Source organism: Erithacus rubecula (genome assembly GCF_903797595.1).
Source record: "Erithacus rubecula genome assembly, contig: SUPER_33_unloc_1, whole genome shotgun sequence".
NCBI classification, from domain to species: Eukaryota; Metazoa; Chordata; class Aves; order Passeriformes; family Muscicapidae; genus Erithacus; species Erithacus rubecula.
The window spans coordinates 10,677-77,900 of NW_027636168.1; the positions used below are offsets into that span (position 1 = coordinate 10,677).

Sequence of the window (67,224 nt, forward strand, 5' to 3'; positions counted from 1 at the left end):
CCCAGAGCCACCTGGGCACACCTGGGCACACCTGGCACCGTCCCTTCTCTGTCCCCAGAGCCACCAGGGTGGCACAGGGACCTCAGAGTGTCCTGCCCGAAGAGGGGACAGTGCCACCCTCCCCTTGGGGACAGCTCTGGCTGCGACTTCGGCTCTGCTGCCACCACCGCGGGACATCCCCCTGCCCCTCTGTGTGTGACAGCGCCAGCGCCACTGTCACCCTGCCCAGGGCACCGCCATCCCCGGTGCCACTCCTGCTCGTACCACACCCAACCCCGCGCAGATTTTGGGGACAAATCCCGCTTTTCCCCCCTTCCAGCGCATTTCCCACCCGGCCGCGCTCCGATTTTGGGATCCAGGACGCAGCGCCCGGAGCCGGGGGGTGCCCCCACCTTGTTTTGTTTTTTTTTTTTTTCTTTTTGCTGCCACCCCAAAATGAGTCAGGCTGCGGTCTGCGAGCAGGAGAGCAGCCAAGCCGGCCGTGCCCCCGTTTTTCCCGGCTGTAAAAATGTGGATAATGACACGGGGCTGCTGTCCCGGGGGCTTTAATGACAGCGGGGGTGACTCAGAGCCCACGGTGACGCGGGCAAGGGTGGCACAGGGGCATTAACCCCACGCCGCCGCACTTTGAAGGAGCTCAGAAATTCGCTCATTACCGCCCGTGTGTCACCTTTTCATCCTTCTCTGAAAAATTCCTGTCGGGAATTCCTGCCCGGGCAGCCGCGGGCAGCCGCATCACGGCAAAGGATTCCAGGAGACGCCGGCAGAGCGCTGGGCTCTAATAAAGGTAATGACAGCGGCCGGGGCTTGGCCGAGCTCTCGGGGATGTCCAGGGCTGGATTTTCAGGAATCGACCCGGCACAAACAGTTTGTGGCAGCTGAGGGGGTGAATTAAAAAAAAAAAAAAAAAAAAAAAAAAAGAATGAATGGGAAAACAACAGGAGTGATGGAGGAGGTGGAAAGGGTGAGCTGGTGCTAAATGAAGGGGGATGGGTGAAAAAAAGTGGAGCTGAAATTCGGAATGAGCTGTGAAAATGGGAGTGGCTGCAAAAATGGAAGTGGTCCTAAAAATTGAATTGGTCCTAAAAATCTGAATTTGCCCTAAAATCCGGAACCAGTCCTAAAAACTGAATTGGTCTTAAAAAGCTGAAGCAGTGTCAAAATATGAAGTGACCCCAAAAACTGAATCGGTGCTAAAAATTTGAATTGGCCCTAAAATTCTGAACCAGCCCTAAAATTCTGAACCAATCCCAAAAACTGAATTAGTCCTAAAAACCTGAAATGGCCTCAAAATCTGAACCAGCAACAGAATCTGAACAAGCCCTAAAAATCTAAACTGACCCCAAAATCTACACCAGCCCCAAAAGTTGAATTGTCCCTAAAAACCTGAACCAGTGTCAAAATCTGAACTGACCCTAAAAACCTGAATCAGACCTAAAAATCTTGATCAACCCCAAAACCTGAACCAGTGACAAAACCTGAATCAGCCTCAAAACCCAAACCAACCCCAAAAACCTGAACCAAAACCCTGAGCCAGTCCCAAAGTTGAAGTGACCCTAAAAACCCCAAATTGGAACAAACCCCAAACCCAAACCAGTGACAAACCCTGAATCAGCCCCAAACCCTGAATCATCCCAAACCCTGAACCAGCCCTAACTCTGAACCAACCCCAAAATCCTCCTCACCTTTTCCCTCCCCCAAAAACCCCAAACTTGACTCATCGGGGCCACCTTTTAGGGCACCAAACAGGAAGCGAAGCCAAAACAACTGCGAGGGGAAATTTGGGGAGGTCAAAACGAGGCTAAATTGGGGCAGGTTGGGTTAATGACCCCATTAATGAGGTGTTTTAATTAGGTTCTGAAAGTTCAGCCCTGCACAAACATGTGGCCACGGATTTTGGGATTGTCAGGCATTTTTGGGGGGGTAAAGAATCCCCAAATATGACCAGAAGGAGTTTTGGGGGTTTTTGGGGGGGATTTGTTGGGGTTTGGGATTGTTCAGCTTTGGATGTTTTGCACTTTTGGGTCCTGAGGTTTTGGGACAGTGCAGTGACACCCGCAGGTCCCCAAATTCCTCCAGGGTCCCCAAATTCCCCCAGAGTCCCAAAATCTCTCACCAGGGTCCCCAAATCCCCTGCAGAGGTCGGGCAGAGCCTCACGTGAGCTCCCGGAGCAGGATTTTGGGGAGGATTTCGATGATTTGGGGTTTATCCCCGAGGGAGGCAGTGACATCTCGGAGCTGCAAGATGGGGCTGGAGGGGTGCGGGAAAGGACGGGGTGAGACCCCAAAATCACCCCAAAATTCCCTCCAGAAGCACCTCAAAAATCCCATTAAAATTCCCCCGAAATCCCACAAAAATACCCCCAGAAATCCCTCAAAATCCCCCAATAAGTCACTCCAGAACTACCAAAAAATCCTCCCAAAATCCCTTTGAAATTTTCCCCAAAATCTCATTAAAATCCCTCCCAAAATCCCATTTAAATCCCCCTAAATCCCCGAGGGGACTCGGGGACAGCGACTTGTGGCCAGCGGGGCCATCCAGCGGCAGCGCCGGGCAACTCCCAGTGCTCCCAGTAACTCCCAGCGCTCCCAGTCCCGCCTGGCTGTCCCTGTCCCCACAGTGCCACCTGCTGAGGGGACACACGCGTGTTCGCGTTCCCAACCCCGCGGTGGCTTCCCCGAGCCCATCCCGGAGGCTGCGGGGTTTTCCTGGAATTCTGTTCCCGGGATTTCTTTTTTCCTAAATTTCTGTTTTCCTGGAATTTTCCGAGAATTCTCTTTTCCCGACATTTCTGTTTCTCGACATTTCTGTTTCCCGACATTTCTGTATCCAGGGAATCTGAAATTCTGTTTCCCGACATTTCTGCTTTCCAGGATTTCTGTTTCCCGGGATTTCTTTTTCCTTGAATTCTGCTTCCCGGGATTTTTGTTCCTGCGAATTCTGTTTCCCCGCTATTTCTGTTTTCCTGAAATTCTGTTTCCTGGAAAAAAAAAAAAAAAATTTTTTTACAGGATTTTTGTTTCCCAGGAGTTCTGTTTTTCCTGGAATTGTGTTTTCCTGGAATTCTGTTTCCCGAAATTCTGCTTCCTAGAAATTCTGTTTTCCCGGTAATTCTGTTTCCACCTTTAAATCCCGGCCCCAATCCCAGCGCCCTTTCCCTGGGGCCTCGCTCCCAGAAACATTCCCAAATTTTATTCCCAAATTTTGGATGAGCTGATCCCCCTCCAGGGGCTCCCCCACAGGTCCCGGGACATCTTCCCAAAATTCGGGGTGAAAAGATTTGGCACCGAACCTCCCCCCCGGAGGTGACAGCGCCGGTGACTGCGGCCACCCCGGAGCAGGGAATTGCTGGGGTTAATTAATTAATTAATGCAATTAGGAGATTTTCATCCGGGTGCCTGCGAGATAAGAGATCCCAAACCCGCCCGGGGCGGCGGCCGCGCTTCAGACCGGGAACCGCCCCAAAGCAGCGGGAGCGGAGAAAATCCCGCTCGGGATCTCCGGAAACCCCAAACGGCGCCGGGAAATCATCTGAGGGGAGAGAAAAATGGGGCAGGGCCCTAAACCCGCCCTGGAGAGCGGCTGGAGCGGCGCGGGGGGAAGGAAATCCCAAAATCCAGCCCTGGGTGACCAAGGACATCCCACAACCCAGCCCTGCCTAAAAACATCCCAAATCTCAGCTCTGCTTCCCAAACCACACCCCAAAATCCATCCCTACCTAAAAACATCTCAACACCCAGCCCTGCTTCCCAAATAAAATCCCAAAACCCAGCCCTGCCTAAGAACATCCCAAAACCCAGCCCTGCTTCCCAAAAATCCCAAAATCCAGCCCTGCCCGCCGCTCTCGGACTTTCAGCTCTCGTGGACTGGGACAGGAACCCCTGGATGTGTCACCCCCAGGACAGAGACACTCTAAAAAAGGGAAAGGACCCCCCGGGCTGTGCCACGCCCGGGACCGGGACCGGCCCTGGGATTTGTCACACCTCCCGCCCCGCCAGGACTGTCCCCATTGTTCCCCCAGGACAGAGCCACCCCCGCGGTGACAAAAAAAGGGAAATAAATAGAAAGAAAAGCCCGGGGAGGGGATGTGGGGAGGTTTGAGGAACCCCAAAAAAGGGAGGGGCACTGTTCATCTGGAGGGGCTTTTGTGTCACTGGGGAGGGGACAGAGGGACAGGGGGACAGAAGGACAGGGGGACCTCCCACCCATGGGGATGTCTCTGCTCTGTGTCCCCCACCAGGTCCTATCACAGTGTCCCTAGCAGTGCCACACCATGTCCCTGCTGTGTCCCCAGCCTGTCCCCAGCCTGTGGCAACCCTGCCCCCACCAAGGGTCACCACCACAGTGACATAAGACCTGAGCTGGTTTCCTTCCCCTTTATCCGAAGAGCCACCAGTGTGGGGACAGGTGGCCCCAGCAGCGAGTGACAGCCAGAGCCCATGGCCAGGGACACCGGGATGGCCGGGAAGGTGGCACTGCTCCTGTGGGGTGAGTGATTTGGGGACAGGAATGGGACAGGAATGTGGGATTTGGCACCTTGGAGCTGGGGTGGCTGTGGGGACAGGGGGACAGGGACAAGGGGACGAGCAGCATGGGATGTGTGTAGGGGAGGAAGGAATAGGGATGCTCTGTAGGGATGATTGCCCAGCAAAAGGTGCTAAAAATATAAAAACTGTAGGTGAGATTGAAATAAAACCAGTGTTGCTGGACAGCAGCAATGTGCGTGCTTGAAGATCTTCTCCCTTTGTTAAGATAACGCCAGTTGCTGCCAACATCCCAAAAATCCAGCAGAGACCCCCTCGGGCATGACATGAAGGGTCCAAGATAAGGTTTAGAGAAAGCAGTAAAATATGGTAATGCAGCGATTCCTACAGGTTGTATGTAAACGTTAGAGAATTTGTATCTTGTATTAGATTGGTTAGTGGAAATTAGAATATTCAACATAGAAGGAGATTTATGGTGTTGTAAATGGAAAAATCCACTCTCTTACTTCGCTCTCTTACTTCCTTCTCTTACTTCCCTCTCTTACACTCTTGCTCTTGCACCATCGGACACCCTCTCTCTCCCTTCTCTTGCCCCTGCACCCCTCACCCTCGCTGTTGCCCCCTTGTTATCTCGCTCCTCTGGGCCTGTTTGAGCCGTCTGGCAGTTCCCAGCTGAGCCCTTCTCACCCACACCCGATGGAATAAACTGCAAACTCCATCCCCGGAATACAGAATTTGTCCTGACACCGTCCACCGGCATCTCCTGCAGATGTGGCCATGGGATCAGGTGACGTCAGAATGGGACCATGGGGATGTGGCCGTGGGAATGTGGCCGTGGGGCAGGGGGGGTGACCTGTGCCAGCTCGGGGACAGCCCCACACCCCGCCCCCGGGTGCCGCTGTCCCCACGGTGCCACCTCACTAATCCCTGTCCTTTCTCCCTTCCAGCCCAGACCGCCTTCCTCGTTGGTGAGTCCTCGGGGGATGCCAGGTCCCCGCCCTGCTGTCCCCAGCCCCGTGGTGGCCCTGGCAGGCTGCTGTCCCCTGTCACCCGCAGGTACCACCCAGCTCCTGGTGGAGCCCCCCTGGGCGCCGGCGGTGCTGTGGGACCGGGTGACACTGACCTGCTGGGGCTCGGGGATTGGCGGCGCCATCACCTGGTACAAGGACAGGCGGCGCTGGGGGCAGGAGGGACGCGACAGCTTCACTGTCACCGAGAGTGGCACCTACCAGTGTCACAGATCCGGCAGTGGGTTCAGCCCCCCCGTGATGGTGTCAAATGGTGAGGGGGATTCGGGTGTCCCCACTCTGGCACTCGCCAGGACCCCGCGGGCTCAGGGTGGGCTCAGCTCCATGGGTCACCCCCTGGTGTCACCAGAGCCTGTCCCTGCTCTGGGGACATCCCAGAGCATCCCTGTGCTGGAATTGGGGACCCCTGATGCCCTGGATGTGACTCACGGGGGTGTCCCGGTGACATCGGCTGTGACAGGTCCCTCCTGTCCCCCAGACTCGCTGGTGCTGCAGGTGCCGGCGCGGGCGCTGCTGGAGGGGGACGCGGTGACACTGCGCTGCCGCCGCAGGGGGGACTGGCCGCTCAACTCGGTGTCCTTCTACCGCGACGGGAAGAGATTGGTGACCCTCCGCAACGGCACCGAGCTACCCCTGCCCCCTCTGCAGCTGCAGCACAGCGGCAACTTCAGCTGCGAGGACCGGGTGGGAATCTCTGAGCAGTTGCGTTCGGCGCCGGTGTCAGTGACAGTGCAGGGTGAGCCCCCCGCAGCTGCCACCCCGACACCCCCGCAGCCCCTCCCCAGCGACTCGGGGTCACAAATCGCCCTCCCCCACTCCTCCCCAGAGCTCTTCACGGTGCCGGTGCTGGAGGGTCCCCCCGCGCTCCCCGAGGGGTCCCCCCTCAATCTCAGCTGCCTCAGCACCCCCAGCCCCCTGCGGCCCCCAGCCCCCCTCCTGTACAGCTTCTACCGGGACGGGGAGTTGGTGGGGGGCCCGCAGAGGTCCCCGCAGCTCCTGGTGCCCGCCGTGGGGGTCTCCCACTCGGGGAATTACAGCTGCGAGGTGCGCTCCGAGGGGGGGGGCCGTGCGGAAGAGCAGCGCCCGGCTCGGCGTCACGGTGCGCAGTGAGTGCGGGGATGGGCGCGGGGAGCCCCCACAGCCCCCTCGGGACCCCACCTGGGGACATCCCTGTCCCCCACAAATCCTCCTTGTGTCCCCCCGCCTCAGCCCTGTCTGTGTCCCCGCAGTGCCCGTGGCCAATGCCACCATCACCCCCGGTCCCCCGGCACTCCAGGTGCGCTCAGGTGACCCCGTGACCCTGCGCTGCTCGGTGCAGGTGGGCTCAGCCCCTGTCACCTTCACCTGGCTACATGATGGGTACGAGGTGGCCCAGGGTCCCCTCCTGGAGCTTGGGGCCGTCCATGTGGGACATTCGGGCACCTACCAGTGCGTGGCCACCAACCAGCTGGGACAGGACGGGCACCGCGTGTTCCGGGCACTCAGCCCAGAGCTGGCCCTGGAGGTGACACCACAGGGAACCTCTGGACATCCCTGGAACACAGGTGGAGTCACACGGGGTTCCTGTGTGTGTCTGAGATCTCTGGATCACAGGGATCCCCCTCACTCTGTCCCTGGTGGTGACACAAATGGAACAGGGCACAGGAGGGGAACTCATGAGGTCACTGGGATTGCAGAACCTCTGGGGTGACCCCGGTGACCCCAGCGTGTCCCCTCTGTTTCCTGCAGTGGCTGCAGGGGCTGCAGGTGTCGTTGTGTCCCTGTTGTTCCTGGTTCTGCTCACTGTGGCCTTGTGCTGGTGGATCCGCATGGGTGGGTGACAATGGGGGGCAGGGGTCTTGCAGAGGCCCCAGAGAAGGGGAGGGTGGCCCCCACAGCCCCTGCCTTGGGGGGGCTGAACCCCCAGTGACCTTGGCTCAGGGCCCTGGGGTGTTTGAAGGGTAGTGCTGGGATGTTGGGGGTTCTATCAGGGCTTTTTGGGGAATTCAGAGGATGCCCCTCCCTGCCAGGCTTGGGGCTCTGGGGCTCAGGGTCTTGGGGCAGTGGGATGGTTCTGGGTTTCTGGGGGGCATCAGGGATACTGGGGGGACCTGGAGGGAATTGAGGGTCTGGTGGTGGTTCAGGGTTCTCGAGGGTGAGGGGGGAATCAAAGTAACCCCTCCAGTTTCCTTTGCAGGTACCAGGAAGCAGCAGGAAAGGTGAGTGCAGGCTCTGACCATGATTTGGGTTTTCCCCAAACCCTCAGGACCTCCCATCCCCTTTCACACACCCCCTTATTCCCACAGGGCCCCCCCTCTGCAGGATCCTCAGGCCACCTACATGGAGCTGCAGGGGCCACATGGGCAACCTTGGGAACCCAGTGACATCTATGACAATCTACAGCAAAAGTTGTGACACTCTGGGAAGGAAACGTCCTGGAGGGAGGGGAAGCCCCCAGAATGGGGGGGAGCACCCAGGACCCCTGGGCTGGGGGACACTGAGCCCACAGTGACCTCGGCTGGGGCTCCTGGGGGTTGTGGGGGGAATTTGGGCCATCTTGGTTGGGCTCAAGGGGCATCCCTGGGTGGGCTTGAAGGAACTGGGAGCTCCTGGAGGGCTTGGAAAGGTCATGAAGGGCTGTACAGGGATGTGGGAGGATCTTTTTTGGGTCCTGGGGGAGTTTGGGGGGTTCCCCTCCCTTCTGGACTTTGATTTTGTAGCTCAGAGGGTCGGGGACACTGGGAGAATTGGGGACAGTGCACTGATGCAGAAGCTCTGGGGGGTTCAGGGGTGCTTGGAGTGTCCTGGGACAATCAGTGGGAATCGGGGCTCCAGTGGGGATTGGGGGGTTCCATGGGTGGTTGGAGCTGCCGAGGTCCCAGGGACATTCAGAGGTCCCAGGGTCCCCATGGTGACCCCCTCCCCTTTTCCTTGCAGCCACCAGAAAGCCACAGGACAGGTGAGTGGGGGGCTGGGACTCCCCTTTCCCCCTCCCCAAACACCACCCAGAGCCCCCTTATCCCCACAGGACCCCCTGGAGAAGGGGGCGGTGCTGGACCCCCACGTGGGCACCGAGCTGGCAGGGGGTGAGTACAGGGGGGGACAAGGACACATCACCCACGGCTGTCACCCCCATCCAGGTCCCCATCCCCAGAGTCTCTCACAGGAACCCCCCTGCCACATCCCCCAGGTGACCACGAGGAGCTGCCAGGACCCCACGAGCGACAGCGGCACCACAGTGACAGCTACGAGAACGAGCTGTGACACTGGGGACACCGGGGGACACTGGGGACACTGGAGGTCCCTGCCCGAGGACACCCCCCATGCATTCCCCCTCCCTCAGTCCTGTGGGTGCCCACCCTGCCCGGGGGGTGGCCACGAGTGGGGGGGTCCCATGTGGGGCTGCCCAGAGCTCCCCATTCCAGTGGTCCCAGTGCCCCCAGGGGCTCCCCATTCCCTCCCCCAGTGTCCGGGGGGCACAGGACCCTTGTCCCTCTTTGTGCTGGTTTCAGGTGCTCTGGGGAGGGTGGATTCCCCTCAGGGTAAGCACCATGAGGCTGGGGAGTGGGAGGCACTCTTCGTCTCTGGGAGCTTCCTCTGTGAGCCTCTGGCACCAATCAGAGAGCTGATTCGGACAGCTCGGGAAACCAATAAAAAGTTATTTCACTTTCACAAGTCACAGTGAATGAAGTTCTGGTGGGTCTTTCGGCTTCCGCCCTCTGGAGGGGTGGGGGTCCCCGGCCGGGGCCCCCGCCTGGCTCTGGGCTTGGTCTGGGGCCCGGCCCAGCATCCCGGTCTGGCATCGGCTCTGCGGGGGACCCGGCTTGGCACCCCTGCCTGGCACTGCTTATGTGGGGAGCCCTTAGTCTGGCCCTGGCACTGACCACATGGAGCCCCCAGCACGGGCCACATGAACGCCCCCAGCGCCGGCCGCACGGACCCCCCAGCACCGGCCGCACGGACCCCCCGGCACCGGCCGCACGGACCCCCCGGCACCGGCCAAATGGACCCCCCGGCACCGGCCGCAGGGACCCCCCGGCACCGGCCGCACGGACCCCCCGGCACCGGCCGCAGGGACCCCCCAGCACCGGCTGCATGGACCCCCCGGCACCGGCCGCATGGACCCCCCGGCACCGGCCGCACGGACCCCCCGGCACCGGCTGCATGGACCCCCCGGCACCGGCCGCACGGACCCCCGGCACCGGCCGCATGGACTGACAAACCCCTTGGGCTGTAGAGTTAAAAATCCCATTTAGGGGATGTCAGACACAGAGTTTCACATAGGAATGGAACCTCTGGCTGCCTTTTTTGGGGATCCAAGGCGGAGCAGCTCCCTGACCTACATACACCTGTGCAGGTGTGCTGGTAAACATGAGGGAGGCTCCGTGGGAAGAGAACAGGACTGACCGGAAGGAATCCTCTCCTCCTCCCACTCCTGGGAGACACCAGCAGCTGCTCCCACCACTCCAGCCCTCACCTGCTGCAGGTGAGTCTCTGCCTCTTCTTTTTTTGGATTTGAAATGAGTTTTGTGTTCGGGGGGGCGGTTGGTTTAGGACTGGTTTTACCCATCAGGGCTTAGGTCTGAAGGCAGCAGGGCAGGATCAGCTCCCAGGCAGGAGCTGGACGCACTTTCCTCACCTGCAGGAGCTGATTCATTCACCCCACAAGTGCCTGCATGGTTCCAGGGAACAGGTCCCCTTTAATTTAACCAGGGAAAGTGGAGAGAAATGAAGGGAATGAAAGGGGAAAGTCTCCAGAGAAGATGGGAAAGGAAAATTTAATTTTACCTCTGGTGAAATAAAACGCAGGAAGGCTGAGTGGGATTTTTTGGGATTATTGGAAGAGGATGTTTGGGATTATTGGAAGGGGATTTTCCTGATGGGGTGAGTGGGACTTTTGGGATTATTAGAAGAAGATTTTCCCGACTTCCCTCAGGTTCTGCTGCTCTCCAGGACTGGAACCATGTCCAGGCTCATCAAAGCCATCACGGACATGCTGCAGAATCCCCAGGGCAGCACCAGGAAGAGCAGGAAACCCGAGCCTTTCAGCAGGAGCGAGTTCAAGAAGCTGATCCAGCAGGAATTCGCTCCTGTCAAGGCAAGAGCAGGGGCTGGAGGGGGTTGAGGAGGCTGGGAAAGGTTCTGGGGCTGGGCTGGGGTCTCCCCACCCTCCCATTTTCATCCCCCAAATCTCCTCCTGGTGCTGCTGTCCCCGTTTTCCTGCAGGGGCAGACTCAGCTCTGCTCCAGGCTCTGCACCCCTAAGATTTGGGGAACCTCAGGATGGGGGGGTCCCGGCCCTTTTCCCCCCAATTTTGGAGGGGCTGACGGGGTCCTGTCCCCTCAGAGGCCCCCGAGCAGCAAGTACAGATCCATCAGAGCCTCGGACCCCGACGCGGAGCCCATGACCAAGGAGAGGGCTCCTGCCAAGCCCTGCGTGTACTGAGGGGCGTCTGCTGCTCCTGACACCTGCAGGGAGCAGGTAAGGGACCCCCAAAGCCCTGCGACCCCTCCCTGGGTGGGGACAGAGCCGTCCCTGAGCCTGGTGTCACCCCGAGGTGGCAGCATGTGCTCATCCTGGTCCAGCGGGGAGGGTGGGATGGAGCGGCTCGGCAGGGTGTTTAATCAGCTCTAATTAAATCTGTGCAGTAATTGGGCACCAATCGTTGCGAGGCAGAGAGGGCTGGAGGGAGGAGATTGAGTCCTGCCAGATTTTGGGTTGGTTTTGGGGTGATTTGGGGTTGGTTTTGGGTTGGTTTTGTGTCGGTTTTTGGGGTGGCCGTGGGTGAGTCCCCCGTGGGTTTTCCTCCCTGCCCGCAGGATCCCGGGATCACTCCGTGGGCAGCAGCAGTGCTGGGATCTCCTTCCAGCCTTCCCCTGCTCCTGGCACATCCTGGGAGGAGCGAAGACCCCACCCAGCTCCACTGATTTACCTCCATGAGGCAAAAATATCCCCAAAAATTCTGTCCTGATGCTCCAGCTCTGTCTCCTTGGGGTGCTTTAAAAACGCAGCTTTGAAGGCCTGGGAGGAGGTGGGAAGGAAGATTTTTAATTTTTTTCCCTTTATTAAAAGCAACACCTGAAATCTCAACCCCTTCACCCCGGTTATTGATGGGGAGAAAGTGAAAAAAAAAATAAAAAATCCCATGTTAATAGGGTTGGGGTGAGCAGGGTGATTAACTTGATTCAGTGATAATGAGACCAGAGCGGGGAAAATGAAATTTTCATTGTCAGGAGCTCATTTGGAGTCAAGAGCAAAATCCCTGAGGGGTTTTTGTGGGGTTGGATGCACCAAAAATCCACCTTGGGTGCAGGCAATCCTCCAGCTCTGACCAAGGGGGCTCATCCGGGGTTTTCATGGGGATCTTTCTGTGCTGTAAATATCCCAAAGGTGTTTTTTCCCCCGGCTTGTCTTTCCCCTTCTCCCATCAACATTGTAAGATAACAAGAACTCAATAAAAACTGTCCAATTCTGGATTTTGGGAGCCTCCCGAGGAGGGAGGGGGCTCAAATCTGTGGGTGGGAAGCTCTGAGGGGTTGGGAGAGGGTTGGGAAACCCTGGAGGTCTGGGGGCTGTGGGGTCCAGGGAGATGGGGAGAGTTTTTTGGGGTTTCTTCCCAGGTTTATGGGGCAGGTATTCCCAGGATTATTGGTCTGAAATTCCCAGAGTTTTGTGGCTGAAATTCCCAAGGTTTTACGGCTAAAATTCCCAAGATTTTCCGGCTGAAATTCGGAGAGTTCTAAACTTGGAATTCCCAGGGTTTGGGGCCAGAATTCCAAGGGTTTGGGTCATAAAATTCCCACATTTTTGGGGCTGAAATTCCCGGGGTTTAGGGCTGGGTATTCCAGGATTTTGAGGCCAAATTTTCCAGGTTTTTGGGGCCAGAATTCCCAGAGTTTTGGGGATGAAATTCCCAGAGTTTTGGGACTGAGATTCCTTTGATCTTGGGGCTGAAATTCCTTGAGTTTTCAGGCTGAAATCAGAGAGTTCTAAGCTTGGAATTCTCAGTTTTTTTGGCTCAAGAATTTAAAGGATTCGGGCCATAACATTCCCAGGATTTTGGGGCTGAAATTCTCATAATTTTTGGGTTGGAATTCTAAGACTTCAAAGGTTGGAAGTCCCAGAGTTTTGGGGCCACAATTCCCAGATTTTGGAGATGAAATTCCCAGATTTTGGGGGGTGAAATTCCCAGGTTTTTGGGGCTGAAATTCTCGGGGTTTAGGGCTGGGTATTCCAAGATTTTGAGGCCAAAGTTTCCAGGATTTTGAGGCCAGAATTCCCAGAGTTTTGGGGCAGGAATTCCCATGGCAGCCGCCAACCCCTGAGCTGTGGCAGCCGCCGCTGCTCTGACGCTGCTGCCGGTGGCACTTGGTGGATCCTTGTCCTGGCAGGAGCACAGGGAATGAGGAACCCGGGACAGCAGCACTTTTAGAGAAGTGTCCCTTCTTTTTTTCCCGGAAATGAGACAGCTCCGTGTCATTGGGTCTGTCCATCCAACACCCAAATCTGTTCACGCCTCCCTGACTCACGGGAGATGAATATCGCTCCGTTTTTATCTCTTTCCTGTGCCACATCACCTGCTAATTGCCAGCCTCGCCTGCCTCCAGTGGGAAAACCCGTGGGTGCCTGGTTTTCCAAAGGTTCGTCTGCTCTGGCTTTGCTTGCTGAAATTAAGCCCGGGTTTAATTATAGCCCCTTCTCCTGCTCCCAGAGCTTAATCCCTCCTCTGGAGCTGGCACCAGATAAAGCTAGGAATGATCCGGGTGAAAAGAGGGGGGAAGTGGATTTTTATTCTCCATGGGGACGTTGGGACGAGGGTAAAACTCTCCTGGAATTCCTCTGGAGAAGGAAGCGTTGCCTGGGAGTTGTCAGAGGAAGGGGCAGAAGTTTGAGCAGAAATTCAGCATCGTTTTCAAGAGAAATCAATGAATTTTGGCACCCAAAATCTGCTCCTTCCTGCTTATCCCGTGGCTTCGGATAAAGTCCCTTGGGGTGTGAATCCACCTTTGGGGCCAGGCTGAAGATTCCCAGGGCTGGTTTGGGTGCCTGGGAATTTGGGGTTCACTGCAGCAGCTACTCATGACTCAGGGTGTGCACCAGGATTTGACAGATTTTTGCATTTCCAACTGGAAAAATAACCCATATTTTGGAAACTCTGCACGAGGTCCAAAAAAACCTCTGAGAACATCGAGGCCAGGCTTAAACAAGTCCCAGCTGGGCAGAGGGGACGTGGTGGCAGCCTCTCCCCTGGTGGCTGCAGTGTCCCAGGGCAGGACACTCTCACATCCCGAATTTTGGGTGCCCCAACTGGGAGTTACCAGCTGTGGGTGCCCATCCTACCTCTCTGTGCCCATTCTCTGCATCCTGTTCCTGCAGTTCCTGAGGAAAAGTCTCTCTCCAGTTTCCCCGGAGCCCCTGCAGATCCTGGGAGGGGCTCTGGGATTTCCACATTCCCAACAATCCCAACATTCCCAGCCTGGATCCACGGGGAAGGGGCTCCAGGCCCTTTATCAACTTCATGGCCTCCTCTGGACTCACTCCAACAATTCTACATCCATTTTATGTTGGGGACACCAGAGTTGGCTCACAATTCCCGGTGGAACCTCACCAGGAATCCCTTTTGGGATCTCACCATGAATCCCTTCCCTCCCCACCCACCCCATGGATGGATTCTGGGTCAGAATCATGGAGAGGGACCAACGAGTGCTTTGAGTGTCACCTCCCCTGCCACCTGTCCCAAAACTGCTCCTGTTTCTCCTGCAGCCTCTCGGGGTCAGCTCCACCACGGTGAAAAGATCAAACCGTATCAAAAGGGAAGCAGAGGAGCCTCCGTCCTTTCCTTTTGGGATTGCAGGGAAAAGAAAGAACTTTTAGCACTCAGAGCCCTCGGAGGGGAAGGAAAGGACCCTCAAAATTTCAGAGGAGTCGCCACTTCCTTGAGATGAATGGGGTTGGCAGCTGGGCATGGCTGTGCCAGCCAGGAGCCCTCACTGGGACTTTGAGTGGGGCAGGAAAACCTCCCGGCCCTAAAACACCTTCTCGGGCTTCTTCTCTGGTTCTGAAAAACATCCTATCCTTAAAAGCTCTTCCCTGGCTGTATCTCTGGCTCTGGAGAACATCCCAGCCCAAAAAATCGCTTCCTGGGCTGCTTCTTTGGTTCTGAAAATCTTCCCATCTCAAAAAACCTTTCCTGAGCTGCTTCCCTGGTTCTGAAAAATCTCTGAGCCCTAAAACCCCTATCCCAAAAAATCCCTTCCTGGGCGGCTTCCCCAGCCCTTGGAAAACCTCCCAACCCTAAAACCCCTTCCCAGGGAAGACTGCATCTTCCCAGGATGCATCCCCAGCTCTGGAAAACGAGGATGAAGAGTTTAAAGAAACACCAAACAAGAGAATTTAGGGAATGTGACTCTTTTATTGTCACATTGGCTGGCCAGGGCACAGCCCGGGCCACCAGGGCAGCCCCGGCCCGGCCCTGCCCAGGCTTCGGAGGGCACAGGAACAAGGCGTGGGCCACGATGTCACCTCGGGGGCTGTCACCTCATCTGCTGCTGTCACTTCATCTTCTGCTGAGGCATCTGTGGCACCTGCTGCACCTGCACCTGCTGCTGCTGCTGCTGCTGCGGCTTCCCGTGGCAGCCGGAGCCACCGGAGCTGTGACAGCCCCCGGAGCTACCAGAGCTGTGACAGCCGCCACCACCGGAGCTGTGACAGCCACCAGAGCTGCCCCCAGAGCTGTGACAGCCCCCAGAGCTGCCCCCGGAGCTGTGACAGCCCCCAGAGCTGTCCCCGGAGCTGTGGCAGCCGCCACCCCCCGAGCTGTGGCAGCCGCCGCTGCTCTGGCGCTGCTGCCGGTGGCACTGGTCCTTGTCCTGGCGGGAGCACATGGCACTGGGCTGGGTCACCTGTGGGGACATGGAGGAGCTGGCAGTGACTTTTCCTTCCTGCTCCTGCCCTTCCAGGCATGGAGAACCCGGGTGTTCCTTTCCCAGTCTCAGCCAGATCCTGAATTTCTCTTCCAAGTTTCCTGAATCCTTTTCCTGGCTAGGGTTGTCCCACCCGAAGGTGTTGGGAACACTCAGGCCATGCTCAGCTTTCCAAAACAGAGCCAAACCCCTCTGAGCCTCCCTTCACATCACCTCTCAACTCCCAGACTCCGTCCTCACCCACCCCCAGAACAAATCCCAAATTCCAGCCCAGTTCCAGGCATAGGGGTCCAAACTTGCACCCCACTCCAACCACCCCAAAAGGTTTTGGAACCCACCCAGCTCTTACCTGAGCTGCTCGTGCAGGGAAGAGATGAGGAAGGGATCAGAGGGAATGAGGCTTTTGGGGACAGGAGCACTTTTATACCCTCCCAGCTCACCACACATGGAGGAGAAGCCCCTCCCTGTGCCACAGCTCTGCCCGTTCATTTAATTCACCGCCGGATTTTTTTTTTTTTTTATTTCTTTGCCTCCCCATTCCTTGGGCTCGTGGGGTGACTCACCCCATCCACGCTGGGATTGCCTCTCCCTATAGGCTGCCTTTCCTGTCCACAGAAATTTAATTGCTGGCTCTGCTGGGCTGGGGGAGTCGTGTGGGTGGCCCCGGTTTCCCCAGGTCAGGTTTGGTGTTGATCACACCCGGGGAGTGCTTTGGGTTCAGTGGGGGGAGATGATGTCTCATCCCTAAATCACAACATCCTTCCAGAATATCCTGAGCTTCTCCAGACCTGTAATCCCCCCCTGAAAACTGAGATAGGCCTGGAAATAACAAAAACAGCTTTGGGGAAGCTCTTATTTAGCAAGAATTCCCTCTGTGTTGGGCACTGGAGAGGGGAATGGTCAAGGCTGTGTCCAGTTCTGGGCAAGAGGGGCTGGAGAAGGGTCCAGAGAAGGGAATGGAGCTGGGAAAGGGCTGGAGAGTCCTGAGGGAGCTGGAAAGGGGCTCGGGGGGAGTTCTGACTCTGTACAAGTCCCTGACAGGAGGAGCAGGTTGGAATCAGGAAGAATTTTTTCCTGGGAAGGGCAGGAGCTGCCCAGGGATGTTTGGTGTTGCCACCCCTGGAGGTGTCCGAGGAATTCCAGACCCTCTGGGCTGGGGACAAGGCAGGGATCAGGCACAGCTTGGACTTGATGGCCTTGCAGGTCTTTTCCAACCTCAGGGATTTTGGAATTTGTCTGGAATCACCGTTGGCTTCTTCCTCTTGGAACTGACCAAAAAAAGGTGGGGCCGTGAGGAAACTCCAAGGTTTCCACAAGCAGCTGGAACTCTTATTTTGGGAAGGAATAAGCCCTGCCCTGGGTTTATCCAGGATTAGCGAGGTGCTTAATTATGTGGTTGAGTCTCAGCCCGGGAATAATTCTGGAGCCTTGGTTTTATTCCAGGTGCTGCCAGAGGAGGAGCAGGTAGAGGAGGAGGAGGAATTCCATGGGATCCCTCAGTGGTGGGGACTGGCAGACCCCCTGGACTTTCTCCAGAGCAGCAGGAACACCCTTTTTGCATTTTCCCTGATCCTCAATTAGCTCCTAATTGGCCAGCAAATCCCGGTGCTATTCAGCCCCACACGGAGATAATTTGGGATACTCCCTGTACCTTTCTGCTGCGTGGGCTGGGAATTCTTTAGGACCACAGGGCTTGTTTGGTCCTTTTCTGTCACTGCTTGTGGAAGACATTGCAACCATGAAACAGGCAGCAAATCAAGGCTGAAACCTGGATTTTCCCATCTGGGAACTGCTGTGGTTTTGTCAGCGTGGAAAGGCTCAGGAAACATTGGGTGGGAAATATTTCCCTTCCTCCGGAACTTTCCTGCCTTTGATTTGTCTTTGTCCATTGGTTGAGGTTCTGTGGTGACCACAGAGCCACCCAGGACCCATTGAAATTTTCTGGTACCCAAGCACTTTTTGGATTTTGGGAAAGGTGGGAGGACAGGGCAGGTGAAGGAACCAGGTGAGCAACCTGAAGCTCTTTTTGTGTTGCTAAACCTCTGCTGTGATTTAGAACAGCATCAGGGCAAGCTGTGCCTGGGCTTGGTCGTTGTTTGCTAATTGGGTTTTGTTCTGGCCTTGGCAGAAATGTGGTCAATGACCTGTGGGGAAAAAAGACTCGAAGGAATTTTTGGCTCCTGGCGTCTCCCTGTGTTCATTTCCTCGTGTTTTAATTGCTCTGAGTTCGTTAACAATGGACACCTCTACATTTTGTGGTTGACCACCTTAACGTGCCTTGAAATTGGGATTTTGAACAGGGGGCTCAAGGCAAATCCCAGACTCGGACAAGGATCCTTCCCTGCTCTGAAAACAGGGAGGGATCTGCTGCCTGCACCCTTTTCAGCAATGCCAGAAATTTCTGGTCCTCCTGACGCACGCGAGAACGATCTTATCACCGTAACATCCACTTCGTGAATGGCAATACCGGAGCAATAAATTACCCAATTCGTTTTAATTACAAGCTGAGAAGAAATTCAGCAGCTCATTGTGTAAGGATCGAGCAACGCCCCTGGCACGACCCAGAGCTCGGGCAGGGCTGGGCATGGTGTTTCTCGAAAGGCTGGCTGAGGGTTTGCCACCAGCCTTCCCCAAGGGTGGCATTTTGGGGCTAAATGGTGAAAAAAAGGTTTTTTTTGTCTATAAGACTCTTTGGCTCAAAATCTCTCCTAGATTAGAGATTGTGGTGGCTCAAATGTAGTCACAGACTGATCCAGACACACCTGTGCCAGCGTGAGCAAGTTTATTTCAGCATCTGTGGTGAAGCTCAGGACAGGTTACAGGGTTCACCAGGGGAGGGGAAAGAAAAATTTGCTTGGGAATTGCTGGGGACATGCAAAGCTTTCCAGACATGGCACAGGATCCAGGATGTTCATGTGGATCACCTGCACCTGATGGGGCCATCACTTATTTGAGGACACTTGGTAGATTTGCTGCTGGCACTCCTGCTGATTTCCTTGGCAGGATCCTCCGCTGGTCCCGTGGCAACCGGATCCGCTGCTCCTGTGGCAGCCAGATCCACCACTGCTTCCATGGCAGCCAGATCCACTGCTCCCACAGCAGCCAGATCCACTGGTCCCATGGCAGCCAGATCCACTGCTCCTGTGGCAGCCAGATCCACTGCTCCCCTGGCAGCCAGATCCACTGGTCCCATGGCAGCCAGATCCACTGCTCCTGTGGCAGCCAGATCCACTGGTCCCATGGCAGCCAGATCCTCCGCTGCTTCCACAGCAGCCAGATCCACTGGTCCCATGGCAGCCAGATCCACTGGTCCCACGACAGCCAGATCCGCCACTGGTCCCGTGGCAACTCGACCCGCTACTGTGGCACGAGGCCCGTTCCTGCTGGTGGCACTGATCCTTGTCCTGGCGGGAGCACATGGCTGGAGACCTGCTGGGAAAATTCAGCCGTGAGAGTAGGCAACGGCCAGGGACACTGAGGCAGCATCAGATGGGACTTGGAGCACCCTGGGAAAGTTTTGTAGGGGCTGTATCTAAGGTCCCTTCTAACCCAACCCTTGCCGTGATTTCATGATTCCATAATTCTGTGAGTCCATGGTGACGTGTTTCCATGGTTACATGATTCCATGATTACATGATTCTGCGATTACACGATCCCACGATTCCGCGATTCCGCGATTCCAAGCCAAGTTATTGATCAGGGGAAGAGTTACCAGCGCACACCCGCCTGTAGTGGCCTCTTTGGGGGAGCCTTTCCCTTTCACATCAGAGAGAAGTTAAAAGAGAAGAGCTGGCCAGACTCCAGAGCGAGACACGCAGAGTTCTCAGCCACCAGAGCCAGGAAATTTTACGTTTTCCTAATTTTCCAACATGGCAGAAGCACTGAGATGGAAACAGGGCACGGAGGACAAATGCCCAAGAGCTCAGGATCATTAAAGGTATGAAAATCTGATGGATTTGGACTCACCTGGATCAGGAGGAGCTCGGCAGGAGACGCTGAGGATCTGCGAGGCTGAGGAGCAACGAGGAGCAAGCGCTTTTATGGCCTGGCCTCCGGAAACGCGATGGGGCCCCACTGGAGGGACCTGATTGCTCAGCACCCCGAGCTCTTGGCTAATTGGGAGTTTTTGAGCAGCTGATTTGACTCACAGAGCTGATCGATGTCCCGACGTTCCTCTTATTGTTACTTCATAAAAATGTTAATCGCCCACCACGCCTGGCCCGATTGGGGCGGGGGGCTGGGATGGATTTTTGTCACCTTTTGGTCCCCTTTTTGTCACCTTTTGGCACCTTTTTCTTGTCTTTTGGCTGGCATTCACCTGTTCCTTGTGCCCAAAGCCCGAATTGAGGAGGGGTGGATCGTGGGATTATGGGATTGTAAAGGAAACCCAGAAATTCGAGGCAAAGGGAGCAAAAAAGGCCACTGTGGTGGGTAGTAAAAATAAACGTATTTGGACAGGGTGTACCAACAAAGAAACACCAAAAATTCTGGATAAATCCAGCAAAGAAGCACAAAAACTAAAAGTTGAATTTTTTCAAGCCAGTGATTTCTTTACTCAAAGGAATTTAAAGCCCTGTAGCATGGAGAAAACATCCTGATAGGATCAGGAGGACATTGGGTGTCTTGAGCGCTTTTCTTTGGGGACAAAAGTGTCTTTGTGCCTGTGGAAAGTTCCAGGCCTGATCTTCCACAGGACTCTAGACACTGTGATATTAAAAATAGCCTGGATTAAATTAAAATAAAATGAAACCCAGAGTTCAGGAGACTCCTTGGTCCCCAGTGGAGCTGAATCACCGGAATTGATGGATGAGGCAATCCGAGCACGACTCGGGACATTTCACAAACATCGGGAGAATGGAAATCCTTGTGAAACTCATTATTCACGATTAATTACAGCCCTGATTCCCTGCATGGGGATAAACCTGTTCCATCCTTTGGAACTCCACTGGAGATGGAGACAAACACCTGAGCAGGAGCTGGGGGCTCACGTGTGGGATGGGGCGGTGTTGACCCTACAGTGATCTCTGTATCCCCTACAAGGCTCCTGCTCCTTGGACAGGCATCCCTGGTTCCATTCTGAGTGGGAAATGGCTTTTTTGGAGGGAGTTTGTTGGTTTAATGAAGGAATTGCCTTTTTAGAGGTTGTCAAGGGTGGCTCAGGGCAGCGACAGCAGCTCCAGATCCCCACACTGCACCAAAAATCCTCCCAGGGGATTCCTCTCCCAACCCTAGCAGATCATATGAGGAATTTGGGGCTTTTCACCCTGTTGGAACCATTCCCAAATCCTCTTCCTGCCTTTTTTTGCCCAGGGATTTTTTTTTGGAGTTTTATGGAGCAAACCCAGCTGTACCCATTGCCTCATGGTCCCAAACAGCCCCTTTGCCTTTTCCTTCTCTGATGAAATGTGGATTTTCCTTACATAACTTTATTAATATTTAATTACCCTCTTGCAGAACCACTCTGTGATGAGAACTGTTACTCAGAGACCAGGAAATACCTGGAGTGGGAATGAGGAACCACCAGGTGGAACCAACCCGCAGCCTCCTTGTGAGGCCGTTGCAAACCCAAATTTGGCCACCAGAGTGGACCAGATGCCACTGAGAGGGACAAAGAGGAAAAAACCACAGGATTTTGAGCTAGCATTTTTTATTGCCTCCACTGCTGTGGAACCTGGTGAAGAGAGTGTTAAATTCCACAGTGCCAGTGGGTCACAGCTTCAGGGAGCGTTACAGCAGAGGGACAGAGGAGGGGTGGGTGGCAATGCAGGGCAGAGGTGAGAGAGGGACAAATTCCTTTTGTTTCCTCTCACTCCTCACAGCCTTTATTTGATCTTCCGGGCTGGAACTTTGCAGATCTGCTTCTGCTGCTGGCGGGGGATGCCCTTGGCCACGGGCACACAGCTCTGCTGGATCGGAGGGGGACAGGGATGGGGACAAACCTGTGCTGGTGGGGGACAGCTCTGCACTGGAGCAGGGCAGGGACAGCTCTGCACTGGGATGCTCTGAACTGGTTGGGGACAGCTCTGAACTGGTTGGGGACAGCACTGAACTGGCTGGGGGCAGCTCTGCACTGGGATGCTCTGCACTGGTTGGGGACAGCACTGAACTGGTTGGGGACAGCTCTGCACTGGTTGGGGACAGCACTGAACTGGTTGGGGACAGCTCTGCACTGGGATACTCTGCACAGGCTTCCCACAGCACGGCTTCCCACCCTGGGCCACCGACCCATGGCACCTCTCAGCACACACAGACCTCCCATAGCCCTGGCACCCCCCTGACCCCCCGTAGGACACCGTGGGCCTCCTGACACAGCCAGACCCCCCTCCGTGGCACGAGCCCGAGGAGCCCTGGCACCTCTCAGAGCACACAGACCTCCCGTATCCCTGGCACCCCGCCGAACCCCCGTAGCTGTACGTCGGCCTGCGGACGCAGCCGTGGCACGAGCCCGAGGAGCCGCCGTAGCCCTGGCAGCGCTCGGAGCAGCGTGGCTGCCGGTAGCCGTAGCAGCGGTAGTCGTGGCCCCTCATGCCCTCGACGCCCTCGCCCTGGCAGCCCGAGGAGCAGCAGGTGGAGTAGCCGTAGCGGAAGGGCGTGCGCCGCGTGTCCAGCCAGGAGCCCGCCGGGTCGTACCAGGTGGAGTTCAGGTTGAAGTAGGATTCTCTCCCCGAGGAGTAAATCATGGTGGGGCTGTAGGGAAGAAGGTGGGAGAGAGGGGGGTTGGTGTCAGCAGAATCTTCTCTGGTTATGTCTGATTTCCCATAAAAATGTGGGGTTTATTTGGGGATAAACCAGGTTTATCGTGGATCCAGAGGAAATTCCTGCAGTTGCCCAACACTGGCATGTTGGCAATTCCATCTAAATTTCATTTAAATTGCATCCAAACTGCATCTAAACTGAATCCAAACTGCATCCAAACTGCGTCTAAGCTGCATCCAAACTGCATCCAGACTGCATCTAAGCTGCATCTAAACTGAATCTAAACTGCATCTAAACCTCATCTAAACTTTATCCAAACTGCATCCAGACCCTCTTCCTGACCTTCCCTTCCCGATTTTTCACCACCAAGAATAACCACAGTGGTGGCAACGCTGTAATTCCCACCTCCAAGTTCTTCAAGAGCCTCTCCCTTGGCTCAGAGTGTGAAACTCCAGGTGTGACCTCCCAAATCCAGACCCCCAAATCCAGACCCCCAAATCCAGACCCCCAAATCCGGACTCCCAAATCCAGGCTCCCAAATCTGGACTCCCAAATATGGACACCCAAATCCAGATTCCCAAATCCAGACTCTCAAATCCAGACCCCCAAATCCCAACCCCAAATCCAAGAATGGACCTGCCTGAATCTCACCTGTTCTCAAGCAAAGGCAGGCACTGCCCAGGGGACCAGAATATGTGAGGCCAAGGGGCCCAGGGCTTTTATATATCTCTGAGCTCCCCTTCCCATGAAACACACAGCAGGAACGAGGATTAAATTATTTATTGGCAAAACATCTCCTCCGTTTGGATGCTGTTCCTGGTGCCTGGCATGTTCTGCTTGACTCACGATTTTTGATAAGCATCTTTTAATTATAACATCGCTCTCCAGCCGGGCACATAAAAGAGTGACACGGCCTAAGCCACACTTTGGCTGTGTGAGATGGGTAATAAAGGAATTATTCACCCAGTGCAGGGGACAGGACACTGACGGGTGACCTGTGAGTCAGGGGCAGTGATGGCACAGCTCTGGAGGAGCCATTTCCAGGTGAAGCACGAGCAGGTGATGGGAAGAGCCAGCTCAGAGTCACCAAAAGCAAATTGTGCCCCTCGGTTTCGGTGATGAGGGGGTGAGGGCCTGACATGGCTTTTCCAGGGAATTCCTGGCTGCCTCATTCCTGGAAGTGTCCAAGGCTGGGTTGGACAGGGTTGGGAGCCTGGGAGGTGTCCCTGCCTGTGGGAGGTGGAGACAGATGATCCCAAAGGTCCCTCAGCACCATGATCCTGCTTCTCCTCCATTTCTGAGTTCCAGATGTGGAATTCCTCACCCCAACTCCAAGATGGTTTACTGAGGTCCCTCACAACCCAAAGCATTCCATGATCCTACTGCTCCTCCAATTCTGTGTTCAGGATGTGGAATTCCCTCATCACAACCCCAAGATGGTTTTCTGGGGTCCCTCCCAACCCAAACAATTCCATGCTCCTGCTTTTCCTCCATTTCTGAGTTCCAGATGTGGAATTCCTCACCTCATCCCCAAGATATATTTTTGAGGTCCCCCACAACCCAAACCATCCAATGCTCCTGTTTCTTCTCCAGTTCTGTGTTCCAGATGTGGAATTCCTCACCTCATCCCCAAGATGGTTTTCTGAGGTCCCCCACAACCCAAACCATTCCCCTATTCTGAGTGTGACCATGGTGCTGCCTCAACTTCTGTGGGGTTTTTGGCTCAGCAGCCTTGGGGTTAAACCAGTGGAGGCTTGGACTGGGTGGAAGAACCCACGGGGTGAAAAAGAGGCAGGTTCTGGTGCTGGGGCTGTTTGACACCTTAATTAAATCCCTGGATAATGGGATGGGCTTGGAAAATCCCCGGGTGGCACCGAATTGGGATGAGGGGCTGGAATTGATGAAGGAACAGTCCTGGAACTGGGGTAACTGGGATGGGTAACTGGGATTGGGTGTGATAATTGGGTTGGGGTAACTGGGATCACTGGGATGGGGTAACTGGGGTAACTGGGATGGGGTAACTGAGATAGGATAAGTGGGATGGGATGGCGTAACTGGGCAGGGGTAACTGGAGTGGATAGCTGGGATGGGATGGAGTAACTGGGGGTAACTGGGATGCAAGGGCTGGTGAAAAGCATCTTGGAAGATGAACTGGACCAAACTGGACCTGGAGGTGGGGGCAGAGCTGGCCCTTGGTCTGTGGGCTCTGAGTCGCAGCTCCGGGAACTGGGAAAAGCCTGTGAAGAAAATCCCGAATTAAAAAGAAGGGCTCTCCTAAGTTAAATTCCACAGGTGAGTGGTTTTTTATTGGCTGGAATTAGACACGAGAAAAACAAATTGTTGTGGTGAAGAAAACGAGGGTGAATTTCCTTTTTTCCTTTCCCAGTTCTCCGCGGTGTGAGGACACGCCTGGGCCACGGGGAGACAACATGAAGAAATCAAATTATTTATTTTAACGCACTTCGTGGGAGGTTTTTCTGGTGAAAAAGGCTCACCCTGCATGAGCCTGGCCTGCCCCTCCCCGCAGGAGAGAAAAGGCATCCCCGGCATGCAGGGCCACACCTCCCCTGCCTGCTGGCCACGCTCTCATTAGCGTAATTAACATTTCAATGAGGATGCCCTCCCCGAACGCTGCTTCCATCCAGGGGATGATGGAATCCAGATGTTGGTGCCCGGATTGCTTGGGAACCACGATGGGGAGGATTTTCTACATCCCAGCCTGGAGGAACCGCTGCAGCCAGAGCTGAAACCCTCCCGTGCGAACCCCGATTCTGATTTAAATGTACGAATTTTAATTAAAATGTACGAGTTTAAATTAAAATGTACAAGAGAGTTTTAATGGCTTTCAACATCTCATTGTAATGCCGGTGGTGCTTGTGGGGGCAAGAAAGAGAGCAACCAAATTTTTAAATATTTTTCAGCTTTATTCTTGAATACACGGGGGAGAGACAAAATCGCAGGAGTCCTGCTGTCACAGCGGCTCCTTTTTTTCCTCCTCAAGTCCTGGGGCTGCTTTCAAACACCCTTGAAACCAGAATCCAGTGAGAAAGGAAATCCGTGGAAATCCGAGCTCCCCTCCGGATGCGAAACACCAATCTGCTGCTCCCCAGGGAAAACCAAATCCCCGCAGGTTTAAATTCCTAAAGTGTCGGCGCCGGGGCCAAGCCGGGGATGGCCCGACCCCAGATTTGATGTGCAAAGAGCAGCGAGGAGCGCAGGGCGGAGGTCGGAGCATCCTTTGGGCAGGGGGGCGAATCCTCCGCGAGCAGGGGAGGGGTCGCAGGGGTTCAGTTCTTCACGCAGAGCGGCACCAGGGTGAGTTTCTGCTGCTGGTGGTGGTGGCAGGGGTGTGGTGGCAGAGGGACAGGGGGCGGGCAGCAGCGGGGCACGGGCCGGGGGCAGCAGCGGGGCACGGGCCGGGGGCAGCGCTGGCTGCAGGGACAGCGATGCTGCAGCGGCACAGGCTGCAGCACCACCGGCGGCTCCTCATCCTGCTCCGGGCACTGCTCCACTCTCCTGCGGGGCTGCTTCCCGCAGGATTCGGGCTCCGGGCAGGGCGGGAGGGGCCGGTGCTGCTCCAGCGGCCGCCGGTGGATTTTCACGGGCGGGGGGCACACGGGGGGCACCGGGCTCACCTCCACCCTCCGCCGGGGCTTGCAGCTCTGCGGGGCTGGGCAGCAGGCGGGCTGGGGCGGGCAGAGCTGGCCCTGGGGCGGGCTCTGGCAGGAGCCCTCGGTGTCGTGGCTGAGGCTGCCGGGGTTGTGGCAGGTGCTGGCGGGGTCGTGGCAGTGCCCGGTGGAGCTGGGCCATGTCCAGCCCTTGTGGCCGCAGCCCGAGGAGTGCTGGCACGGCTCGTGCTCGGTGCCGCCTTTCTGGTACAGCATCCTGGGGCAGAGATCACAGAATCGGGGAGTTACTGAGGGTGGCAAAGAATTCCTGGATGGACTTCACCCAGCTCTGAGTGCCAGGGCCAGGAATTCCTCTGATACCTCCAGGGATGGGCACTCCAAACCTCCCTGGGCAGCTCCAAACCCTGACCACCTTTTCCAGGAGGAATTCCTTCTAATTCCAGCCTGACCCTGCCCTGGAACAGTTCCTCTCCTCCTGTTCCTGTTCCCTGGGAACAGACCCCGACCCCCCCTCACTGCCCCTCCTGTGCAGAGCCCAAAATTCTCCCTGATCCTCATTTTCCCCAAGCTGAGCCCCCCCCAATTCCCTCGCGAGCTGCTTTTCCCATGACTCACAAATCCTTTGAGCGTGACCAAGCCCTTGGGCATAAACAGCCTGGGAAAAAGAAAACAAAACACCGACTCTTTTTTTTTTTTTTTCTTTTCTTTTTTTTTTTTCTTTTTTTTTTGGCCGCTTTCAAGGAAAAAAAAACAAACCTGAGGAATCTGAGAGAATCCAACTCACCCTGCGAGCAGAAACGGGCCGGGCTGAGCAGGGATTCGGAGTCCTGGGGACAAAGCTGGGGCTGAAAGCTTTTATACGTGGCCGAGCTCTGCTGGGAATGATGCACGTCCTGGGAATTAATAGCTGAGCACTGAGGCCGCTGCCGTGTGTGTGTGTGTTTTGTTTCTGGCACTCTCTGCCGGATTAATCAGCCGCAATTAGCGCCGGCCCAGCGCTGCGCGGGGCCAGTGGCCATTATCTCATTAGCCCTGGCCATGCTCAGATCGGCTCCTGCCTCTGAGTCAGGTGGGATCCAGGTGTGCAGATACCTGCCATGCCGCGATGCTGAGTGGTGCCACCCAAAAAAGAGGCTCTGGTGGCGGTGGGAAAGCCACGGGAAAAACCAGGAGCCTTTCCAGAGGGAGGGGAGGGAAGCCAGGGTGGCCCCAGGAGCGAGAGGAGCAGCGGGTGATGCTCCTGCTGGTGACAGGGAGATGGGAATCCGGCGTCCCTACAGACACGGGGGGACAGTGGCGGGTTGGGGATGGGATTTTTGGGTGTTTATTCCCTGATTTAAATGGATTTATTCACTCCCGAGTGGCTACGGCAGGGAAAAGCCTTTTATGTGTGGAAAGCCTGGAATGGGGACACCAGAAGAGCGATGACCTCACACAGAAACAATCCCAGGCTTTGCCAGGCACCTTCCTGTGCCACCTTTCTGGCATTTCAGCTTTGATTCACATTCTGGGGAACTGCTCCACTTCACCTTTCTGTGGCCGAGACACTTTTTAAGCACCAGGAAAATTCCTCTCCCGCGGTTCCAAAGGCATTTCCAAGCGGAGCCTCTGTGAGGGATGCTCGGAGCTGTGCCCAGTGGAATTTGGGGTTGAATCACCGGGAAAAGCATCCGCAGAATTCGGGGGTGTGGCTCTAGAGCTCCGCTGTAATTTATTCCGTAGCTACTGGAGAGGAGGAATTGCCTGGCAGGAAGCCACGGGATTTGTGTGGAAAGATGTAAAAAAAGACCTCGGGATCTGTTAGGGCCAAGCAGGATTTTAGGTTTAGAACTCATTGCCAGAGTCCCAAGTTTATGCTGGGTTTGGTTTTTTTATTTAAATTTTCATTTTTTTCACATTAGAGGAGTTTTGGAGCCGCTTCACTTCCCGAGGATTTCACAAATCCCCAAGTGTGAATATTGAATTTCTGATCTCTCCTCTTGAAGTTTCCCCACATTTTAATGGAACCCAGAGAAAACGATTCAGCATTTCTGAATCCTTCAGGCTGGATGTAAATCTGATCACCCTGGGCTAGTGGGAGATGTCCCTGTCCTTTAAAACTTTAAAGTCCCTCCCAACGATCCTGGCCTAAATGACCAATCCTGGCCTATTTAATCAATTTAAGAACTCTCCTTTAAAGGTCAGCAAATATTCTGGAAAGATTCCCATTAGGAAAAAAATCAGCTCTGGCTTTGGGACCACAGAGATGCTTTGGTTGTGAACTGGATCTCAAATCAGGAGAATTTCAAATAATCAAATAATCAAATGGAATTAAACTGATTCTCCTCTTGCTGAGGTGACATTTTTCACCTGCAAGTCCCATTTTCCCCCAGGTGAGCACCAGGCCAAGGAGGTCACCAGGTGTCATCACAGAATGACAAACATGCAAAATTAATTACATTAATCAATTAGGCAAACGCTAAACACCTCCCACACTGTTTAAGGGATAAAGAGAAATGAATAAGCATAACCTAGGAGTTTGCAGGATCAGAACTCACACATTTTATTGTCTCTCATGGCTAATTGGGGATTAAAGAAAGAGGAGGGAGGAGGGAACATCCCGCACACCGAGAGGGGAAGGAAGAGCAGCGCCAGAAACTCGCTGGGCAACGGCTTCAGGGCACAGCAAAACACCTAAAGGGAACTAAAAGCAGCAAGAAGAGAAGGTCTGGGTGTCCAAACACAGCAGGAAGAGATTTGGGGTGGTGTCCACATCCACGTCAGTGTCCGAGCCGCGTCCGAGCCGCGCTGGCCTCAGTTGCCGCAGCAGCCGCCGCAGCAGCCGTTGTTGTTGCTGCGGATGGTGTAGCAGCAGGTGGTGGGCATGCAGCAGGACTGCACGGGCATGCAGCAGGGGCTGCAGCACTGCATGGGGCTGCAGCACATGGGGGTCTTGCAGCAGCGGGGGCTGCTGTAGCAGCACACCGAGTAGCTATTCCCGCCGCAGCAGCCGCAGCATCCGTTGGGCATCTTGGGGGGTTGGTGGGAAGCTGGAAGGAGCAGAGAGAGGCTGTGAGGTGGAGCAGGGGTTGGGTTAATTGGGGTTAATTTGAGGCTGTCTTAATTCATTCACGTTTGGGGGCTCAGGGGTGGCTCGTTTGTAAATTGTGAAATGCAGAGCTCCGGGTTTTTCCCATGGTGTAGGTGCCCAAGGACTCATCCCAGGACACCCTTGGTGTCTTAGAAGAGCAACCCAGCACTGAGCCCTCATTTTGGGCCCTTCTGGAATATTCTCCATCCCCTTCCCCTGCATGGTTGATACTCCCAGAGCCTCCCCGAATTTCCGGCTCATCTCCTTGCAGAATTCCTAAATCCCCAATGTCCAAGTCCCATCCCAGATCCCCAGCTATCTTGTATCTGCTGTAAAAAATCCAAAATTCCCTTTTTGGAGGCGAAGGAAGGGTTAGAAGTTCTTGCTTACCTTGCTGAAGAGTGAGGAGAGGTGAAGGGAGGAGAAGACGAGCGAATGAAGCGAGCTGGGCCCGGAGCCCTTTTATACTCCCAGCCATCCTTCCTCCTGGAAGTGAGACAGCCATTGACCATTCCAGCCGCCCTGTTTATCCATCCAAACCCATATTTTTTAGCCATATGTGTCGTCTGGAATTTGCATTTCGCCTCATTACTGGAGATCACCACCCTCGTTCTGCCTCGTCACGGTTTAGCCTGGAGATAATCAAAGGGCTCCCATGAATTTGGATGAATTTGTCCTTCCCACAAACCTCGCCAGGGAGCCAAAAAATGTGGCCTCGTATCTGCTGGGCTGAGATGTTCTGGGATTGACTCAGCAGCAGCTGGTGCTGAATCAGTGCCGCAGCCGAAACCGAGCGCCGGCGGCGTTCCATTGGGAAGAAGTTTGGGGCAAATTGGGGAAATGTCAGGAAAATTGGGGCTGTTTGTCCCTGGCTGGTGGATTGTGCACGTGAGGAGCGTTTGGGGTTTCTGGAGCTTGTTCACCTGCATGTGACTCTGTGCAAATCCATCGTGGAATGGTTTGGGTTGGGAAGGACCTTAAAGATCGCCCACTTCCACCCCACGGGCAGGGACACGTCTGACCAGAGCAGGCTGCTCAGAGCTCCATCCAGCCTTGTCCTTGGACACTGCCAGGTTTGGGAAGTTCTCGTTTCATTCATTGATTTTTGTTAGTAGCAGTGTTTTTATTAATATTCCAATTAGAAGGTTAAGGAGCAGCTCTGCGCAAGGGGCGGTGGCTCCGGGGCAGGGGGTGACCCCAAATCTACATTTCCATGCTGCAGCCTCCCCTAAATTCCAGCTGGGTCCTGGCCCTGAGCAGGACCCCCCTACCCAGCCCCCAGCAGGGAGGGAGGGTCTGGATTTGGTTCAGGACCCTTGGAGGGTGTTGGAAGAGGAAGGGGCCCAGAATGAACCAAAAAGTGAAAAAATTGAGGTGGAAGAGAAGAAACAGCACAGAAACTGCTCCTCACTGTGCTGGTGGAGCTGAGTGGGAGCTGAGGGACTCAGGAAGAGAATTCATTGAGGTGAAACCATTTTCTGGGAGGGACAGAGAGGAAGGGAGGAACGTGGAGGTGAGGCAGAGCCTTGGGCAGCTGAACCCTGGCAGGAACAATCCCAGGGAGGAATCTGGGGAGGAATTTTTGCACGATCTGAAATTGCAGCTCTCAGCTGAGGACCTGAGAGCTGCCTAATGAGAGGATGGAGGATCCTGCCTGGCCAGTTCCCTGCTGCTGCCTGATATCCTCAGGGATCCTGGGGCTGCTTGGGACAGGGGTCGGCTTGGGTGAGCTGGGATCAGCCCCAGGATGGTGACAGGGACCTTGGTTTGCTCTCTGTGCTGTGCAAGGGGGAGCAGATTGAGATTTTAGAGCCGTTCAGCCCTGTAGGAAATGCCAGCAGCTCCTTTCCAGGCTTCCCTGGCATGACAGAAATTCCTTGGAGAACCAAGACAGGGAATTGTGACTTATCTGTGAAGGGCAGGAGAACACTCACGGCATTTCCTCCCTGGTATGAGAGACAAACATTTATTTGTCTCAGACCAATTTATTAATTTGCATTTATTAATGTAAATCCATTTATTAATTTACAAGGAATGAATGGGGCACAAGCAGAGGGATACACTCCCTTTGTGCCTCCTGAGGGAAATTTTCATCTGGCAAATCCTGCAGAGAAGGGAGATTGAGGTGGGAATTTCCCACCCTGATCGTGCCCAGCTCTTGACCCAAAACATTTTTTGGAGTGGAACATGAATCATAACAAAGGGGCTGGAGCAGCATGGAAAGAGAGCCTTGAAACGTCATTAAACGCATCAAAACTTTGGATTTTTCTGCAGGGCAGAACTTTCATGTTTTGGTGCAGCCCCAACTGACCCTGCAGCAGAGGTTTCTCAGCACTTGTTTTACAATTTCAGCTCAGTCCTGGTAGCTCAATTCCATATCCTGAGTGTCAGACTGTCCCCAGAGACTGTCTGTGGGTCCTGAGGAGGTTTTAGGCTGGCTGAAATCCATGGAGCTTTCCTAGCCTGGACATGTCTCTGTCCTATCTGAAAACATTCCCATTTTTTGTGAGTTTATGAATTATTTTCATAGAATCAGAGGTTGGTTTGAGTTGGAAGGGACCTTAAAAATCCACTTATTCCACCCCCTGATGTGGGCAGGGACACCTTCCATTCTCCCAGTGCCTCCAAGCCCTGTCCAGCCTGGTCTTGGGCACTTCCAGGGATGGCAAAACCAGAAATTCCCTGGAAAACCAGTGCCAGGTGCTCACCATCCTCACAGGGAATTATTTCTTCCCAATATCCAATCTCAATTCCCCCTCTGTGCCCCTGATCCTACTCCCAGTGTCCTGTCTTGCAGGACACTTCGTTCCTGATAAAAAAATTCCTCTCCAACTCCCCTGGAGTCCCTGCAGATCCTGGAAGGATCTGAAGTTCCCCACAAAACCTTATTTTCTCCTGTTCTCTTCCCATTTCTCTGTTATTTTATGCTGAGAGGGCAAATACTACTCTCAGAAACCCCAGCTTGAATTAATTTGCCCTGATTTCCTTTGTGCTCCCTTAGTGAACACCTCAGAGACAGAAGAACCTCAACATTGGGGGGAAAAACCACCAGGAAAAGGCAAAAAGCGCAACAAAACCCTCAGGATCCGCCAGCGGACAGACAGCTCAACACCAGGAGGTTGCAGGGTCACAAACTACGGATTTTATTGGGTTTTTTTCAGACAGATTGGAGCAGAAGAGCGATGAAAAGAGCGGAACATCCCACACACCAAGAGGAAAAACGAAGAGCAGGGCCGGCGCTCGCGGGAGGAACTCGCTGGGCGGCGGCTTCAGGGCACATCACAAACAAGAGGCGAGGGAAGGCAGGAGGAGAAGAGGAGTTCTGCAGTCTCTAAGCACGAGGGGAGGAGAATTGGGGTGTTTTCCATATCCACATCCGTTTCCAAGAGGGAATCAGGCAGGCTGGGCTCAGTTGCCGCCGCAGCAGCCGCCGCTGCTGCCGCCGCAGCAGCCGTTGTTGTTGCTGCTGATGGTGTAGCAGCAGGACATGGGCATGCAGCAGGACTGCATGGGCATGCAGCAGGGGGTGCAGCAGGGGGTGCAGCAGGGGGTGCAGCACTGCATGGGGCTGCAGCACATGGGCCTCTTGCAGGTCTTGGGGCTGCTGTAGCAGCACACGGAGTAATTACTGCCACCGCCGCAGCACCCGGACATCTTGGTGATGGGAGAGGAGGCGAAGCTGGAAGGGAAAGAGAGAATTTGTCTTTTTCTCTGCTTGAATCTCCTCGAGGCTGAGGCAGCTCAAAGCATTCTTATCCCCAAATCAATCCCAAATTGACCAAGGATGTTCCTGCTGTCCTAAACCCAGCACAGACTCCTGTGCTTCTGGCATTTTATTCCAGACCTGGTTCTGCCAGAGACATCCCACCTGGGTGCAACCCAAACCAGCTCTGGTCCCCCAAAACCAATCTGTGATCCCAAATCTCCAGTCCCAAATCAGCCAGTCCAGAAAATCCTGGGGAAGCCCATCTTAACAGAGTGCCAAAGTAAAGACAAGCTATAAATCCTAACTTAACAGAGTCCCAAAGTAAGGACAAGCAACAAGTCCCAATTTAACAGAGTCCCAAAGTAAGGACAAGCAGCAAAGCCCTACTTACCCTGCTGAGCAGTGGAGGAGGAGAGAAGTGGAGATGATCGAATGAAGACCCCTTGGTTTGGGAGCTTTTTATACTCTCCAAAGCCTCCTCCCCTGGAAATGAGGCATCCCTTGGCAATTCCGTGACCCCTCACGCGCCTTCCTCCCGTGTTTAACCTCTGCCTGTGTCTGTTTGCTCACCCCCTCAATTGTGCCCCATAATTACTCGTCCAGAGGAACAACAGATGCAAATTTCCTAATGGATTTGCGTTAATGGGACCAGGAGGGAGGGAGCTCTGAGGTATTCCCAGCCCTTCCCAAGGAATGACCTTGGGACACAGGGATGTTTAACAATGTGCCTGAGGGGAGCCAGGTGCTGAAGCAGTGGGACAACCATGCCTGGAACTCGGAGCTGTCATTGCCCAGGTGTCCCCTCTGCCCCTGGCTGGGATTTTTGGGGGTCAGTGGAAATATTTGGTCAATGGGGATCCATTTTTCCCTTCCTCTGAAGTCAAAGTTTAGGCTGAAATTTCCCCTTCCTCAGTCTTGCTCTTGGGCCTCCCTTCAGATTGCTGGGTCCTCACACTTGCTGGTTTTTTATTTTTGTTGTATCATTAAGATATTTTTTTATTTTCATCCATGGAATGCATGGGTCAAGTCTAAATGAAGCCGCAGTACACACGTGAGGATTTTTTCCCTGATAATCTCATTTTATGAGGTTACCCCAAAGGTTTCTGAGTCTGAGGACACTTGTGTTGACCACATTTGAGCATTCACACGAGGAACTGCAGAGCAAGGACAAAAACTCTACGTCAGAAGATGCTGCTGGTGATTCCATGCAGCCCCCTGTAAAAAATGGGAATTCCAGAGTGCTGAGGCAGCACCAATTCATGGCAAAAAGAGGCAGCCATCACGTCCAGGAGGCTCTGACTGTGAGGCTGACGTGGTGGCAGGTGATCCCTGGTGACTGGGACAGGATCTGCCTTTCCAGGATGTGACCATGACCTCCTGTGACGTGGCGTGTCCCTTCCGGAATTGACAATTCTCTGGAATTGTCCCCAGGGGAGCATTGTTTTGGTCACCCAATAATCACCAAGAGTTGCCTGCAGGAAGCAACGTCCTCCTTGTGTAAACCCTCAAACATCTTCCCTGAATCAAGCATTCATCACATTTTTATCGGGTTTTATTGTTGTCCTGTTGGCCAAGATGATCCTGGCGTTGTAGTCAGAAATTTGGGATGATTTGGGTTGGAAGAAACCTCAAAGATCATTCAGCCCAATCCTCCTGGATGGACAGGGACACCTTCCACCACCCCAGGTTGCTCCAAGCCCCATCCAACCTGGCCTGGGACACTTCCAGGAATGGGGCACCCAAGGAGCACCCTCACAAGAAAAGATTTCTTCCCCAAAATCCCCAAATTCCATCTAAACTTCTCCAGGCTGAACCACCCCAACACTCCCAGTATTTGCACCATTTTCCCTCTTCAGTTCCATTTAACCTGTACTTGGTACAGAAATAACACCTCCACAAAATTCATTTTAGAGGCCACATCCCATCCTGGGATGTCTTTGGGAACTGCCTTGGTGGTTCTATGAGTCTGAGTTGCAGGAATCTGCAACGTGAATCTGGTCCTGCAGCTTTTCCAATGTCAGGTGAGGCCAGGCTGGATGGAGCTCTGGTCTAGCTGGAGGTGTCCCTGTTCATGGATTTTAACATCCCTTCCAACCCAAAGCCATTCAATGGCTGTGATCCAAAGACAAAATTAATATTCTCAAGATTCCCTAAACAGGAAACACGTTATAAAACGTACTGATATAGGATATCCATGCACTCTGCAAGATTTACAACAAATAAAAACTTTCCTCAAGACCCAGGCAATGATTCCAGAAGAGTCAAACACATAGAGAAAATGATTTTAATGTAGAGAAGAATATTTTAATGCAGATGTCGAATGTGAAGGTTGGAGGAAGCAAATCAAGCCAGAGCTCCAGGCGTTTTCTCCAGACCTGCAATTCGAGCTGAGTCCTGAATTTTAATAGCAAAGAAAGTCCCAGAAGGGGAGGGAAGGTATCATTGACTCATGGGTTTGCTATTTTAGGAATGAGGCTTTTGAGTTGGATGCCAAGCCCGGGTTTCATTCCTGGGCTTGTAATCCAGGAACACGAGGGGGAAATGCTCTGCTCCCAATAAATCCCAATTTCAGGGGGTTTCTAAGCTTCTATTTTTGGAAGACGGTGGTGGGAAGAAGATGCTGCCTGCTGTCCAGTGAGTAGTGAATTCCTCTGGGAATGATTCTGAGATCAGGGATGAGCTCCTGTGAATTTCAAAGCTTCCTCCTGAGGGGCAGCTCCGATTCTGCTGTGGGCACAGGGACAGGGCTGGAGCTGGGGCAGGGATAGCCTAGGTTGGATATTTCTGGAAAGTTCTTTCCCCAGAGGGTGCCGGGCACTGCCCAGGCTCCCCAGGGAATGGGCACTGCCCCACAGAGCTCCAGGAGCATTTGGACAGCACTTCTAGGGATTTCCAGGGTGGGATTTGGGATATCTGTGGAGGGAAGGGGTTGGACTCCGTGATCCTGGTGGATCCTTTCCAAGTCAGGATATACCAGGAGACACTGATTTGTGGAATGCTGTGTTTTCACATGGTACAGTTCTGCCTTGCTCAGTTTTGAGTTTTAATTACTCCAGCTTGCAGCTTTGTTGTAAAATCTGAGTGAGGTGAATGGTCAGGAGGGGTGAGAAGGGATCAAGGAATGGTTTGGGGTGGAAAGGACTTTAAAACTCGTCCTGTTCCTCCACTGGCCATGAGACACCTCCCACTATCCCAGGCTGCTCCAAGCCCCAACATCCAGCCTGTCCTTGGACACATCCAGGGATACCCAGGGGCAGCCACAGCTGCTCTGGGAATTCCATTCCAGAGGATTGGGAATGCTTCACTTGTTTCAGACATGACCTGATTTGTGCCAGCAGCCTGGACATCCCCTTGTGTCCCAAATGTTCTGCTGTGCCACTGGGACACGTCCAGGACCTTGGCCAAGGGCACAGGGGATGCCAGAATGAGAACAAGGCCTGGGTAAGGTGACAAATCCTGGGCAGGGAGACAGATGAAGGGCAAAACCACGTAAGAACCACCAGAAGACCAAACGTTGCGTTTTTGCTTAATGCTAAATTTTATTGTATGCAAGTCAAGAGAGGAAATGAAGAGTGATCAGAGTGACACCAAAGATTACCCAAACACCAGAAGGAGAACGAACACCTCACTAATACCTAATGGGGGATAAATTCTGGGCTACTCAAGACTGTCAATAATTAAAGAGAGTCAGTAACTAAAGGACAGAAAGAAGCTTGAAAAGAAGGAGAAAATCGCTGTGAATGGACTCCATCACGGTGAGAACCAGCAGCAGAGGAGCAGCTTTTCACCTCCTCGTGCCTGTTCCCAGACGGGGAGCAGCTCAGCAGCTCTTCTTGATGCAGCACTGCTGGATGGGGATGCAGGGGGTGCAGCACCTCCTCACGGGAGTGCAGCAAACCACCACGGGCTTCTTCACCACGCACGAGCAGCAGGACAGAGACCCACAGGGGCAGCAGCAGGGCCGGGGCACGCAGCACACCGACTTCTGGCACACCTTGGTGCAGCACACGGACTGCTGGCACGGGTCACAGCAGGACTGGCATGGGTCACAGCAGGGCTTCTGGCATGGATCACAGCAGGACTGGCAAGGATCACAGCAGGGCTTCTGGCATGGATCACAGCAGGACTGGCAAGGATCACAGCAGGGCTTCTGGCACGGGTCACAGCAGGACTGGCAAGGATCACAGCAAGGCTTCTGGCACGGGTCACAGCAGGACTGGCAAGGATCACAGCAGGGCTTCTGGCACGGGTCACAGCAGGACTGGCATGGGTCACAGCAGGGCTTCTGGCATGGATCACAGCAGGACTGGCAAGGATCACAGCAGGGCTTCTGGCACGGGTCACAGCAGACAGTCTGGCACGGGTCACAGCAAGGCTTCTGGCACGGGTCACAGCAGACAGTCTGGCATGGGTCACAACAGGGCTTCTGGCATGGATCACAACAGGACTGGCATGGGTCACAGCAAGGTTTCTGGCATGGGTCACAGCAGACAGTCTGGCATGGGTCACAACAGGGCTTCTGGCATGGATCACAACAGGACTGGCACGGGTCACAGCATGGCTTCTGGCATGGGTCGCAGCAGGACTGGCACGGGTCACAGCAGGGCTTCTGGCATGGATCACAGCAGACAGTCTGGCACGGGTCACAGCAAGGCTTCTGGCATGGGTCGCAGCAGGACTGGCAAGGATCACAGCAGGGCTTCTGGCACGGGTCACAGCAGGACTGGCACGGGTCACAGCACACGGTTTTCTGGCAGGGGTCGCAGCAGCAGGACTGCTGGCACGGGGAGCAGCACACTGTCTTGCAGGGGCTGCAGCACACTGTCTTGCAGGGGCTGCAGCACACGGTCTTGCAGGGGCTGCAGCACACTGTCTTGCACGGGGTGCAACACACGGTCTTGCTCTTCACGACAGAGCAGCATCCCGTGGAACAGCATCCAGTGGAGCACATGGTGTTGGGTGAGGAGTGAAGGGTGGCTGGAGCGAGGATCTGGAACACAAAGGACTTGGAGATTGAACCCGTCTTTCCACCAGCACATTTCCACACTGCCTACATCCCACCCCACTTCCCGTTTTTTTGTCGAGTTGGAAACCCAGGATCCTCGCAGGAATGGAATCACCTGAGCTCTGTCTCAAAGAGATTTGAGCTCTCCTGGGGGCTGCCCACACTGGGCTTATCCAGGACATTCTGTCCCTGAATTTCCAGCCTGACCAGTCCATTTTCCACTGTGCTCTCTCCACCTTCTCCAGGAGGCAACAGATCAACAGTCTCAGAAAAATCTGGATTTCAGAGAGAGCTGCAGATAATGGAACCCTGTAACCATGGAACGCCGGAACCATGGAATCAAAACCCCATGGAATCCCAAAGCCATGGAATTAAAAACCCATGGAGTCACACATCCATGGAATCCCAAAACTATAGAGTCACAACATGGAATCACAAAGCTATGGAATAAAAAACTCATGGAATCTCAAAGCCATGGAATTACAAACTCATGGAATCCCAAAGCCATGGATTCAAAAACCCATGGAATCACAACACAGACTCACAAACCCATGGAATCACAAAGCTACGAAATCCCAAAGCTATAAAATCCCAAAGCTATAGAATTCTCAAAGCTATAGAATCCTAAAACCATGGAACCAGAAACAATTTGGGTCAGAAGACACCCTTAAAGCTCCGCCCAACCCAACTCCCTGCAGAGATCCAGCACAAAGCCCAACTCATGGCTCACCCAACGCCGAAGGAGACCTGAGGATCCCTGGCAGGAGACACTCACCGTTCTTGCTGGGAGCTGAAGGTGTGTGAGGAGCAGAGGCACCTGGAGAGCTTTTATTGAGGTCAGGATTGTCCTGCCGGACATGAGGTACCCCCCAGCAATCCGTGATTTACGCACCAAGCCTGTTCTTATTCACCCCATGGGCCTTCGTGTGTTTAGTCTTTGCCTCGTGGCTTTTGACCAACCCCTCAATTTCGGGTCATTACCAATTTGTCGTGTGAATTTTTTACAATTTTTTAATGTCGAGTTAATTCTTGTGGGACGCTTGGAGGGGTTGTTTCTGCTCACTTTGCATGTGGCGAGGCTGCTGCATGGAGATGATTAATTGGCATAAAAATCCTAATTAAGATTGAGGTGCAGTGGATTCCAGAAGCTTCTGGATGTCAGTTGCACCTTGATATGATTTTTAAAATAGAATTCCAGGAAGTGTGATCCTATGGTCCCGTGCTTTGTGTCTCAATGAAGAAATGGTGGAGCCCAAAATCCTTCTCTGGGGCCACCAGAGGGGCAAGCCCCTCCTGGGAAGTCTTTAAATCTTACAGGGTAGCAAAAATTTTAATGTATGGCTGACTTGTGAGCTGGGGGAGGAAATGCAAAATTATTCATTAAAATTGTAGATATGAATACGGTAAATTATAAAATTTAGAGAATTTTATATGAGACAGAAAGCTCAGAGTGACTGAAAACATTCAAGAAAGTTCTTGGAATCTCGTCCTTGCCTGCCCCATCTGATCCGCATAGGGCGAAGCACGTGAAAATGGAATTATGGGATCCCATCTGAGCACGTTTTCCCATGAAAATGGAATTATAGGATGGCAGAATATCCCAGGCTGGAAGGATCCACAGGGATCATCCCACCCACCCTGTGCCTGAGGTGGGTGTCCAAACCCTCCTTGAGTCTCAAGGCCTGGCCAATATCTGATATTCTCACTGCAAATTGGAAATTTGGGATCAGTTTTGGAAATTCGGGATTGGTTTTGGAAATTCAGGGCTGGTTTTGGGTCGAATCAAAGCCTGTGTTTCCCAATTCCTCTCCGATATATTTAAATAAATGCAAAACGCAAAACCGCTCTGGAAGTTTTGCATCCTTGTTTATGCATGGCATAACTCGATCTGCAAAATTCCTGTTCGATTCTTTTGAGATTCCAAGATGCCCTGGAGAAATGGAAGAGCCACCTACGGATGTTAATTCTGGAAAAACTCATTAGTGTTGATGCTAATGATCATATGATCAGTCATTAATGAGGGATGTTAATATCTGTTTTGCATAAAAGCATTCGTGGGATGTCCTGAGCATCTCTTGAGGATCTCAAATTAAATAATGACTTTATAAAAAAATGATCTCTGTCCGGTCAGGGGAAGCTCACGGGACCCGGGGTGAGTGACCCTGGGCTGACTGACCCTGAGTGACCCCAGGCTGAGTGACCATGAGCTGTGAGTGACCCCAGGCTCAGTGACCCCAGGCTGAGAGACCCCAGGCTGTGAGTGACCCTGAGCTGGGTGACCCCAGGCTGTGAGTGACCCCGAGCTGTGAGTGACCCCAAGCTGAGAGACCCCAGGCTGTGAGTGACCCCGAGCTGTGAGTGACCCTGAGCTGAGTGACCCCAAGCTGTGAGTGACCCGGGGGTGAAATATTTGGTCTGGGGTCACCCCCAGTGCAAGAGCTGCTCCTGCTGGGGATCCCCTCGCCCCTGGGGACCCCTCACTCCCGCTGGGCTAAAGGAGGGCAGATTTCAGCTGTGTTTGCTCCTCCAGTTCAGGATGTTGAGGACACTTTGGATCACCAGAAACTCGTGCCTGTTTCCCCTCAGTTCTGCTCCTGATTGGCTGTGTCACAATTCGAGGGGCTGGTCCTGCTTTCGAAGAATTCCCAGGACTGTGAAGTCACCACTTCTCCAGGCAAGGTCATGCCAAGGTCGGCGTGCTGGTTCCCTTGCAACTTAATTTCTGATTGGGTTCAACTGCGTTAATGACCTTGAGGTGCCTTAATTAGTGATTGACGTTCACACCGGCTCAGGGGATTCCAGAGAAGGGACAGGAAACTCCAGCATTTTTAACAACCAGGGCAGGGAGGTGAGGGAGGAGAGCCTGGTCAAAACGAGGCCTTTTTTTGTTGGCTTTGTATGGATTTGGTGCATGAGTTCATCCAGCAAGCCAAAAGAATCCCCGTTGTTACAGCTGGATGTGGAAACCAGAAGTGTTTAAAGCTGTGCAAAGTGGAGTCATTGACCCAACAGCAATTTTGCAAAGGAGCATATTCAATTCAGGACCATAAAATTTCTCAATTGTGTTTTGCTTTGAGTGAAAGGCTCTGGAAGATGCCCAGAGGGGCAGAGCTCTGTTTGTTTGGATTGGAGATGCAGGAAAGCAAAACTTGCTGGGACACATGAGGCAAATTCCTCCCCGTTAATCCCTGACAGTTTCCTCACACTCTATCCCAGTTGTGGAATGCATTGTGTCGTTATTGGACGTGCCCTTAGAGCAGAAATGTCCCTTTAGGCCACCTGGATTTCTCTTGCCAAATGTTCGTGGTTCTCCAAAGCCTCCTCACCCTCACAGGCAACAATTTCTTCCTTTTGTCCCACTTAAAACTCCTCTCCATCACTCTGGAATAATTCCCTGTGTCCTGTCCCTGCAGTTCCTGAGGAAAAATCCCTCTCCAGCTTCCCTGGAGTCCCTGTAGATCCTGGGAGGGGCCCTGGGGTCTCCACAGGCTCAGCATTCCCAACATTCCCAGCCTGAATCCACAGGGAATAGGCTCCTTATTGACTTTATGACCTTCTGTGGACTTGGAAAAGGAAATAAAACCATGACCAGTGACAGAGGAGAAAATTGGAATCTGGGACAGCACAGGGAAGTGAAAGTTTTTGCTGGAAGACCAAACCTGTGGCCACGAAACCTCAGGAACCCAATTCCCACCTGCAGGGAGGACAGGAATGAGTAAGAAAATTGTTTTTTTTTTCAGACTTGTGTGAGGCTGAGCCACTTTTCAGCAAGGGCAAGAACCCCCAGGCAGGTGAATCATCCACTGCTCTCTGTCCCGCCTGCAACTTTTCCTTTTTAACCCATTCCTCTCTAATGAGCATTTCCCCCATAACCTATAAATAACTAATTCCAATTGTTTATTGACCAACTGCTCATTTAGTGGCTGTTGCAGCACTCAGCTCATTCCAGGCTCTTTCCCACGCCAGGGGAATGGATGATGAGGGATGAATCACGCCAGGGAAACCTTCGCTTATTTTACACTGCAGAAAACTGGTTAATTGAGGCTGTTTCGTCCTCCAAACCCTGCGGGAATTGGTTTTATTTTGGTTCCAAAAACAGCAGCAGCTCCGAAAGCAGAAACAGGAGAGAAAAACATGAACACACAGGTCAAGTGGAAACCTGAACTCCCAACATCTGCAGAGCCCAGGGCAAGGATTTGCTCCCCCAGGAATTCACCCCACGTGCTCCTCTCGGCCCTGCAGGCGTTTTCCATGGATTTCATGTTTCCTTGGCACCCCTCCAGCTCCAGGGATTAAATTTGGATTCCAAACCCACAAGAAAGCAGAGATGCCACTGGACCAGCACGGAATCCCAGAGAAAAGTGGTCCCAGGCCAGCAAATCCAAGCTATGCCAAATGCCCAGGGCACCAAGTGTCACCTCCAGGAATTTCTTGGACACCTCCAGGGATAGGCACTCCAAACCTCCCTGGGCAGCCCCTGACAAGCCTGACCCCCATTTCCAGGAGGAAATTCCTCCTGATTCCAACCTCAGCCTCCTGACAGGGAGTTGTGGATAGCAAAGTTCCCCATGAGTCTCTTTTTCTCCCAGCTGAGCCCCCCCAGATCCCTTAGGAGTTCTCCATTCCCTCCTCCTGCTGCCCCATCTCTGTTCACTTCTCTGGACACGCTCCAGCCCCTCGATGTCCCCCTTGCCCATGGATGCAGCCATTTAATAAAAACATCCAGGACTCTTAGGTCAGCTTGAAACACCATTTTTATTTTCTTGTGGGAAAACGAAGCAGCAGAGCAAGAAAGGAACCATTCCCAGGTCTGGCAGAGGAAAGATAAAACAGCTTAAAACCAGAGATTTCATCCTAAAACTGCATCATCTCTGGTTTTAGAAGGTTTTGCTTGCAGAGAAGTGACAAAGCGAGAACTGGGACCAGCCAGAGGCGTCGATCAGGTCCCAGTGCTGGGTCCTGCCCTCAGTATTTGGGGTACATTGGCAGCTTGCAGATGTTCTTGGTGACCTGGGGGCAAACTGGGGGGCAGTAACGCTGCACTGGGGGGCAGCAGGGCTGCACTGGGGGGCAGTAACGCTGCACTGGGGGGCAGTAACGCTGCACTGGGGGGCAATAACTCTGCACGGGGGGGCAGCAGGGCGTCACGTAGCTGAACTTCTGCACAGGCTGCCTCTGGATGGTGTAGTGGCAGGAGGACCCCGAGTCGTGGCAGGAGGAGCGGGATTCATGGCAGGAGGAGCGGGATCCGTGGCAGGAGGACTCGTAGTCGTGGCAGGAGCTGCGGGAGCACATCTTGGATTTCTGGCAGAGCTGTTTGGAGCGAGGGATCAGTGTGGTGAGAGCAGGCTCTGATCCACTTCTTACATTCCCCCCATTTTCTTTTCAGTATATTTAGTATATTTCTATTTAGTATATTTTCTCTTGTCATCTCCCCTGAGCTGTTCCTCCTCTTTTTTCACCTTTAATCCAGACCCAGCACTCCCTCGATCCTGCTTAGTTCTGCTGGGCATGCTCTGGGAATTGGGGTGTGAAATCAGGTCCCTGTGAGACAATTGGGGCCCACCTGCCAAACCTCAGTTCCAGCAGAGTTTTTGTCACCCCAGGATCCCTCTGGATGCTGTACCTTTCCTGGGAATCCTTGGAGGGAATCCTTGGAGGGAATCCTTGGAGGGAATCCTTGTCCCTTCATCTGCTACTCCCCACCCCCCACCCCTCAGCACACACATGAGGCTCTTTCCTAAATCCCAGCTCCATAAAAACCCCGTGGTGGAGGTTTCCTCTCCATCAGCAAGAACAGAAATAATGAAATTATTTCTTAATTTCTCTTACCCTGTCCAGCTGCAGCGAGAAGTTTCTGGAAGCGGAGGCGAGCAGTTGTGGAGGACGAGGCTGAGGGACCTTTTATACCCTCCCGAGGTTCTCTGGGATGTGAGGCACCTCCTTGTCACGACACTTTAATTAATTCTGCGTCCAATCCCGCCGATGTTTGCACTTCCCCCTGATTTGGGGTGTTCCCGCCATGACGCACCGGGCCCCGTCCTGCCGGCGATTCCTAACGCAGAGATTTTTTGGAAGGCTCCTGTCTCCCATTTCCTGGAGACTGACACTGATGTGTTAATTAGGGATGAGGGACAAAACTGGGATTGCATCAGGCACGGAAAGGTCTCAGAAACGCTGACTCCTGCTCCCGTTGGGCGCAGGTGACAGCTCAGGGTTTTAATTCCCCTGCTGCTGAGTGCCAAGAGGAAATGGGATTAGCAAGCTGCAATTCCTGGGGATGGCACAACGCCGGAAAATCCGGCGGGATCTCCTCGGCTCCCTGCGATGTCAAGAAAGAAAAATGTTCCTGAGTCTTCACGTGTCCCTTGACTTGGCAGATGACTGGGATGACCCCATCAGGTTTTTCCACAGGTTATTAATGCGTAGGATCAGAGAAAAACATCTGACCCTGAGCCCTGCATGAAGTTTGAGGATGTTGAATTTTCCTGTTCCTTGGTTTCTCTTTCCTTGTCATGTTTTTTTCACCAGGATTTGGAGAAGAGGAACTGGAGTTTGAGCTGGGTTTTGTCACTGCTGGTGGAAGTTTGGGCACTAAAACTGGATTTGTGGCCCTGTTTCACTCAGAGTTTGAAGTGTAAGGAAATGAATCTCCTCAAACTTGGAAAATGTGGCCCATTTGAGCAATTCACTGCCTGGGAAGGGAAGTTCTCCCAAAGTGAAGGGAGCTCCACTGCTGTTTCCCAGGGTGAAGGCAGCCAGTTCCTTGTGGGGAGTTTTGTGGGGCAAGGGAGAATGGCAGGAACTCCTCAGGAACATTTGGTGACCCAGCTGTGGGACCCTCAGCAGCTGCCCCAGTGACAAAATGGGAGCTTGTGTGACAGTTCTCCTTTTGCATCATATTGATGCTCTCCAAAAATCTTTCTACCTCCTCAAGAGCCTTCCAAAAACACCCAAAACCATCTCTGAATCTTTTGAATTCAGGGCCTGCTCAGGAAAATGGGATCTCAAAAGAATTCCCATCATCTGTTGTTCTTTTCAGGGAAATTTGGGCCTTCTGTTTTCAGATGTCTGAAAATTTATATCCAAGGTCTGAAATAAAGCTTGGAGTAAGTTACTAGATATTGAAAAGAAGCAGTGGCAACTGTGAACTACTTATTCCCTTTCCATTTAATTTTTTGAATCGCTGAGGTGGGAAAAACCCTCTGAGATTATTGAGTCCAAATTTTGACCATCCTCCTCCTTCCTTTACGGATGCATCTTCTATTTATGGGAATTATTTCCTACCAAATATTGGGATACTTTGGAAATACAAAGAAATCTGAGTTGAAAACTGTTTGAAAAAATTACAAAAACAAAAAAAACAAAAAACAAAAAACAAAAAACTTACACAAAAAACCCCAAAAAAACCCCCCCAAAACCCCAAACAAGGCAAAAAGAGAATAAAGTAATTCAAAGGCAACAAGGGTCTCATGAACCAGATTTATTTCTTCCCACACCCTTATGAGTTTGAAACAGAAATTCAAGACAGAGAAAGATTCCCAACAAAGGAATTATGCCTGGATAATTAGAAAGAACATTTCCCAAATAATTATCAAGAACAACACCACGAACATTAATTAGGGGAACATTTCATCCCCACCAAGACCCCACATGACAGAGATTTCAGAGCAGACGAGCCGAGCCGAGGTCAGAGCCGGGATTGGGTCCAGTTCAGTACTTGGGACATGCTGGTGGAAGGTTCCAGATGTTCTTGGTGTACTGGGGGCAGTAGGGGACCTGGGGGCAGTAGGGGACAGGGGGACAGCAGGGGACAGGGGGACAGTAGCGCTGCACGGGGGGACAGCAGGGCCTCACGTAGGAGCATTTCTGCACCGGCTGCCCCTGGGGGTAGCGGCAGGAAGGCTCCTGCTCATGGCAGGAGGAACGGGAAGTGTGGCAGGAGAACCAGGAGCGGAGGCAGGAGGAGCGCGATCCGTGGCAGGAGGAGCGCGATCCGTGGCAGGAGGAGCGCGATCCGTGGCAGGAGGAGCGCGATCCGTGGCAGGAGGAGCGCAATCCGTGGCAGGAGGACTCGTAGTCGTGGCAGGAGCCGCGGGAGCACATCTTGGATTTCTGGCAGGGCTGGAGGGAAGAGAGAGTTGGTCAGGTTGGAGTTGCTCCCAGCTGCGCTTTCTGCATTTCCTTGGTGTGTTTTTTGGGGACTGGAATGGGAAATGTTTCCCTGTTTTGTGAATGTGTGGGATATCGCGGCCCTTCCTATCGGAGTACACTCCAAGATGTCGTGGCTGTGACAGGATTTTCCCTCCCAAGATTCTCCTCTTGGCTTTTTAAGGTAGAATTTCCTTCCAAAGAAATTTCCTTCTGCTCTGGCTTGTCTGAGCCCTCTCTGCCTCTATCACCTGCCAGGAATGAATTCCCTGCTGGCTCCCAAAAACTCCCTGTCTTCAATTCCTCCCATTTTTCTGCTATCCCACCCGTGAGAAAACCAAGAGTCTGTTCAGGCACCCAGCCACCAAAAATAAAGAATTTCAAACACAAAGGCAAGGTCTGATCACAGAGCTCTGTGAACTTCTGCTGCTCAAGAGTAAATAAATCAACAAAATCCAACTCACCCTTGGCTGGAGCAAGAGAAGGAGCTCAGGGTGCTGGTGCTGAGTGAAGGATGGACAGGGAATGATGGACTTTTATATCTCCCAAAAGCTTGTCTCAGGATTTAGGCACCTCTTGCCAATGCTGACACAAACCCCCATATTCATATTTTTCCCGTGTCTCGTTTTTAGCATTTCCGACTTGACGCAGTCAGAAAAAAAACAAACCCAACGATGACTTTTTTCCCTCAGCACTTTAATAAGCAAGGAATTTCCCAATCTGCTTAGAAGGGATTTTTGGAGGCAGTTGCATATTCCCGTGGCAAAAATGAACCTATCCCTGGAGTTATTAAGTGATTTGTCGTTGGGCAACTGGGGTTGCATCAACTCCAGAACGTTGACTCCATCCCTGCATGCTGCCCTTGGTTCTCCATGGCAGAGTCACAATTTGATGGATAGGGACACAATTAAGGGGCTGTAATTAAGAGCCAAAACTCCCAGGGACTTCATTAGAGGGAGGTCCTAGTGATTACCTTGCTCCCAACACCTCGACTCCGGAGGTGACGCTGAAAGGACGTCCCTAATCCCGATTTTTCCCATTCCGTTTGCCGACCATCAGCTGTTTTTGTTTTTTTTTTTTTTTTTTTTTTGTTTGTCCCACAATATTTTCCTGTTCACGTTCCTCCTGGATGGAGGGAGTTCCAAATCCTCTGAAGGAGAGGTTTGTGTGAGGATTTCACCTCTTGGCAAATTTGTCCTCAACTCCAGATTTCTGGGGGGTCCCATTTTACTTACGTTTTACATTTGTTTTTGTAATTTTTAAAGAGTTTTGTAATTTTTATTCATTTTGCTCTTTGCTTCCAAGTTTCTCGTGGAGCAGCCCAAGTTTTAGGACAGTAAATTGGGCGATTATCCCTTTCCTGGGACTTTTATCCAGGTGAGTGCCACAGGAACAATTAATGGGTCAGGGCTGATCTTTAGGGCCCCTCTCAACCCCAACTATTTTATGATTTTGTGAATGTTTTTATTTATTTGTCAGAAACCCAAAAGCTTTTAAGAAAATCTTTTAGAGCCAATCCTTGCTTAGGAAAATCTGAAGAATTGTGGGAGCCTCTGTGAGCTGTACTGTAGAAATGAGTGGAAAAATTTCCACCCAGGAATCTGGGTGGAAAAAATTAATCTGTGTGGAAAAAAATAATTTTTCGGGTCGATTCTCCATCAGGCAGGAGGAATTCATAGAACCAGGGGATTGCAGAATGATTTGGGCTGGAAGGGAATTCAAAGACCATCCCATTAAACTCTCAGGGTTATTAATTCAAGATGAGTGTGGTTGGGGAAGCTGATGCAGCCACAGAGCCAGTTCTGGAACTGGTGTCTCAGCTGGGCTGTGAGATAAGGAAAGTCTGAGGTTGTTAAATGTCCAGAGAGGTTTCACACTTATTTTAAGTGCCTGCAGTTGCCACTGAAAACAGTAATTTGGGGCTCAGTGAAAGAAGGAGGGTTAGGAAAACCCACGAGGTGCTTATTTGCATTTATGAGACACCAGACAATGTTTGTGACTGAGTCAGAGACACAAATGAAGTGCGAGGAGCTGAGGAGGGGACTCAGTTCTGCACTGAGTAAATGGGTTGGATGGGAGGGACCTTAAATGTCCCCAGCCAGCCCTGCTGTGGGCAGGGACAGCTCCCCCTGTCCCAGGGTGCTCCAAACCTCGTCCAGCCTGGCCTGGGACACTTCCAGGCATCCATGAACTCACCTATGCCTCGCCACCCTCAAGGCAACAATTCCTTCTGGGTGTAAATGTGCAAATTCATACTCTGTGCATCAATATGTGAATCAATAGGGTGCAGGTGAGCTCCCTGAGCCTTTCTGTGCTCCAGAAATGCCTCTGGAATCACTGGCTGTTTTTATTTTGAAATTTTAGGGAGATTTTGTGATCAGCTTGAGGAGAAAAGAGTGAGAAGTGCTGACTAAGAAGTCAGAGGCAACAATTATTCTGAAGAAAAACTGTCAAAGAATAAACAGACCATAAACCTCTTCTGCTTTTGGAAATCAAATTTTATTGTTTCAGAGGTGAAAAGCAGCAGGAATCATTCCCAGCTTTACAGAAACAGCTTGAGCTGGGTCTTGCAAATTCAAGGAGACAGGAGCAGAACCAGGAACCCAATTCTAATCAGGGATGAGGAATTCGAGGATCAAATTAAAACTGGGATTGAGGAGCCATCGATCCAAGATTTAGGAGTGGAGAGGATCCTGTGCCAGGTCCTGCCTTCAGTATTTGGGGTACATTGGCAGCTTGCAGATGTTCTTGGTGACCTGGGGGCAAACTGGGGGGCAGTAACGCTGCACTGGGGGGCAGCAGGGCTGCACTGGGGGGCAGTAACGCTGCACTGGGGGGCAATAACTCTGCACGGGGGGGCAGCAGGGCGTCACGTAGCTGAACTTCTGCACAGGCTGCCTCTGGATGGTGTAGTGGCAGGAGGACCCCGAGTCGTGGCAGGAGGAGCGGGATTCATGGCAGGAGGTGTCGTGGCTGTGGCAGGAGCCGCGGGAACACATCGTCCTGGAGTTCTGGCAGAGCTGTAGAGGAGAGAGGAGCGGTCACAGCGGGCACTAGAGACATTTGTTTGGGGATTCCCCATTTTCTTCTTGATTTCCAGCTCTTCAGGGGTGAGAAAGTGAGGTCAGTGTTGTTGGGAGATGCTTTAACCCCGCACCAAACCCAGAATCTTTTATGGATGGGATTGGATTTCCAGAGAAAAACTGGAATTTCCAAACATCCGTTTCTCAGCAGCTCCAGAGACTCTGATTCCTCCTGCTTGGAAACCTCCCAAAACCTTCTGTCTTGTTTTCTATCCTTTCTGTTATTTTGGTTTACTTGAGTCTCTTCTCAAGGCCTTTATTGCAATTTATTTTAATAATTTGCCCTTGTGAGCAACAAGAACTTGCTCTCCAGCATGACCAAGATCCAGAGGTGAGGAGAGAGGATCCAACTCTCCAACTCTACCCAAACTCGTGGGAAAACATCACATCCTTCCAAAACATCACTGGAAACCTCAATTTTCCCAAAGAAACTCCAGGGGGAAAGAAAAAAGGGACTCACCCTTCCAGCAGTGGGGATGGAGCTGTTTTTTGGAGCAGAGCAGAGTGAAGGAAACTGGGATGGGAAAACCTTTTATACTTTTCCACGGGGTTATCTGGGACATGAGGCACCTCTAATTACAGATCCCAGCCCATTTCTATCCGCTGTGTTCAGCTTCCCGTATTTTCCCTTTGATGCTCTGGGCTTTTAGAGTTGTAATTATTAATAGCTCATTAATTCCTTCACTCCCTATGAAGGAGATTGGAAGGAATTTCACGTGAAGTGACGCCAGCACTGATCTGCTCGTGGATCTGGTGTTTGTAATCCAGAAGTGCCAATTCCTCAGGGTCATGTGGACCAGGAGCTCCACGTGATAAACCTCCATGTGAAATAAAAATTATTGATGTTAATCCCTGTGGATTAGGGCAGAAAACAGGCTCAGGGCAGGAATTGCCCAATGGGGCCGGATATCCGCAGGAGAGATTTGCATTAGCCCAAATCTGTCCCTCATCGGGAATTCCAACCTGCCTGTCCTGGCCCAGCAAGGATTTCTTCTCCAGGTGTCCATCAAAGCCATGGGGTCACAGGTTATGTCCCCAAATCTGCCTAGGATGGGTTCCTGTCCATGGGGTCAAAGATTGTGTCCCAAACTTGCCCTAGGATGGGTTCCTGTCCATGGGGTCACAGATTCTGCCCTCAAACCTGTCCCAGGGTGGGCTCCTGTCCATGGGGTCAAAGATTGTGTCCCAAACTTGCCCTAGGATGGGTTCCTGTCCATGGGGTCAAAGATTGTGTCCCAAACTTGCCCTAGGATGGGTTCCTGTCCATGGGGTCACAGATTCTGTCCCCAAACCTGCCCCAGGGTGGGCTCCTGTTCATGGGGCCACCTCTGTGGATCCCCACCCACCAAAACCCATCCAAGCAGACCCAGCCTGGGGCTCTGGGTGCTCTTTCAGTCATGTTTTGCTGTGTGGTGTTGGGGACAGTGGTACCAAATCCCAGCTCAGAATGGTTTGAGGTGAACTGAAAAGATCTCCAAGACCACTGAGACTAATCTTTGGCCAGCCCCCACCTTGTTCAGCACACCAGAGCACCAAGTGCCACTTCCAGACATTCCTTAGACTCCTCCCAAGTCCTGCTCAACCTCCCAGAGGTATTCTGGTTATTTTCTCTTCTGATTTTACTCAGAATTTTTTATTTTATCTGGGACCTGGTGCTGCTGTTGCTGTCCTGCTTGCAGCACGTCTGGAATGATTTCAGGGGTGATGAGACAGGGATGAAGCTCAAGAGGGACACAAACAGAGCTGTGTGATGCAGGAGACTCTTCAGAACTGGGATTTTCCCGTGAATCATGGACGAACTTTGGCCGCCCATGCCTGGGTACAAGTCATGCCCATCTGACCCACCAATTACATCTTTCTGGTCCCATAAAGGGCAGGAATGTGTCAACACTGGGATGGCACCGAGGATTAGGTGTGAGGCACCAGGGATTTGGGGTGATGCTTTGCTGAGTCACCTGGATCCCTCAAACTGCTCCATGCACGGCTGAGCTTCGTTATCCCAGGGAAGAGAATGAAGACAAGGACACTTCCCTGCAAAGTTTGGGTGCAGGCAGCACCTCAGGGATTTTTTGGCCATGTGTGGGAGGGGATTTGGTGTCATGTGAGGGAGGTGAAGAGGGAAAAATGAAAAAAAAAAGAAAAAGAAAAAGATGTCAGATGTAAATATCAGGAAATGGGGACAGGAAACAGAGATGTTTGAGGTCATGAGAGGGGCAAAGCCCCCATTCTCCAAAACCCCCAATCTCCAAAATCCCCAATCTCCAAATCCCCCATTCTACAAAATCCCCATATCTCCAAATCTCCCAATCTCCAAATCCCCATTTTCCAAATCCCCCAATCTCCAGGAACTCCCAATATCCAGGATCCTCAATGGGAGCTCCCAGCTCCGTGAAATTTGGGATGAGCAGCTGGAGCTGAGCAGCAGAGCTGCCTCTCCCCATTTTTGCCATTTTTAACTGCGGTGGTCTCACCAATTTATACAGAAATTTATTGCTATAATTACTCATTACAGACAATTATCCACAGCCTCTGTGTGTGCACTCCTGGCTTGGCTCTGCCTCAAATCGAGCTGAGCTTGGTGTAAACAGAGCAGGAGGGAGAGACCTTCCCTGGAATATTTCCCTGCAGGAAGGAGAAAATTTTCCTGGAATATTTCCCTTCAGGAAGGAGAGACCTTCCCTGGGATATTTTCCTGCAGGGATTCAGCACCTTGGCTGCTGTGGGAGGGGAAGGTGGGGACGATTTCCTGCTGGATTTTTCCTGCAGCCTTTCCTGCTTGGCTCTGCAGATCCATGTGGAGATTGCAAAACTCCATCTAGGCAGAGATTCCCTGTCTCCACTCCTCAGCCCTTCCCAAATCTCTCCTTCCACGAAGTGACACAACCCGGATGGCTCCGGCTCAGCCGGGAGCGCAGGTGAAACCTTGGATGGCTCTGAGAGGATTCACATCAGAGATTTTATCTCCCTTCCCCACAAAGTCAGACTCAAACCCCACCTGGAGCTTCTGGTCTGAACCCCGGGTGGGTTTGGCTCTGCCTGAGGAGTGCAGGGGATGGGGATTGGTGCTGGCACCTCTCCATGTCCCTGTGCCAGGCTGGAGCCGCACATTCCCAACCCTGGTGCTCATTCCTTGCTCCTCACACCCAGGATTGAGGCTCCTCATTGTTTTAATTAAGAGTAAGAATAAAACGAGTGCTAATGGTTGGTTTGTTGTTCCTTGGCTGATGAATAATGAAATGTCTCGTGTGTTACACACAGAGCCACCGATCCCTGCTGGACTCTGGGGGAGAAAATCCAGCTGCAGATTTTCATGGCCATCTCCTTGTCTGAAATTCCTTTTTTTCCCCTTTCACATCTACAAGAGGAGCTCAGAAATTTGATGGTTTGGACCTTGGGAGGAACTGGGAATGTTTATTCTCGCTCAAGAGAGGCTGGAGTGCATCCAGAGAAGGGAACAGAGATGGAGCAGCGGGAGAAGGGAATGGAGAACTCCAGAGGGAGCTGGAGGGGCTCAACTGGGAGAAAAGGAGACTCAGAGGGAACTTTGCTGTCCACAACTCCCTGTCAGTAGACTGAGGTTGGAATCAGGAGGAATTTCCTCCTGGAAAGGTGGGTCAGGGCTTGGCAGGGGCTGCCCAGGGAGGTTTGGAGGTGCCCAAGGAATTCCTGGAGCCCTGAGTGCCCTGGGCTGGGGACAAGGTGGGGACTGGGACTTGTGATGGGATTTTCAAAGCAGGAAAAGTTCCCTCACAGAAAAGACCAATCTAACCCTAAATTCTCCATTCAGAGGGGTCAGAAGGGCCCCTGAGCATGGCCTGCTCCTTCCTGTGCTCCAGTCCTCCTGTTCATGGAGATCAGGGATTCCCAGAATCTGCTCCGTGCTCTCCAGCCACGAACAAACTGCAAACCCTGCACAAGGTGATGGTCTGAGGCTCTGAGCCAAGGGCTGGGATTCCAGACATGCTGATCTGCACCTGCAGCCCCAGACAGATTTGGAAATCAGACTGGCACGTGCCCAAGGTGTGGGGACTGCAGAGCTGAGCCATCCCAGCCGCTTGAATGCCACGGGAAGGGGAGGATCTGTGGGAAGCAGCTCCCCTCAGCCCAACCAGCCTTGGGAATGATGCCAAAGATAAGGAAAACCAGTGGAAAAACACCAGGACGCCAGCAGGTTTGATGAACTTTAGGCTTTAATATCACACCTTTGCTACTGAAGACGGGAGCAGGGAACGAGGAGATCGGAAAAGAATCCCAATTCCACCCCGCTAATGCCACTCAGGGTTCTCAGGAGAAGGGGAGAGGGGACCAGCAGGGCCTGCCCAAGCTCGGGGACAGGGCACAGGAGCAGCTCCAGGCTCCATCACTTCTGCTGCTGCTGCGGCGGCCACTGCACCGGCTGCTTGACCTGCTGCTGCTGCTGCTGGCACGGAACCTGCGCCAGGGGCACCTGCCCGGCGCCGCTGGCCACCGGGCACTGCGGGGTCAGCACCACCACGGGGGTCACGTCCGGCACCGGGGTCACCTCGTGGCACACCAGCCCCTCGGAGCCGTGGCAGGAGCGCTCGCTGTCGTGGCAGGAGGAGCTGCCGCCGTGGCAGGAGGAGCTCTCGGAGCTGTGGCAGCCTCGGTTCTCACGGGAGCACATTTTTTGGGCTGGTTGAGGAGCTGGGGAGGAGAGAAATTTGGCATTATCATCTTTTTTCCCATCTCTGCTGTTGGGGTCAGGTTCCCCAGCAGGGCCCAGAAGGATTTTTTTGTCTTTCTGCCCCTCCAGTTTGCCCAGTTTGGGGTTTTGTTCCCGTACTGGATCAGCCTGGAGCATCTGAACACCCCCATGAGTCCCCACAGCAGCCCTGGCCTCTGCTTCTGCTGGGCTCCATGAGCTGTTCTCCTTGAGCCATTTCCCTGCTATTTTTGAGCCATTTCCCTGCTATTTTTTGAGCTGTTCCCCGTTCTTCCTTGAGCCATTTCCCTGCTCTTTTTGAGCCATTTCCTTGCTATTTTTTGAGCTATTCCCCTGTTCTTCCTTGAGCCATTTCCCTGCTATTTTGAGCCATTTCTCTGCTCTTCCTTAAGCCATTTCACTGTTATTTTTTGAGCCATTTCTCTGCTCTCCTTGAACCATTTTCCTGCTTTTCTCAGAGTCATTTCCCCACTATTTTTGAGCCATTTCCCTGTTATGTCTGAGCCTTTTCCTTGCTCTCCTTGAGCCATTTCCCTGCTATCTTTTGAGTGATTTCCCTGCTGTGTTTGGAGCCATTTCCCTGCTATTTTCAGAGTAATTTCCCTGCTATTTTCAGAGTAATTTCCCTGCTCTTCTCTGGCTGCATTCTGGGATGCTCCCAGAGGAGCAGATGCTCTGTGTGATCCTGAGATATCCCGCACCAGCAAGAGGTATCTTGGCAAGAATCCCAAAATCTCATAGCCTTGAGGGACCCTGGAATAGCCAGGACTGGTGGCATAGCCCTGAAAAAGTCCACTTTGAAAAGCAGGTGTCCAAAATAAAGACAAATTCCTGTGGTTTCCTCCTTCCTCGTGTCCTCTGCTCCCTCCAGGCCCAATTTCCTGAGCGTGAGAAAAGTCCTCTGTGCACATCCCAACCCCCTGCCAAGGACTGCTGGGATTTCAGGGATGCTGAGCTGGCAGAGGATCTGGCTGCTCCTTCCTCTCACACTTTGAATCCGCTTTCTCTCTTCTTTCCTAAATTTCTTCAAGGAAGTTTTAATACTTTCAGCTCCTGGATGTTTTCCAAAGGAGCTTAGTCAAGGGGTTAGGCTTAAAAAGGCAATTAAAATTCCCAGTTTAACCCTAAGAAAGATCAGCCTGCTGTCTCCCATTCACCCTCAGATCACGTTATTTGCTTTTATTAATTTCCAGTCTGTCCTTTGGATACTGGAAAGCACCAGAATAATCAAAATATTACTACAGGTAATAAATTTCACCTCTCAGCACAGGCAGCCCTAATTTTTGGGAGCACCAAACAGCCCCAGAGCCAAGGATTTGGCTCTTAATAACCCCAGGAAATGCCCCCAGAGCAAAGCTCGGCTCAGTACAGGGAATTTTTGGTGGAATTAAGGGTTAGTGGTGGAGCAGGGACTCACCTTGGCTGCGAAGGCTCTGGAGGATGAGTGGAGCTGAGTGAATGAGTTGCTCTCCCCTCCAAGGACTTTTATACAGTTCCTAAATCCCTTCCTGAAAATGCAATAACGCCCTGGGGGGAAAAATGACCGAGCTATTTACAAAACAGCCGCACCCCTAATTACCCACCACCTTCAAAAGCTCCTTCCATCCCATTTCTTTGATTGATTTGTCAGGCTCTGGATTGTCTTCCTCGTCTTGCACAGCTTTAATTGCGCCCTGCCCCTGCGGGCTGTGAGTGAAAACCGTGTAGGCGGCCCGGCTGGCTCAGCCTCACGGCACGATGAGTTTTAGGTTGCAAAATGGGTGGCAAAGGTGGCGACTTTTGGGGTTGCTGCCCTCCCAAAACCTCCCAGCTGTCTGGCAGGAAGGAGAGGTCCTGATGCTCGGTCCTCGCTGTCTGGTCTTGGTAGGGTTGGGTTCTTGTGGGGAAAAACCACAATTTTCAGGTGATTGCTGTGAAAAATGGTCAATTCTTAGAAAGTTCTGCTTGGACGTCCTTGGAAAATATCTTTAAAGTTGTTTCCATCCCGTGAGGCATCTACAGGTACCAGACCTGAGCTGAGGTTCCCTTCTCTGCTGGTCATTTCCCAAAATCAGGACCATGAAATCTGTGGCCACCGTGAGAGGCTTCTCCAAACCCAGCTGGTGGCACAGGCCACTTTTGAAAGGGTTGGCTTATACCTGTGAACTCCCCAAAAATGTAATGAGGTCTCCTCAACATGAGTGAGAATTTCTCCCATGGAGGGGGCCAGAGCCCTGGAACAGCTGCCTAGGGAGGGCCTGGAGTGTCCCCCTGGAGTTTTCCCAAACCTTCTTGGACGTGTCCCTGTGTCACCTGCTCCAGGTGACCCTGCTGCTCTGGGATTCCATGACTGAGAAATCAGGGATTCTGAGATTCCATGGGATTCTGTGACTGGGAGATCAGGGGTTCTGAGATTCAGTGGTTCCATGGGATTTTGTGACTAGGGGATCAGGGACTCTGGGATTCTAAGATTCCATAGAATTCAGTGACTGTGAGATCAGGGATTCTGTGGTCCCATGGAAATCACAGTTCCATGGGATTCTGTGACTGGGAGATCTGGGATTCCCCGGTTCCGTGAGATTTTGTGTTTCCATGGGATTCTGAGACTGGCAGATTGGGGATTCTGAGATTCTCTGGTTCTGTGGGATTCCATGATTTGGATATCAGGGATTCTGAGACTGGGACATCAGGGATTCTGTGTTTCCATGGGATTCTCTGACTGGGACATCAGGAATTCTCTGGTTCCATGGTTCCATGATTCTGGGATTCCCAACCTGTGCCTATCCACTTCCCACCCAATTTTACGGCTGTTCCACCACTCCTGACTCAGCCACCACTAATTTTCATTGCATTCTCCTGGCCAGCCCTGAGATGCCCCACAGAGAATTTCTCTTTGAAAATTCCACTTTTTCTCATCTTTTACTCTTTGATTTCCAGGCTCCGAAGCAGCGACAGGAAATCGGAAGCCACTTGTGCAAACCTTGCACCTGTGAGTAAACTGTGAGTAAAATGCTGGGTCAGAGACCATGCAGCTGAGCTCCCCACGCAACCCCAGTTCTTCCCTGGGGCAGGATGGGAGCACTGGGAGCACTGGGATCACTGGGATGGTGCAACCATGGATGCAACCACGACTTTGCAACATTTCTCATTTCCTCTCCCGCTCCCTGGTTTCTCATTTTCCCTCCCGTTCCTGACCATGGAATTCCAGCAGCACTCTCAATGTGCTCTCACTCATTTTCCACCTCAACTCCCTCCTGGAGCCACGAGGTTTTGTTGGGCAGAGATTTGGGAGGCCGAGGGGTGGCTCGGGTTTGCTATGGCAGAAACAATTCCTGGAGTTTCCATCCAGAGGCGCCAGCTGAGGCCAGAGCCGTGTTTGCTGCTCAGTCTGTTCACCAACAAGGAGACAGGCCTGGTTTAACAAGCACTGACAGGCTCAGGATGAGTCCTGACTTATCAGAGCTGGGCATGAGCCCAGTTTTATCAGAGTTCAGGATGAGTCCTGTCTTATCAGAGTCAGGAATGAATCCTGGTTTATCAGAGCTGGAGATGAGTCTGGTTTATCAGAGCTGGGCATGAGCTCAGTATTATTAAAGTTGGGAATGAGCCCAATGTTATCAGAGTTCAGGATGAGTCCCGGCTTATCAGAGCTCAGGATGAGCCCAATATTATCAGGCTTTGGGAATGAGCCCAGTTTTATCAGAGTTGGGAATGAGTCCTGTGTTTTTAGGCTTTGGGATGAGCCCAGTATTATCAGCCAGGATGAGCCCAGTGTCATCAGGCTTTGGGAATGAGTCCAGTATTATCAGAGTTGGGATGAGCTCAGTGTTATCAGAGCATCTCAGAGGATGACTCGTCCTGTTGCACAAGGAGAGGGGAGGAACCCTCGCTGTGCTGAGGATAAAACCCAGCCTTGGACTCCTCCCAGGCTCGGGCTGGAGCTGAGCTCTGGGGACGCCGGAGCAGCTCCAGCTCCTCATGTCCAAACCCACCCTGCCCACTGTGGGTCTATTAAATATTAATACCAAATATTGATACCAAATATTGATACCTGGATCTGTTAAATATTTATACAAAATATTAATACCTTAGTTTATTAAATATTGAACAGTCCAAACTCGGGGAGTGCCCTTTGACAGGGGCCTGCCTTTTGACAGGAGCAAGAACCAGGGAATGAGAAATGGGATTTTCAAGTGTTTTCTGTTTTCTTTGTTTCGGGAGGGACTGAAATTCTAAGGTGGTTTTTGGTCAGTTGGATTAAACACAGATATTTGAAGGTTCTGGGCTTGGTTTTCTGGAATCCTCTGGGAATTTGTTGGAGCTCTCAGAGTTTTTTGCTCCCTTGAGGAAGGAAGGAAACACACAGTAATATCAATGACAAAGTGGTAGATTTTAGAAATAGAAATAAAAGCATATAAAGGATAACTGTCTAATTATAGAAAAGAATTTGATAGGGCTGATGACAAAATCTTCCATAATTGTCCCCACATGTTAATTTTACAACACGTCACGTGTGAAGGATCCTGTAGCATCAAACAATGGTTTAGAGCTCAGAGGATTTGGGTCTTTGGTTTTCTGGATTTTTGTTGAGTTGAAAGGGTCAAAATTCCCCATGTGGATGAAAGCAGAATGGTAAAAATACAACAAAAAACAAAAAAAAAAGCAACGAAGTGCTTTTACATCTCACTTTTAAATGGGCACAGATCTATGGGTGGATTTTTTTCCCTTCCTAAGAAGTATTTGGATGAGTCAAACAACCCCAGAGAAGAGTCCTGGAAGATTAAATGTTGGGCAAACCCCAGCTCCCAACCAGCACCGGAACCTGTGCCTAATTTAGGGCCTGATCCTATCCAAAAACGCCACGAGCAGGTTGAGGGGAGGATCTCACTGCAGTTGCCTCATGCACGAGGTTTTATGTGCCCAGGTTGCGCCATCCCTGGCGATCTCTGGGCCAGGTAAACAACCTTTCACTGGCCAGGTCATGCTGTAAACAACAATCCGTTGGAAATCCCCTAGGAGATTGGCAGATCTCCTTATCCCAAAATTCTGGAATAGCTGTGAGCTTTGGAGAGCATCTGGAGCAGGGAGGGGCACAGGGACACATCCAGGTGGGTTTGGGATGACTCTGGAAGCCCCCAGTTCTTCACTGGGCAGCTGTTCCAGCTGGCACCTCCGTGGAAAGAGTTGTCCCTTGTGCCCAGGTGGGATTTAGGGTTTGGTTTATGGCCATCCTCCTGTCCTGTCACTGTGAAGTGTCTGGCACTGTCCTGTTGCTACCTGAGCTGTTGAAAATGCTGTATTTTAATGGTATTGATAGAAATATTACATTTAAATCGGATGTAAAATACCAATGACAATTCCTTGGGGTGATTTCTTGGAGACTTATTTGTGTTTGGAGTGAAGGAGCCAGAAATGAAAGAAATCATCTCAATATTGAAACTACCCAAAGACCGTGAGGTTTTATTTTCCAACCTGTGATCTGAAGGAGGTGGAGAAAAGAATCTTTTCCCATTTTCCCTTTCCCCAGCAGTTCTTGGGGCACTGCTGTCAGCACAGCCCCACGTGGGGAGCGCGGATCTCTGTGATGTAACAACACGCCCAGGGGGAAAATTCCACTTTTGGGGAAAAGTGGGTCAAAAATGGGTCATTTTTGGGGTGTGGGGAGAGGCTGCTGGGCCAAGTCACTTCTTCTGGATGGGAGGCCACTGGATGCTCTGCTTGCACTGCTGGGTTTTGATGGTGGGGGGGACAACCACAGGGCATTTCTGCTGCACCACCTGGGCGCACTCCCCGCCCGCAGGGATGAGCTCTGGGGTCGGGAATGTCGCAACTCCGTATCCCCCTGAGCCCTCAGTGACCCCTCCCGTGGTTAGGGTGTCACTTAGGGGTGCACTGTACCCATACCCTGCCCCCAAATCCCCTCCATCGTACCCCGCTGCCACCCCGGTGCCATAAACCGGCACCGTCTCCACCGCCACATCCCAGCCCGACGTGAGCCCACAACGCCCGCTGGTGGCCACGGGGCACGCGTGGCTGTCACACGAGGAGCTCACTGGGATGCTGTAGGGGACAGGGGCTGGCAGGGGTGGCCAGTACGAGGGTCTCCGGGTGTAGCTGACCGAGCCTTCCCCGCCGCAGGTGAAGGAGGCGCTGCCGTCGGACAAGGAGCCGCTGCAGAACCGGCGGTGGCTCAGGGAGATCTCCCGGCTGTAGCCGCGGTTCCGCCGGGAACATTTCCGCCGGAGCCAGTGGTAGATCTGCAAGAGGAAAGGAGAACACCCACAGTTTGCTTCGTTTCTGCTTTGTGTTTGCACTTTGTGCTCGAAGGAAAACAGAAGAGAAGTAATTAATAACAGAGATTTGCACCTGCTGGATGCGGGAGAATTGTGATATTTTGGTAAAAACGTGTTTGCAAAGGGTGTTACCTTCCTTAGACCAATCAGTTTGCCTCAATCCTTGGTTCTACAATCTAGCCTATAAAAGTGTGGTTGCTTCTTTAATAAAGGGATTTCTTCTACCTCTGAAGAAAGTCTATATTTTTTTCCTGCTTCCTAGCTTTATAGCGACAGGTGGGGACATGCCAGGTGGTGTGGTCAGGAAAGCCTGGGACAATTTCCAGGCTTTGAAACCAAGCTGAGCTGTTAGAGAATCATGAAATTATGGTTTGGGTTGGAAAAGTGCTGAAAGCTCATCTACCCTGCCATGGGCAGGGCCACCTTCTGGTAGGCCAGGTTGCTCCAAGACCCTATTCTCCAAATTCAAGGATATCTGGGCTCTTCCTGGGATAACTTTCTTCTTTCTATTCCTATTTCCAGAGAACACAAAAGCTGAAAATATAAAAAAAATCTGAAATATAAAATCTGAAATGCATTATTTTCCCCTGTAACGACTGCCATGGTTTCCCTCAATCATTTTCACATCTACAGCCACAGAACTGTGAAAACCACCTAGAATATCATGCAAAAATATCCCCATTTCTGTTTCTCAGCTGTTGCAAGAGTGATGGATCAAAGTTTCCACCCCTGGCTCTGTTGCTGCAGTCCCAAAATCCTTTGATAGAAGGTGATTGGCCCACAGAGGTTCATGGCCATTCTGAGGTCCAGCTCAGAGTTATTAATTAACATTAAAAAATGCATTATTAATTAATATGAAAAACCCCACATAGATTGTGCAATCTGGTCCCACCACCAAAGACCCATCCAGGTTTTTACCCTGCTCATCCCGATTCCACCTTTCTCCCCACAGGTTGGACCCAGAAGGGATCCAAGGGATCCAAGCCCACCCAGATCCCAAGGGCTTGTCTCAGGCAGACAGATCATGCTGCCAGCACCAGCCAAGGTGATAAATGATAAAATCCCATTAAAAAAACCCCAGACTTACCCTCTTCAGCCATCGGAAACACATTTAGGAGGTAAAAGTCGATGTAATGAGGAGCTTTAAGAGCCTCAGGAACATTTATATGGCGTTTAACGCGTATGGGAAGTGAGACACCCTCGGGAATGAGAAGGATTTATTTACCAAACTGCGATTTCAGTGTTTGCTTTGGCTCCCGATCCGTATCTCCCTTCACACCGCTCATTTCGCTGCTCTAATTGATACTTCTGCTTAATGAGCTGATTCCTGTGCCCCTGCCCTGGGCTACGCAGGAACCTTCTGTCCCCCAGCCCTGGGACAGGTGGGTGGGGGTGTGGGAGGAGGAGAATGTGCAGCGATGCCAATGGACAGAGGGGCATGGGGCAAGAAATGTCACAGAGCTCTGGTGACAAGTGTGTCCCTCCTGCAGCTCTCTGATGGCCCCAGGGCAAGATTTGTGGTTTCTTGTTCTATTTTTTTTTTTTTTATTTTTTCTTGTTTTTCCTTTTTTTTTTTCACTTTTTCTTTTTCTTTTTCTTTTTCTTTTTCTTTTTCTTTTTCTTTTTCTTTTTCTTTTTCTCCTTCTCCTTCTCCTTCTCCTTCTCCTTCTCCTTCTTTTTTTTTTTTCGTTTTGCTTAGTTTTTTTTTTTTTTTTTGCATATGACCCAGAAGTTTTGTCAAAAATGATTGATGGCCTAAGTGGGAATTTTGCAAGAGTGCTTAAAGACAGAACTTGCGGAGGTGTGAACATCCCAATGCTTAAACCCAGCCTGCCTGGATTAGGCTTTAATGAAGGACTGTGCCCCTAAATTCTTTCCTTCCTTCTCTCTCACCTCCTTCCTCTGGTTTGGAAGGAGCACCAAGGGGACTGCAGGGGATTGCAAATCCCAGAGCTGATCCAGCCTGAGCAGAGAAGCTCCTGGAGCCTGGATCAGCTCCGGGAATTTTGCTGTGGGGACAGAAAAGTCGCAGCTTTGGCCAAAACTCCATCCCCGGGCAGAAATCCGTGCCAGAGCAGGTGCAAAGCCTGGGAAGGGAAGGATTTGAGGCCGGGAGGAAGATTCAGAACTGCCTGAAGGATTTGTTGCTGGTTTAATTCCCTCCTGCCTGGCCCTGGGGCTGCATTGGTTGGTTCACAGGTAAGATTGACCTCTGGGAATTCCACGGAATTCCAGAATCTCTGAGGTTGGAAAAAAGCCCATGCAGACCATGAGTCCAGCCTGTTCCTGCTTTGTGGCACATCCTGAGTCTTTCCTTGGACACCTCCAGGAGTGGTCACTCCAAACCTCCCTGGGCAGCCCCTGCCAAGCCTGACTCCCCTTGCCAGGATGTAACAGCAGTCCAGGGGCTTTTTATTGGTTTGTCATCAGTCTGGTCTGTTTGTCTTCAGAGCCAGGATAACAAAAACACGATTGAAACAGTTTTTCTCGTGCTCAGGCTTGGATGTTTATTCCATCTTATCAGAAAGTACAGAGCGTACAGCAGCACTTCCAGCTTCTTGCTAGAAGCAGGGGAAAATGACCTCAAGTGCAGTTAGTACAAGATCTTTTAAACCTAAATAGTCCAATAAAGAATTAACACCTATATTATTTATACTTTTGTCCCAATAACCAGATTCCCATGACCCTCAGAGTGACACTGACTGACCAACCAGAAACTTCATCCATGGAAGAAGAAGAACAAGGCTGAACAAAGAAAGAGGCAATGCCCCAAAATTTTCATCTTGTCCCATACCTATTGCTATACTATAAAAACCTCAAATTTAAAACCCATCTGCCTGTGAAAGCACACACTTCTAATCTACTACACACTCGTGATTTTTACTTGATCACTGATATTTAGAAGACGTCTCCAAGGCCTCAGATCAAAAGCAGTGCTCTCCAGGGGGATCTGTGCCTGAAAGCACAGAAATCTCAAAATATCCTGATTTCTGGGATCCAACACCAGGAGGAAATTCCTGCTGATATCCATCCTGAGCCTCCCCTGGCGCTGTTCCCCTGGATTTGCTGCAGGAAGGGGGAGGATGGCAAGGCCAGGGATGTTGTCATGGTTTCATTGCCCACCTGGGGCATCACCAGCTGCTCTTGGGTCATCCCTAACCCTTACAGGGCCTGTTCATGTCTCCCATCAGGTTCACAGAGGTGGTCATTGGGTCAGAGGACACAGATGCACTAAAGGGTGTTGGTGCCATGATTCCTTCAAATTTTGGGATCTTCTGTTCCTCCTTCGCAGAGCCCAGGTGGGAAATGAAGGTGCAAAACTTCTGGGGCAATAAACCAGGTGGCTTTGGAATGAAATATCTCATCAGAGACATTTCTATATCTTGAGACTGTGAAGTGCAGGTTGATAGTGCAACAGATGAACGAACTCCCAAAAGAAAGGCAAGTTTGAACAATTATATTTATTGGATTTAAAAAGTGCCTTTGGGAAAGCAACATGACCAAAGGCACCCCAATGCCAGAAGCAGGGGCATCCTGGAGCTCTCATAAGGGGATGCAGTGTCCAGAGGACAGGAGGGGACAGCTGGGAAGACCAGGCAGCAAACCAGGGCTGGAGGCAAAGAGCCTCAGCACTGGAGTTGCCCAGGGTTGTTACTTCTGCTGGCCAGGCCAGCAGGAGCTCTGCTTGCTCTGGTGGGAGACCACAGGGATGACAATGGGACATTTCTGCTGGGAGGAGCCTCCGCCGCCACCTCCAGAGCTGATGATGATGGTCTGGCCCGAGGAGCCACTGCTGTATCCTCCTCCCATGCCATAGCTGGATCCTCCTCCCATCCCATAGCTGGATCCTCCACTGCAGCATCCGGAGGATCCTCCACTGCTTCCTCCAATGATGCTCTTTGATCCCCAAGATCCACCGTATCCTCCACCCATCCCATAGCTGGAGAAGCCCCCACTGCAACATCCAGAGGAGCCTCCACTGCTTCCCCCTCCAATGATGACCTTTGTCCCTGAGGAACCACCACCATACCCTCCTCCCATCCCGTATCCTGAAGATCCTCCACTGCAGCATCCGGAGGATCCTCCACTACCTCCACCTACAATGATGCTCTTTGATCCCGATGATCCACCATATCCTCCACCCATCCCATAGCTGGATCCACCACTGCAGCATCCAGAGGATCCTCCACTGCTTCCTCCAATGATGGTCTTTGATCCCGAAGATCCACCATAACCTCCACCCATCCCATAGCTGGATCCACCACTGCAGCATCCAGAGGATCCTCCACCACCACCTCCACCTACAATGATGCTCTTTGATCCTGAAGATCCACCACTGTATCCCCCTCCCATCCCATATCCTCCACTGCAGCATCCAGAGGATCCTCCACTGCTTCCTCCAATGATGGTCTTTGATCCTGAAGATCCACCATATCCTCCACCCATCCCATAGCTGGAGGAGCCCCCACTGCAACATCCAGAGTAGCCTCCACTGCTTCCTCCAATGATGGTCTTTGATCCCGAAGATCCACCATATCCTCCACCCATCCCATAACCTGAAGATCCTCCACTACAGCATCCAGAGGAGCCTCCACCACCTCCACCTACAACGATGACCTTGGATCCTGAAGATCCACCACCACATCCCCCTCCCATCCCGTATCCCGAAGAACCCCCACTGCAGCAGGATCCTCCTCCTCCACCAGAACTGATGATGACTTTTCCGGAGCCCCCTCCACCCCCGCAGCAGGAGGAGCCCTGGGACTGGTAACTGGAGGAGCTGCTCCTGTGGCAACCGGAGCCTTGGCTGTGGCAACCACTGGACTGGGAGGACATCCCATGGCAGCCCCCGGAGCTTTGTCTGGAGCACATCTTGGAGCTGTGAGCCTGCAAGGAATGGAGCTGTCAGAAAGAGCCTTCCCAGCAGAGAAAAAAGGAAGAAATCCCAGGAATTGCCCCATTTGTCCCAAATTCTGCAGCTTTAAACCCCCTCCCCACTATGAGACTATCGTGACATTCCGGGGAGCTCCCCACAGGTCACAGCAGTTCCAGAAAATCTCTGCGTGCAGGAAGGTTGGGAACAAATCCCCAGTTTTGCACACATGCTCTGACACGCCTAAAAAAATTCTGTGGATCCTTCTGGATGTCTCACACTGACTCAGCAGCTGAAAGTTCAGCTCACAGAGTTCCAGCTGTAGCTCCCTGCCTGAGGAAGGGAGTTCTGTTGGCACCTCCAGTTGGTTTTTGGTGGAGCCACCACAGTTCAAAGAACACCCAAAAATGAACTGCTGGAGGGGATCTCCCTGCAAGGAGGTTCCAGAAGTTTCCGTATCCATGGGCTTACCTTCAGTGTTGGTGGGAACGTGGCGATGCTCAGCGTTGGTTGAGTGAGGAGCTCCGGGACAGCTGAGCTTTTATACGGGATGGATTGCGCTCCTGAGGGAAGTGAGACACCCTAAGGAATGCTGAGAGATTGATTTACAGAGCCCAGCTCCAGCTGCCTCCTTCTTTGACTCACTTGCAGCAGAGCTGATGCGAAGGAGGTGCATCAGCCCAATTCTGTGCCCCAGTCCCTAATTCTGCTTAATGATTCTCTTCCGGGAGCCTCGCTCCCAAATTTTTGGGACAAACGGCATCTCAGGGTCTGCTTTGGGGTAATAGGGGGAGCCCAATGTGTTTCTGCTGGGCTGGAGAATTTTGGGTGCTCAGGACAGAGTGGGGACTGTGTTCCCATACCCAACCCCTGGCCTCAAATCGTCTCCAGCTAGAGAGGGACTTTTCCTCAGGAACTGTGGGGCCAGGACACAGGGAATAGGGTCAGGATGAAAGAGAGGAAAATTCGGTTGGATATAGGAAAGATCGATTGATGAGCATCTGCTCCAACATCGGAGGCTGGAGAACATTTTTCAGCAGAATGTTTAGGATGTTTTATTCATTTTTGGGGAGCAAACTGACAAAGGAGAGAAGCAGCTTCACAAAGCAGATGAGCAGATGAGCAGATGGCAAGAGATGGGGCCAGAGCATGATGTAAGGACAAGGATAATAAAGGATGAGCATGAGCAGAGTCCCAGGGAATTCTGGAGAATTTCCTCAAGGACTGGCAAGATGGGGAGCAGGAGCACATCCATCCTGCTGGGAAAGGCCAGAGGTTGAACCCCAATGGAGTTCCCTGCTCTGGAACTGCCCGGGTCTGTGCCAGAGGATGCTGTGAGGGTGACAAAAAGGACTTTTCCCTTCCATCTTTTGACTCCAAGGTGGCTGTTGGATTTCCATGGATGTCTGTGCTCAGCTCCAGCTTCCAGGGGTCTCAATCTCCAGGCTGGAGTGGAAAAAACCTTGAAATCCTTCTGTTTTCAAAGTTACACTTGAAGACCATCAAGACTTAAACTCTAGGATGTCCAACATCCTCTTTACCCCAACAGAACCCATTTCCCAGGGTCTTCACTGGCCACGCCACCCTCACCTGAGCAGGGGAGTCACCTGGATGCGTTCCCTGCTGCGGGATGAATTTGTCAGCACGGCTGTCCCAACACCAGCTCTGTGTCACGCGTGTTTGGAGCCTGACAGCAGCATCCGCCCTGCCAGGACACTGAGTAGAGGAAGGACTAATGGGGTTCTGGCTGTGGGGGACGTGTGACAGCAGCAGCAGGTCCCGACTGTCACTGTGAACGTGACTTTGACACCCTTGGGATGGGGACAGGGCCACCAGCACTGGGGACACACGTGCAGGGGCTTTGAAATCCCTGCCATGGCCTTATCTCTGTTCTCATCTCCAGATCTGAGGTGTCACCGCTCTTCTGGCTCCCAGCTCTGATGTGTGGGTGTTGTACTACAGAGGATCTCAACACCTTGATCCCTTCTGTGCCTCCAACCTGCAGGGACTTGCCCAGAGGGACACCCAGGATTAGCAGCTCCTTGGCACAGAGGGACACCCAGATTAGCAACTTGACCTGACCCAGAGATGAGGAAAGGCCGTGGAGGTTTTTGGAGGGTGCTGACAAGAGCTTCTGCAAACCCAGACAGTTTTGGAGCCCCTGGACTTGTAGCAGGTGGATTTGTTTGCCAGAGGTGTAGGAAAAGTGTGGCTGGAAGCACAATTACCAGAAGGGCCAGCACTACCACAACCTCTCCCAGGTCAGGGAGAAATTTGGATGTCTGTGATGGCTAAAGGGAAATGGGGATGAAAAATGCTTTGGGGCCACGTTCTCAGATTTGTGATGTTCTGCTGGGGCCTTTCCCCTGCAGTTCTGGAACCCGTGGGAACCCTCTTCATGTCCTCACTGCAAACACCTCGCTGGGTGGTTGGTACCATAAAGGACAAATCCCTAGCCAGATCCCACAGCATCCTGGATCCCTTTTCCCACCAGATTCCCTCAGTGATGCTGAGAAAGTGGGCTGTGATCCTGGAGAAGAGTTCTCCAGTTTTCCCCAAAATCTGTCAGTCGTGATCCCTCTAGCGTGTCATGGCCGACGATCCCTTTAATTCCTAATTTTGTTTCCTCCCTTCTGGGTG

General features: G+C 52.4%; 12 protein-coding genes across 14 annotated transcripts; 2 read left to right on the forward strand and 10 right to left on the reverse strand.

Moving 5' to 3' along the window:
- The first annotated feature begins 5,256 nt into the window (after positions 1-5,256).
- On the forward strand, positions 5,257-6,898 carry LOC306813989 (Fc receptor-like protein 4). Its single transcript, XM_079329687.1, has 5 exons — positions 5,257-5,453; positions 5,542-5,766; positions 5,992-6,249; positions 6,340-6,619; positions 6,743-6,898. Exons 1-5 carry the CDS (start codon positions 5,312-5,314, stop codon positions 6,801-6,803), a joined length of 966 nt encoding a protein of 321 aa, XP_079185813.1. The 5' UTR covers positions 5,257-5,311; the 3' UTR covers positions 6,804-6,898.
- Positions 6,899-9,883: 2,985 nt separating this feature from the next.
- LOC306813901 (uncharacterized protein) lies at positions 9,884-11,577 on the forward strand. 2 transcript variants are annotated; one of them, XM_079329582.1, is made up of 4 exons: positions 9,884-9,978; positions 10,429-10,590; positions 10,839-10,973; positions 11,312-11,577. In XM_079329582.1, exons 2-3 carry the CDS (start codon positions 10,456-10,458, stop codon positions 10,935-10,937), a joined length of 234 nt encoding a protein of 77 aa, XP_079185708.1. In that variant the 5' UTR covers positions 9,884-9,978; positions 10,429-10,455; the 3' UTR covers positions 10,938-10,973; positions 11,312-11,577. The 2 variants fall into 2 exon arrangements, with proteins under 2 accessions (XP_079185708.1, XP_079185709.1); XM_079329583.1 differs by having other exon boundaries at positions 9,937-9,978; positions 10,446-10,590.
- A 3,331-nt stretch (positions 11,578-14,908) lies between these two features.
- Positions 14,909-16,091, reverse strand: LOC306813942 (uncharacterized protein). 2 transcript variants are annotated; one of them, XM_079329619.1, is made up of 2 exons: positions 15,979-16,091; positions 14,909-15,394 (listed from the first exon to the last, which is right to left on the reverse strand). In XM_079329619.1, the coding sequence occupies exon 2, from the start codon at positions 15,374-15,376 to the stop codon at positions 15,044-15,046; it is 333 nt and encodes a 110-aa protein (XP_079185745.1). In that variant the 5' UTR covers positions 15,377-15,394; positions 15,979-16,091; the 3' UTR covers positions 14,909-15,043. The 2 variants fall into 2 exon arrangements, with proteins under 2 accessions (XP_079185745.1, XP_079185746.1); XM_079329620.1 differs by lacking the exon at positions 15,979-16,091 and adding an exon at positions 15,765-15,942.
- A 2,241-nt stretch (positions 16,092-18,332) lies between these two features.
- LOC306813995 (uncharacterized protein) lies at positions 18,333-18,886 on the reverse strand. The gene has a single exon (XM_079329692.1). The coding sequence runs from the start codon at positions 18,832-18,834 to the stop codon at positions 18,358-18,360; it is 477 nt and encodes a 158-aa protein (XP_079185818.1). The 5' UTR covers positions 18,835-18,886; the 3' UTR covers positions 18,333-18,357.
- A 2,351-nt stretch (positions 18,887-21,237) lies between these two features.
- On the reverse strand, positions 21,238-22,095 carry LOC306813996 (uncharacterized protein; the record flags this gene model as incomplete). Its single annotated transcript, XM_079329693.1, has 2 exons — positions 21,238-21,318; positions 21,601-22,095. The coding sequence occupies 2 exons, from the start codon at positions 22,093-22,095 to the stop codon at positions 21,238-21,240; spliced, it is 576 nt and encodes a 191-aa protein (XP_079185819.1).
- Positions 22,096-25,398: 3,303 nt separating this feature from the next.
- Positions 25,399-25,995, reverse strand: LOC306813997 (uncharacterized protein; the record flags this gene model as incomplete). Its single annotated transcript, XM_079329694.1, has 1 exon — positions 25,399-25,995. One exon carries the CDS (start codon positions 25,993-25,995, stop codon positions 25,399-25,401), a length of 597 nt encoding a protein of 198 aa, XP_079185820.1.
- A 5,988-nt stretch (positions 25,996-31,983) lies between these two features.
- LOC306814025 (uncharacterized protein) lies at positions 31,984-32,574 on the reverse strand. Its single transcript, XM_079329721.1, has one exon. The coding sequence runs from the start codon at positions 32,462-32,464 to the stop codon at positions 32,219-32,221; it is 246 nt and encodes an 81-aa protein (XP_079185847.1). The 5' UTR covers positions 32,465-32,574; the 3' UTR covers positions 31,984-32,218.
- A 3,525-nt stretch (positions 32,575-36,099) lies between these two features.
- Positions 36,100-37,467, reverse strand: LOC306813900 (uncharacterized protein; the record flags this gene model as incomplete). The annotated part of the gene is made up of 1 exon (XM_079329581.1): positions 36,100-37,467. The coding sequence occupies one exon, from the start codon at positions 37,465-37,467 to the stop codon at positions 36,337-36,339; it is 1,131 nt and encodes a 376-aa protein (XP_079185707.1). The 3' UTR covers positions 36,100-36,336.
- A 5,019-nt stretch (positions 37,468-42,486) lies between these two features.
- On the reverse strand, positions 42,487-42,852 carry LOC306813990 (uncharacterized protein; the record flags this gene model as incomplete). The annotated part of the gene is made up of 1 exon (XM_079329688.1): positions 42,487-42,852. The coding sequence occupies exon 1, from the start codon at positions 42,814-42,816 to the stop codon at positions 42,487-42,489; it is 330 nt and encodes a 109-aa protein (XP_079185814.1). The 5' UTR covers positions 42,817-42,852.
- Positions 42,853-45,234: 2,382 nt separating this feature from the next.
- LOC306813963 (uncharacterized protein) lies at positions 45,235-48,671 on the reverse strand (the record flags this gene model as incomplete). The annotated part of the gene is made up of 2 exons (XM_079329647.1): positions 45,235-45,300; positions 48,441-48,671. The coding sequence occupies 2 exons, from the start codon at positions 48,669-48,671 to the stop codon at positions 45,235-45,237; spliced, it is 297 nt and encodes a 98-aa protein (XP_079185773.1).
- A 4,265-nt stretch (positions 48,672-52,936) lies between these two features.
- On the reverse strand, positions 52,937-53,402 carry LOC306813944 (uncharacterized protein). The gene has a single exon (XM_079329623.1). It carries the CDS (start codon positions 53,398-53,400, stop codon positions 53,116-53,118), a length of 285 nt encoding a protein of 94 aa, XP_079185749.1. The 5' UTR covers positions 53,401-53,402; the 3' UTR covers positions 52,937-53,115.
- A 9,960-nt stretch (positions 53,403-63,362) lies between these two features.
- LOC306813941 (uncharacterized protein) lies at positions 63,363-64,583 on the reverse strand (the record flags this gene model as incomplete). Its single annotated transcript, XM_079329618.1, has 1 exon — positions 63,363-64,583. One exon carries the CDS (start codon positions 64,581-64,583, stop codon positions 63,363-63,365), a length of 1,221 nt encoding a protein of 406 aa, XP_079185744.1.
- Between the last annotated feature and the right edge of the window lie 2,641 nt (positions 64,584-67,224).

Excerpts from the sequence above, each read along its gene's own strand:
- LOC306813989 (XM_079329687.1), top strand. The coding sequence starts at position 5,312 with ATGTGGCCGTGGGGCAGGGGGGGTGACCTGTGCCAGCTCGGGGACAGC. Across the intron at positions 5,767-5,991 it reads CCCCGTGATGGTGTCAAATG|ACTCGCTGGTGCTGCAGGTG; the intron begins GTGAGGGGGATT and ends CCTGTCCCCCAG. Across the intron at positions 6,620-6,742 it reads GCTCGGCGTCACGGTGCGCA|TGCCCGTGGCCAATGCCACC; the intron begins GTGAGTGCGGGG and ends GTGTCCCCGCAG.
- LOC306813901 (XM_079329582.1), top strand. The coding sequence starts at position 10,456 with ATGTCCAGGCTCATCAAAGCCATCACGGACATGCTGCAGAATCCCCAG. Across the intron at positions 10,591-10,838 it reads AGGAATTCGCTCCTGTCAAG|AGGCCCCCGAGCAGCAAGTA; the intron begins GCAAGAGCAGGG and ends CTGTCCCCTCAG.
- LOC306813942 (XM_079329619.1), bottom strand. The coding sequence starts at position 15,376 with ATGTGCTCCCGCCAGGACAAGGACCAGTGCCACCGGCAGCAGCGCCAG.
- LOC306813995 (XM_079329692.1), bottom strand. The coding sequence starts at position 18,834 with ATGTGCTCCCGCCAGGACAAGGATCAGTGCCACCAGCAGGAACGGGCC.
- LOC306814025 (XM_079329721.1), bottom strand. The coding sequence starts at position 32,464 with ATGTCCGGGTGCTGCGGCGGTGGCAGTAATTACTCCGTGTGCTGCTAC.
- LOC306813944 (XM_079329623.1), bottom strand. The coding sequence starts at position 53,400 with ATGTGCTCCCGTGAGAACCGAGGCTGCCACAGCTCCGAGAGCTCCTCC.